A 72,089-nucleotide genomic window follows, 5' to 3' on the forward strand; every position below is an offset into this window, starting at 1 on the left:
TATCCAATCTCTCAGTGTCATTTGGTACCTGCTATTTTAATATAAAACTGAAATATGAATTTCTAAAATAAATGCCAATCTACTATGTAGGAATAAACTAGACTAGAAATTTTGCATATAATTCTAAATTCTATATAGCTTCTATAATTAAACTAAGGAACATTTTCCAGTGAAATTATCTGGACACTATAGAAATATAAAGAAATACCTAAAATCTCTCAGCCACCAGAGATCAATTGCATCTTAACAACATTTTGAGTCATGAATGAAACAAACTAAGGACATATAATTGAATTTTTCTGAATCAGACCATAGAAAAGCAGGCTACTGTTTCTCTCGTCTCTTTTTACCATACCCATTTCTATTACATCTATATCAGCATTTCATGCTGTATACTTCTGTCTGTTACCAGATTTTCGACAAAAAATATTTTTAAATATTTATGGTCATAAATCTTCAAACCCATGTAGGAGTGTAAAATGGTGCTACCAATTTGGACAATGAATTCGCAGTTTTGTGAGAAGTTAAACATGCATGTATCCTATGACTCATTGCATCCACTCCTAGTGATTCATCCTAAAGAAAAGAAAGCATATGTCCACAGAAAGCTTGCATAAGAATGGTCATAACAGATTTATTTATAATGGCCAAAAAGTGGACACAATCTTTTTGTACATCAAGAAGAGAATTTATAAACAAACTGTGATGTACAATGAAATGCTATTGAGAAATAGGATTGAACTACTGAAATATAAAAAATGACTGAATCTCAGAAACACTATGCTGATCAAAAGAAACCAGACACAGACTGTGTATGCAGGATTACATTAATATGAAAAAAGACAAAAATAATACAATGTTAGGCAGATTCATGGATTCATCAGAACTTGCAAAGATTGACTGACTAGAAAGGGATATAAGGGGAATTTCTGCACTGATGAAATGTTTTGTATCTTGATAAGGAAATGCAGATCACATAGAAGTTTACATTTGACAAAACTAGACAAATTAACCTGAGATTAATGCACTATACTGTATAAAAATAATACTTTCATAGAAAACAATTTTTTAATATTATAAAAATGTATCTTGGTCAGGATGTTTGAAAAACAGGGTGAAACAAAACAGGATATTTTTAATAGTATTAATGCACACTGTCAATCTTCAAGAACTGTAGTAAGTGAGCTTTTTGTCATTGAACAGTTTAAGGACCACCTTTAGAGACTAAGTCTCCTGAAAGCACAACACAGAGGTAGGATTTTTATCATAATACATACAAAAAGTACAAAGAAAAAGTGTGTGTGTGTGTGTGTGTGTGTGTGTGTGTTTGAGTGTGTGTGTGTGTGTGTTTGAGTGTGGTGTGGTGTATGTTAGCAGCATAATAATAGGAGAGAGAATGTATTAAGAAGACATCTATGTCCACGGCCTAATGACACATGTACCTTTGGTACCACCTGTTAATAATGTCAGAAAAAAATGGAAATGGTTACTGAGCCTGCAGAGATTAGAAGGGACAGCTGAAGAGAATAGCAAAGGGAAATACCCAGGACAGTAAAAAAACAGGGTATTGAAACTGATTCAGAAAGGCAAGGCAGTTGTATGGGAAGAGTCAGGGGTTTTATTTCCAGCTCTGCTGCAGACTTAATCAGGGGCCCCTGGGCAATTCACATATGCAATTTATGACACTCTGGTTGACTTACTATATCTGACCTGAGAGTTTATAATTGTCTGTGACTGGTGGCAGCTGTCACTGAAGTACAGTAAGCAAGGTGATCCCTCCTGTGCCCCATGCTTTGGGAGACACCAAAGCTACAATAAAAAATCTGTTAGCGATGAAACTAAAATCATCAAGGAATTGAGATATTCAAGAACAATCATTTTATAAATACTGGTTATGGATTGTAATCCTCACTATAAGAGTGCCCAGATGTTTCAGAGCTTTCAGAGAACTTCAAAATATACTCCCAGGACTGGAGGTGGGGAGTGGGGTGGGACGACTCATGTAGAACTCTGATAGCAAGAGATAACTTAAGTGAATCTACACAGTAATGATCATCAAAACCAGTGGGTGGAAGAACTTTGAATCTGTCACATCAGTCCTCTGTGCCACATGTGTACATTTTACAAGTAATCTTCCCCTTCCAGACTATGTTTATTGGTTATTATAAACAGAAAGTATGCATATAAACTAACACAATAATGATGTGCCTTTTGTTTTCCTATGTGGAACTTAACTCATTTCTTCAATAATCTCCTGTAGTAAAGTATGGGTTTGTCTGGGAGCTGATGAGTCTTGGTAGTCCTGTTTCCCATGCCATGCCCAGGTGCTTCCAAAATAGTACACAAAAGTATTCAACATGCACTGAATGTATTGTGGATAAAAAGATAGCATGAAGGAAGAATAAATGGATGGATGGGAGACACAATTCAATATTGCATGTCAACTGAATGGAAAATATTATAAAATAAATGTGAACTCCAGAACTGCTGGTTCTGGCCAGGACGAGGTAGCCCATTCTTGCTAGTCTTCCTTCACACAACTAAAAAATCATGAATATAGTACAATAAGCAAACATAAAAAGACTCTGAAAGGTAAAAGGGATAGGGTAGGGATCATAGGACTTTTAGAAGGACATGGTCATGTTGGTGATGAGTTCCTTGGGTTTTCTTTTGGGTAGGGATCATAGGACTTTTAGAAGGACATGGTCATGATGGTGATGAGTTCCTTGGGTTTTTTTGTGTTTTTTTTTTTTGCCTTTCATACACCCTAGATGGGACACTGGAGAAACCCAGAACTGCCAACAGACACAGACAAGAAAGAAACCCCCAAGAAAAGCCTGCATCCTCTAACCAGTGAACCAGAGATGGGGTAACCTAGAAGTACAGGAAACCTTTTTAACAATATACACCCTAACCCAGCCAAACACCAAAGAAGAAACTGCCCCTTCCCTGCAGACTAAGTGGGACTGTTGGCGAGCTAAAGTTCTGGACCCATATACAACATTGGCAAGGTTGGGCAAGTCAAGCTCTTACTTCCCCTCACCTGATTAGTGTCAGTGGTGCCAAATGAAAAAACTGAAGTTCTATCCACACACAACAGAAATAGGGGGACTGAGATGGCACAGGATGATGCTAGTTGTCATTCTGCTTCCCTGACCATGGTACTGTCAGTGGAGTGTAGAATGGTGAACTGAGCTTTCATCCCTACTAGACCTTCACTTTACACATAAACAGTAAATAAAGTGGCTTCTTGCCAAAAGATTAAAAGATTTAAATGAGATCCAGGGTCACACACCCCCCCCAAAAATGCCTAAAGTTGGAATAAAAAAATCTCTCATCATACTAAGAACTAGGAAAATCTGAGCTTGCATGAGGCAAGTCAATCAACAGACACAACACCAACGTAACACTGATACTGAAACATCTAATGAGAATTTTAAGGCAGCCATCACAGAAGTGGTTTGTTAAGCAGTTTTGAAAGTGTATGTAACGAATGAAAAAATAGAAAGTTTCAACAAAGAGATAGAAGCTATAAACAAGAATCAAACAAAAATTTCAGAAATAAAAAACAAAATAATCAAAATAAAAAGCTCAATGATGAACCCAACAGCAGAATGGAAGGGATAGAGAAAATAATTTATAAACTCAAAGGTAGAATGAATAGGAATTAGTATAAAAAAAAATGAGGGGCGCCTGGGTGGCGCAGTCGGTTAAGCGTCCGACTTCAGCCAGGTCACGATCTCGCGGTCCGTGAGTTCGAGCCCCGCGTCAGGCTCTGGGCTGATGGCTCAGAGCCTGGAGCCTGTTTCCGATTCTGTGTCTCCCTCTCTCTCTGCCCGTCCTCCGTTCATGCTCTGTCTCTCTCTGTCCCAAAAATAAATAGACGTTGAAAAAAAAATAAAAAAAAAATGAGGGATAATAGCCTGAAAAAATACAAAGCAGGGCCTCAAGGACCTAGGGGACCATAACAAAAGAATTTACATTTGTGTTACCAGAGTCCTGGAATGAAAGGAGAAAGAAAGTGGGGGTCAAAAATATTCAATTCCCTCAATTTTAGTAAAATTTCTCTTAAAAAATAAAGTCTAAATTTTAAAAAGTGTTCAAAGAAATAATGTTTGATGAATTCAAACTTCATCAAAAAACATAAAGTTACACATTCAAAAAGCTGAGCAAGCCCCAAACAAGATAAACTGTAATAAACCCATAGTCAAACTTCTGAAAATTAAAGAAAATATCTGGAAAGTACACTGAGAGAAATGATGCATTATCTATACAAGAACATTTTGAATAACAACAAATTTCTCACCAGAAACCATGGAAGCCAAAAGGAAGCAGCACGTTTTCAATGCTGAAAGAAAAGAAATGTTAACCTAGAATTCTCTAACCAGCAAAAATATTTTTCAGAAATGGAGGTGAAATCAAGACATTCCCAGATTAAGGAAATCTAAAAGGATTTGATATCAGCAGGCCTACCCTAAAATAATTTCTAAAAGGAGTTCCTCAACAGGAATAAAGTCATAAAGAAGGGCAACTTGAACATCAAATATGAAGAAAGTGCAAAGGACAGAGTAGAAATATGGTTAAATGTAATATACTATCCTTCTCATCTTCAGTTTCTAAATTTTGTTAGATAGGTGAAGTAAAAATTATACTATTGTCTGATGTGGTTTCTAATGTATATAGAGAAATACTTAAAACAATTGTAATATAAAAGGGAAAAGAAAATGGCTGGAATGGGTGATAAAGTCTCTATGCTTTACTTGAACTGATAAAATATTGACATTAATACATATCATTGGCCATTATGAAAATGAAAATTATAATTATGATGAGATATATCGCTCCATGTATATTAGAATAGCTAAAATTTTAAAGAGTGACAATACCAAAAGTTCGTGAGGATACAAAGAAACCGCATCTCACATATATTCCTGATGGGAACATGAAATGATACCACCACTCTGGAAAATCAAGTTTTTTTAAAGACTAAAAGAATCATGTGCCCAGAAATTGCACTTCTGGGAATATATGCCAGAGAAGTTAAAAATTATGTACGCACAAACATTTTACACAAAATGGTGAACCCCAAAGGTCCTGCTCCTAAAGCAATTAGGAGAATAATCTACCCTTTTACAGGCTGATGATCAGGAATCTATTCTTTACAAAACTTCACTATGAAAGGCTCTGGAATGAAGAACACTAGGTATAATAAACAGCTAGGGTGAAGTATTGGAAGAAAACAGAGGATGTAGGTGAATGTTGATATATTGAACTGTGTGACTCTCAGATTTATTTTCCTCATTAGAAAGGAAAGCTTTCAACACGCATCATCTTACTGCCCTACTACCTGAACACTCCTCGTCACAGGTAAGCATTAGAAGATTCTTCTCTGGATAAAATAATTATTCCTAGAGAAAAAGTTCCTAAGACCCCACATAAGAAAAAAAATGTGTCTTTCTCTTCCTCTGGATGCTGGTGATGCCTAGTGCTGTTAATACAATTGTGACCATGATCGAAGATACCAAAATTGCAAGTGGTAGATGCAATCTGTATCCATGATGATGTCGTTGAGCCACTGGATTAACCACGCATGGAGTCAAATTACTTCAAGACTTCTTGTTACAGTCTTTTAAATTCTGTATCTCCTAGGGTACTTTGCTTTGCAGTGAATAGAAAACTGAATTCAACCATAAAGAATAAATAATAAAGGTTGGTTTCACAAACAAAATCAAGCATCAGCCAACAATGAAGAAGAGAAACTGTTTTGGATAGTTTGGTAAGAAACATAAAAAGCTGGGGCACCTGGTTGGCTTAGTTAGGCATCTGACTCTTGGTCTTGGCTCAGCTCATGATCTCATGGTTTGTGGGATCAAACCCCATGTCGGGCTCTATGCTGACAGCGCAGAGCCTTCTTGGGATTCTCCCTCTTCTCTCTCTCTCTAACCCTCCCCTTCTCACTCTCTCTCAAAATAATTAAATAAACTTAAAAAAAAGAAACATAAAATGCCAAGAAAGGAAAGATGAGATCCAGGTAATAGGAGATTCTTTTTTTTTTTTTTCCCCAACGTTTATTTATTTTTGGGACAGAGAGAGACAGAGCATGAACAGGGGAGGGGCAGAGAGAGAGGGAGACACAGAATCGGAAACAGGCTCCAGGCTCTGAGCCATCAGCCCAGAGCCTGACGCGGGGCTCGAACTCACGGACCGCGAGATCGTGACCTGGCTGAAGTCGGACACTTAACCGACTGCGCCACCCAGGCGCCCCGGTAATAGGAGATTCAACACAGGTGTTTAGCAAAGGGAATTCCACAATGAAGAAAGAAAGAAAGAGAGAAAGAAAGAAAGAAAGAAAGAAAAAAAAAAAAAAAAACCTAACTGCTGAGTGGCAGCAGGCCTAAAGAGCAGAGTCTCACTGACAAAAGGGACAGAAAAGACTGAAGGCAGTAAATCATAAGCAATACTGATGGGCATTAAATAGGGATATTGAAGTATTTGGGAAAATATTAATTTTCCCAAAATAAAATAATATTGAGTGTGAAGAATATTTGAATAGTTCCTTGGAAGTTTCTGGAGTTATGACAATTTAGCCTATTCTGATACCTGATTTGGAGGCATAAGTACTAAATAATGAGGAAATTGGGAAGATCAGCTATTGGGCAGCTACTTGAGATAAGATTGAATGCTTCTTGGAAGAGTTATTGGCCAAAGTACTTTTAAAAGAGGATCAAAACAGATAAACAGGTGGAGAAAATGACAGAGCTATCTTTTAATTTTATAATAATTAAGCCTGAGAAAGAAAATTGTTTTAACCTTTTTTCTTTTAACAGAAAGGAATATACATCATTGTATAACATTAGAAAATCAGAATTGGCAAAAAGAAGAAATTTAATATCATCCAGAATCCTACCGCTCAGTAACACTTTTAATATACCTGCAAACGTTCTTCCAGTTCTATCCCTATGCTGTGTGAATGTGTGTGTTTGTGTGCTTATGTGTGCTTGAACATGTGTGCTTGTGTATGTGTACAAATATCCTCCTATTTTCAAATTGGGACTTGTGATGCAAATACTTTCAAAGAGCAAGGTTGGGATCACTTTGCTTTTTTCTCCTAACAAACTGGCTAGCATTTGTACTCTGATGACTTCCTAGCCATTCATGACTATGGGTAGATTGGAGCTGTTGACCGTGAGGTTAAAATTTCCAAGTCGCCTGTTACTAATCTCCTGAGACAGTTTGTCCCCAGACAGAGTTTCTGCTGGGCATGTTTTTGTCTACGTTCCTTCTCACAATAACCCTCTAAGAATCTATCAGTCTGAGAGTGGTGAAAGCTAATCCTTGGAAAACCATGCCATGCTTTTTGAAGTACACTTTGAACTTTGGTCTTGTAGAAATTTCATGGTCGGTATAAGGTGCCCTACAAGAAATTTTCCCTCTGCTGTTGATAAGGAAGAAATGTTCAGATAAGAACAGTTTTTTTTTTTTTCCACATAACTGTGTGGGTTCCAAACACATAGGAGCTCACAAAGCAAAAGCTCTCAGAACAAATCCGGTTTTTGCCCAAATATCGTTCTCCATTTTCACAAATGATCGGGTAGTATTTCCTCACTTTTTTTCCCCTTCATTCTTTCTCATAGATCCTGCATGGGGTACCTGATCTCATACAACAGCGTCAAGAGTCACTCACTTCCAAGTGCATAAATGGAGGACATAAAAACATAGTATTTGCCTTAAATATATCTATTTTTTTCTGCATTCATCCATGAATATGAAATAGATGCCAAACTAAATCCAGGGAAAGGGCAAATTCTCTGTGACATAACTGAGATTGAAATCCAAAGTGAATTCCCTTTGGCTGTAGAATAGCATTAAACTATTGCCGCACACAAGATCTTCACATTATAAATGCCTATATTGGTCTAACAAAAAGAAAACTCCTTTGCCACTGCAGGAAATTATGCACCTGCTTTGCTGCTATTTTAGCTCACCCCTTAGTATATAGTAATATATAAACCTTTGAGTACCAATTGACTTCTTTACTTGCAATTGAATTTGTTTAAATAGCTATTTTAGAAAACCTGACCCTGTAATTCCTTAAAGTATCTACAGTCTAAAATCCAGTTAAGCATCCTGATTGCATGCTCAAAAATTCTCAATGCCAAAATTTTTATTGTCCAAAATATCGGCATTTGTCTGTTGCAGTGACATTGTTTCTTTGAACATTTGTAATCGGATGACAAATGTATACATTGGAATTGGACTGGAAATATAATCTTAACAAAACGAGGTGAAAGCATCTTTCTGTCCTTCTGAGATAGTATTTCTTAACATAGCTTATACCTAAATATATATGTTAAATTCCAGTTTTTAAGTGGTGGAAAAACATGGCCCTGTCTCCCTCATCTCTTAAAAACATGTTAAAAAGAACAAAAAAAAAAAACCAGAAATAAAAGTCCTATCTTAAGAGAAATGAAAGATATTTATAACCTAAACTATTACATGTGAGAAACTATGTAGTGGTGGTCAAACAGGTATGAAAAGATGATTAGAGTGAATGATTTCAAGATCTCAAGCCATGAGTACATAACTGATCACAGAAGAAAGTACGCGTTGAGGCAAAAGCCTAGAATCCATATCAGGAAAAATAAAACATTTCATGGGAACTGCTAATAGATTCTTCCTTGAGCTCTGAAGTGGTACCCAGAACATCAAGGGAGGTGAGGGTGAAAGCTGGCTTTTGCACAAGGCAGAAACTCGCACATGCTGTTTATGAAGAGATTCTGACTTGTGCAACTGCAAACCTGCTAGCTGAAGAAAGGAGAGAAACAGTTCATGAAGCTCAAACATCTCTGTGTCATAAGGAACTTCCATGTGAATTGGGGAGAATTCCTGCTCTCTGGGAACCCTGCACTACTCACTTTTCCAATGGTTATTCTGTAATTAAATCGTTTTCTTAAAACTCATCCCCTTCAGAGATGAAGAAGAATATTTTTTTTAAAAAAAAAGGAACTGGAAACCATTAGAAAATATAATAAGGGAAAGAATAGGAAAAATAAATCACAGACAGAAAAAAATATTACTACAGAATAGCATGCTTTCATGAATTTAAATAACTTAACAAATCAAGAAGAATCATGGCAGAGATACAATAACTCAGATGAAACAGGAGGACATAAAATATGCACAAATGGGCTTCCATAGAAAAAGTAGAAAAGAAAGGAAGATCATAACATAAATAAGGCAACATTTATGTAGATATGGATGAAAACAAAGAATTAAGAATGTTCAGCAAAATAAAAATGTAAAGGTTTATAAAGAAAGTGTGAAATCTGGAAGATAGTCAGAGGAGATACTGCATGAATATAAGTATCCTGAAGAAGAAAATCAAATTTCCAAGATAAAATATATATATTTAACGATACAAATTTGGAAATTTTCTAGAAATTAACGAGTTGAATTTACAAATTGAAAGAGCATACCATGCCTCAAAAAAAGAATATTTTATGTAGAATGATGAGCACCAACATGTATCCTAGTAAAATTACTGGTCTTCAAAGATATATAAAAAATAAAGAATCTTCTGAGCATCTGTGCAACAAAACAAAACAAAACAAAAAAGGAAACATAACCAAACAAAAAACTCTGAGTCACCCAGAGGAAAAAAATTCTCATTGTCTTCAAACACACTGTCAGCAACATCATTCAATACCAAGCTACAGTAGAGCAATACCCAAGAGTCTCAAGGGGAAAAAATCATCAAGATCTAAGAATATTCCACCCAGAAAATTGTTGGGCTCTTGGGCCAACAGCGCTCTTAGACCAAGCACAATGTCTGGAGACAGTAAAAGGATGGGTAAATGAAAGAGCTTAGTGTTGGCATTTGCATTTGATTCTCTATTGGACATCCATGAGAGGGTAGCTGGCAAACTTACAGGTATGACAGTAGAGCCCAGGAGGAAAGAGGTCACATTTGTGAATCATGATAAATTAGGTAAAAGTATAAGACAGGAAGGAGGTACAAGGCTCAAGGGAAAAAGACCAACTTTTAAGAGTAATATTTCTTCAACACCAAACTCCTTTAAATAAAGTAATAACACAAACCACAGTGAGATAACACTTCCTATTTGCCAGGTCATAAGCCCTTTACATGGATCAGCTCATTCAACTCATAAGAGCCTTGTAAGTAGACATTATTACTACTGCTACTACTATTACTACTACTATTGCTACTACTACATCCATTTTACAAAGGAAGAATCTGAGGCACACGTTTTTAAGTAACTTGCCCGTCACATAGCTTTTGGACACAGTCTGACTCCACATGTGCGGTTGCTTCAGTTAGATAAGAGACCGTTGGAAGAATACAATAGAAGTAGAGAGCCTTTCAAGGCCATCCCATTGACAACAGTTGCGGACACTGTATAGAGGTCAAGTGGTGTTTGGCAATTAGGTGGGCTTCGGTGACAGTTGAGAAAATGATCTCAGCAAATGTTGAAGGAGGAAGCCAGACTAGAGTGAAAAGGGCAAGTGTAGATTAAAAAACAAAACAACAATTTGACAATAAATTTCAAAAAAAAAATAAAAAACAAAACAAAACACGACGCATGTAGATAAATATTTAGAAAACTTCTATAGGAAAGAGAAATCATGAATATCTCCTGAACTTTCTGGATATTTTTGTCTTTTCTCTGTAAGGGGAGTCTAAACTTGAGACCATTAATTTTTGCCTAATTTGAGAACCACATCTCAATAATGTACATATATAAGGCATTTAAATTTTGTCTCACTGTCTTAAATATTGTTATATTGCCTTGTAGACCACATAACATACAGGAGAGGGCTGTTAAAATGGGGAATTGGAGCATAAGCAATGAGAGATGTAGACAATATCAATAGCTATCTAGTTTTACTACTAGATAGTCTTGCTACTAGGTAAACCCATTTATAGGACTTATCTGCATCCTTGTTTAAAGCTTCAGGGATTTTGTTCTTGTTGGTGTTAGAGTTCATGATATTGTTTACCTAGAACAGTGATCTCAGTAACCAATTAGCTGAGAAACTACTTTTAACAGATAGCATACAATCCAAGTAATAAGCTGCAGAACAATTAACAGTGTGTTTTTGTCTAATAAGAAAAGGAGTTTTGAACTCTGTCCCCTTCTCTTTGGTTACCTAGTGATATGGCCCAGTAACAGTCTGTCTTTCCAAGCTGAGTCAAAGAAAGCAGGTATGCGGAAGCTGCAGATGTTAAAATTGCAAATTTACACAGCAGAGAAGGCCCCTCGACACCCGAGGTCACATATAAATAGTGATGACACACATGCTTGAGTATACCTCTCCAATAGTACAAAGGGAGCTTCTTTTTTTTTTTTAAATCACAAAAATAGTTGGCCAGCTGTTGCAGCATTTCCCTGACTAGTTTCGAGATCATGTCTCTTTCCTTTGATGGAGACAGCCAGCTACCTTTCCCCAGCCTCTTTTAAGCCTTGCAGCATCTGGGAGTTAAGGAAGGAGAGATTTTGTGTTTGTGTTGTCACAAAACAGTCTGCCACTGCTCAAAGCAGCAGAAAAGATGTATATAAAGCATTATATATAAAAGGAGACTGTCCTAAAGTTGGCAGGAGGAAGATGTGTGAACAGATACAAACAAGACTGTGTTACTCATGCTACTCCTGTAAGATGTGGGGTTCTTTGTAGAATCGAGCTGGAAGCATAGATCCACAGCACTTTCACTGGGAGCAGAGGCTCCAAACTGAACGAAACCCATACCAACATTAGGCCCTTAGTAGTGTGGCTTTCACCCACGCGGTCCATTTGAAATACAGTTGACCCTTGAATAATGCAGGAATTAGGTGTGCTGGCTGCCCCTGCACAGTCAAAAATCAGTGTATAACTTTTGACTCCCCCAAAGCTTAGCTACTAATAGCCTACTGTTGACCAGAAGCCTTGCTGATAACATAAATAGTCGGTTAGCACATATTTTGTATATGTATTATATACTGTATTCTTTTTTTTTTTTTCTTCAACGTTTATTTATTTTTGGGACAGAGAGAGACAGAGCATGAACGGGGGAGGGGCACAGAGAGAGGGAGACACAGAATCGGAAACAGGCTCCAGGCTCTGAGCCATCAGCCCAGAGCCTGACGCGGGGCTCGAACTCACGGACCGCGAGATCGTGACCTGGCTGAAGTCGGACGCTTAACCGACTGCGCCACCCAGGCGCCCCATATATACTGTATTCTTATCATAAAGTAAGCTAGAGAAAAGAAAATGTTATTAAGAAAATCAGAAGGAAGAGAAAATACGTTTATAGTACTGTTGTGTATTTGTTGAAAAAAAATTGCGTGTAATTGAGTTTTCTACAAGAGCTAAAATAGCTAACTAGAATTTCTGGAAAATAAGAGTCCATCCAATCTTAAGCATCTTTTTTTTAATCTCTAGCATATCACAGTCTGGCACATAATATATATTCAATAAACAAAGCTAAACATTTCTCAACCCCCTCTGCTACTATATATGCACTTAGTGTTAATTGTCTTTTAATTACACCAAAAGTAATGTCTTTTTTGTGGTCATGAGTGACCTAATCTTCAGAGAAGTCCCAAACGTGTTAGAAGACACGCATTTATAAATTACTTCCCATTAGGACCCTCATGCTTTATAAATATAAATTTTACCCCATTTTTCCAGATACCTACAGACTACCACTCTCACAGTCATTCTGTCCACTCCCCTCCCATTTCCTCCCCTAAATGTACACTAACCCAAGCATCTGTTGGCCTCACTGTTAGTTTCTGCAAAGCTCTCTCCACTGCCCTCTAGGCTGCAAGACAGGGTCAGATCAGAGGCTAGGACAGCTGAGAAGGGGCACACACAACCAGGACCAGTCTTGAAGAGTGGTGTATAATCAACACCTACTTTTTGAGATCATGGTCATTCTCTCACCCTTACAGGCATTCAGTAGAGTCGCTGCTATACTACTTGAGTAGATGGACTTAAGCTTAAAGAAATAGAGTTTAATGTAGGCCTATCGGTAGTAGCATCAGCCTGTCAACTATAAATATCAAAAACATCACCACAACCTTTGCAGATTGACAGCAACTTTAGCCTAGAAGAAAATCAAAGATTCTTGCTCCCTCTTTCTTCCTTTAGAATGATTGATGTATTTGGTCAGATTCTCATATTGTTCCTTTCCTAGCAACCCTAAACTCAGATATTAGAGCTACATCATAAGATGGTGATGTCATTACACATTTGTACATCACCTTACAATTTCTTTTTCTTATACATTACTGTATCTGAACTCGGTATCACACAGAATGATAATATTGAATTGTTTTCTTTTATAGAAAAAAAATCAGAATTATGCCTGGCAGAACTTGTACGTATAAAAAATTATGGGAATTTTAAACTTGACATTCCAGAAAAGTTATATGGCTCACTAAGCCTCATTTTTCTGTTCTATAAAAGAGGTATGGCAATAGTATTGAATGCATAAGGTTATTTGAAGATTAAAGAAGTTAATATATGAATATTGAATACAATACCGTCTGGCACATGGAAATGTTAGCTACAATTGTTTTGTGTCACTAGTGCTGTTAGTAATGTTAGTATTGTCATAGGATTCATCCTAGAGAATTACCATTGCTTTGACTTCACAGACTTTTATGGTGGTGTCTATATAGAGCTTTTATAGTGGATTTTGATTTTAAAGCCAAGTTGAAGTAAGAATAAATAGGATATTTCTTTGTGCTTTTGCTGCTATCTGAAGGGGGCCTTTTTTAAAACACCCTTTTTACAGGCAAGTGGATAAAATCTAAAACTTCCAGCTGTCTCAGTCACCAGAGTAGTTAGTTATTACTGGGTTGTAGACTTACAACATTTTCTTCATCACAATCTCAGGTGTGATTCGTTTTATTTTAAGATTTACCAGAGTCATTTAAATGTTGTGATTACTTAAAGCCACGTGTTTCCTAGTGGTGGGAAGTACTCTTAGTTTTATATCCTTTCTCTTCATAATTCAATGCATAATTACCAGTGAAAGAATGTGGTTCAGACTACGAGTCAAAAGATGGTACTATACCACAAGCAAACATTCAAATTTAAATTTTGTATTTTTAATTTCAAAAGATTGCATCTCCACTAATAGATTAAATCTGGGGCAAAAGATAGTATTTTCAGGCTTTGTTATGACACTGTGTTCTTCAAAATGTTATGTCCTGTCCTTAGCAGGAAAAGACAGTCAGTCCCAAGCCCCTCATCTCAGCTGACCCTCGCTCCACCCACCAAACTCTTCACAGAAAGAAGACAGAGCTGATTTTAGCCACCTGTGAAGTGGGAAAAGAATGTATTCAGTGCTCTTTAGGTGCTGTTTCAGTTGTTTGGGCAAACTCTCCACCTACCTTTATACATTTGCAACTTTGTTCGGTCTTCAACTCTAGGCCAAGAATTGCAGACATCCACAGTTGTGTAAAATCCCCACTGACAGTTTCTGGCTGAGCGCTTGCACAGATGCCCTCCCCATGGAATCTGCCCTGCCTTCCGGGGCTCGGCACTGGTCCCACAGGCTCTCAGGCTCTCTTGCTCTGTGACAACGCCCATTCATTCCCCAGCACCTCTGGCAGTAATGGACACTGTATCTTAAGCCAAGCTGTTGGGATTGTCCACGCCTTTCAGTCTTCTTGAACATATGTATGGTCAGCTTTCCTTTATGCAGTGCCCACATCTGGGAGGCAGGCCCTGCTCAGGCAGCCTTTGTCCAGACAAACTCTGGAGGTGCAGAATTACCAGTCCTTTGAACCCACCAGACTGCCAACAGAGGAGTTACAGTTCCTTATCCTTTAGACTTAACAGGTGTGAGTCAGACACTAGTTCACCAAGCTCCACGGGACACATATGATACTTGATGTGGGGATAGGTGTTCTCCATCACTCCTCCTTGGGTAGAACACTTGGGAATGGAGAGAATTCAAAGAATACTGACATTGGTCCCAGAAAATCCTCTCCTAACATCCAACCTGATATTTAGGAATCCATAAGCTGTAAATGAGAAATTGATTCACAAACTAGAATTGGCCACCTCCTGGGCAATGCTTGCATGATGGCCTTTCACCCAATTTTGGAACATTTAAGGGGCTCCAACAAAACTGAGAAAGAAATAGTTCCACTTCAAAATAATATAACCAACGTGTGAATTAGTACAGAAGGACCAGTAAGAGGAGATTTCACTTTTTCTAGATGAAATTCAAAACATCACTGACCAAATTGAAGATCTCACAATAATAGAGACTCTGTTAACCTTCAGGGATCGATACATTTTAAATGAAGAAGCTGTGGAGAAGGTGATGAGTAATACAATATGAAATAAATAATTCTAGGCTTTTCAAACATCAGTTGGGAGCATTATTTAAAAGGAGACCTTAGAGAGCTTTGCTCAGATTTCCCCACATTCTTATGCCCATGATTAGGAAAGTGTAAGATCTCCTTATTAGCTGGCGAGGACTCAAATCTGCACTTCTTTAGTTTTTTGGGTTTTTTGTTAGTTTTATTTTTTATTTCTTCAAAATTTACATCCAAATTAGTTAGCATATAGTGCAACAATGATTTCAAGAGTAGATTCCTTAATTATCCTTACCCATTTAGCCCAACCCCCTCCCACAACCCCTCCAGTAACCCTCTGTTTGTTCTCCATATTTATGAGTCTCATCAGTTTTGTCCCCCTCCCTGTTTTTATATTATTTTTGTTTCCCTTCCCTTATGTTCATCTGTTTTGTCTCTTAAAGTCCTCATATGAGTGAATTCAAATGATTTTTGTCTCTCTCTGACTGACTAATTTCACTTAGCACAATACCCTCCAGTTCCATCCACGTAGTTGCAAATGGCAAGATTTCGTTCTTTTTGATTGCTGAGTAATACTCCATTGTGTGTGTGTGTGTGTGTGTGTGTGTGTGTGTGTGTGTGTGTATACACCACATCTTCTTTATCCATTCATCCATCGATGGATATTTGGGCTCTTTCCATACTTTGGCTATTGTTGATAGAGCTGCTATAAACATGGGGGTGCATGTGTCCCTTTGAAACAGCACACCTATATCCCATGGATAAGTGCCTAGTAGTGCAATTGCTGGGTCATAGGGTAGTTCTATTTTCAGTTTTTTGAGGAACCTCCATACTGTTTTCCAGAGTGGCTGCACCAGCTTGCATTTCCACCAACAATGCAATTTAAATGACACACTGGACCAGATGGACTTAACAGATATATTCAGAACATTTCATCCTAAAGCAGCAGAATATACATTCTTCTCCAGTGCACATGGAATGTTCTCCAGAATGAACCATATACTGGGACACAAATCAGCCCTAAGTAAGTACAAAAAGATTGAGATCATACCGTGCGTATTTTCAGAACACAACACTATGAAACTTGAAATCAACCACAAGAAAAAATTTGGAAAGGTAACAAATACTTGGAGACTGAAGAACACCCTACTACAGAATGAATGGGCTAACCAAGCAGTTAAAGAGGAAATTCAAAAGTATATGGAAGTCAGTGAAAATGATAACACCACAACCCAAAACCTCTGGGACACCACAAAGGCAGTCATAAGAGGGAAGTATGTTTCTCAGGATCCACATAAGAGTGAAAACATATGGTATCTGTCTTTCTCTGTATGGGGTAGGGGAAGGAAAAAAAAAGAGGTTAGAGTGGGAGACAGCCAAAGCATAAGAGACTCTTAAAAACTGAGAACAAACTGAGGATTGATGTGGGGTGGGAGGGAGGGGAGGGTAGGTGATGGGTATTGAAGAGGGCATCTTTTGGGAGGAGTACTGGGTGTGTATGGAAACCAATTTGACAATAAATTTCATATTTAAAAAAAATATTTGTACAAAGCAAAAAAAAAAAAAAAAAAGAGGGAAGTATATAGCAATCCAGGCCTTCCTAAAGAAGGAAGAAAGATCTCAGATACACAACCTAACCTTATGCCTTAAGGAGCTGGGAAAAGAACAGCAAATAAAACCCAAAACCAGAAGAAAACAGGAAATAATAAAGATTAGAGCAGAAATTAATGCTATCAAAACCAAAAAAACAAACAAACAAACAAAAAACAGTAGAACAGATCAATGAAACCAGAAGCTGGTTCTTTGAAAGAATTAACAAAATTGATAAACCACTAGGCAGTTTGATTAAAAAGAAAAAGGAAAGGACCCAAATAAATAAAATCCTGAATGAAAGAGGAGAGATCACAACCAACACAACAGAAATAAAAACAATAATAAAATAATATTATGAGGAATTATATGCCAATAAAATGGGCAATAGGGAAGAAATGGACAAATTCCTAGAAACATATACACTACCAAAACTGAAACAGGAAGAAATAGAAAATTTGAACAGACCCATAACCAGTAAGGAAATCAAATTAGTAATGAAAAATCTGCCAAAAAACAAGAGTCCAGGGCCAGATGGCTTTCCAGGGGAATTCTACTGCACTTCTTTAGTTTTTGATGACCATTTCCACACACTGAACCTTTTCCTAAGATATCGATTCAAACTAAGCTCAGCACATGAACAGAACAGAAGACAAAAGTGGAGAGAAAGCAACAAAAGGAAAAAACATGACATTTTTGCAGCTTGAACAAAACTTTACCTTCATTTAAGCTGCAGTCTGTTCTGAGCTGTGTTCTCTTCTTTCAGCCACGTGGATCCTCCCCTCCGTTGAAAAGATATTGATTGCTCTCCATTTATGTGAGTGTTTCCCATTACAGCTTAAGAGCTATGTTTAAACTCTTGTCATGAAGGTTCTTTTCCTTGCTCCCTTCCTCTTTTCCTCCTTCCTTACTTCTTTCTTCTTTTTTTAAGATAGAAATCTCTCTCCTCTCATTGCACCAAGAACTCTCATCCCTTCCACTCACCTCTCTGCAGCTTTTAGGTAGTTCACTGAAATGAGCCCTACCCGTAATCCTAGTGGTCCATGCTTCCTCCTCTCTTTGTCTTTATCCTGAGATGTAGGCAACTGCAGTTTGAGGTTTTATACGTGCAGTTTGGGCAAAACTGGAGCACTGATGGCTAGTTAAGAGTGAAGACTCATCATGAAACTCTCACAGCTATGACAAACTAGGCCTTGCTATTTGTTTAAAAATGAAAGAAATGAAAAATACATGTCTCCTTATTTCTGGTAGCATTCAGCAAATCTATTTTATAATGTCTGACAAACTTTATACCACATCGCCTTATGCATTACATTAGAAAAATAATCTTATACTGGCACCATCTGCAGAAAGCATAAAAATGCTCAGGCTATCGTTGAGCTGGTGAATAATCTATGGTGAAGTGGTCTAATAAAATCAATCTTCAATAGTTCAGCCCATCATTAATTCTAGAATGACTATTTGGCCTAAAATGGAATTGTATTCATTTCTCATCAAGTTGAGGTCAGTGTTACCTATATTCAAAAAATCCAGTTCTTTAGGTGATTTCCCAAGAAAGAAAAGTAATAACTATTTAATTTTAATAATAGTAATGAGAATACAAGATTAGGAATAGGTTTCTTAAGTAGCAAAACTAAGTAATCATGCTGAATGCAAAACAGAAATAAAAATGCAAATAGAATTACTATCAAAAGGAGTGATTTAAATCATGAACTTGATCCACAGTAATTACAAATAAATAGAAAATATTAAAAAATATATAGCCTACTTTTTAATGAATTAGAAATATAATCATTATCAAAAAGTACTTTTTAAACTTTGTAGGGTGAAAGTTCACACCAACTTTTGCAGGACTTTGAAAAAATGGAATCAAAAATATTAATATTTCTGTCCTTTAGCTTAGTAGTCAAAGTTATCAAAAATTTACAAATTATATTTGAGGATGTTCAAGTCTTTAGTATTTATAATAAAAAAAGCTAGAAATAATGCTTATGTCCAATATTGGTTTAAATAATTTACATTATACACTTAAGAAGGAATATTATACACATTTCACAAATCGTGTTTTCAAAGAACATTTAATAATAGTGAAAAATGCTATGAAGTGAAGAAAAGCTAATATAACTTTTTTTTTTTTGAAGAATGATCAAACATATGGAGAGCCCAATTTGGAGACAGAATGCAAAGGAACAATCAAACACTAGAAAAAGAAAACTCCAAGTGTGTAGGAGTGGTCATTTTTGGTGATGGATGTATTATAATTTTTGTTTATTTTCTTCAATAAACATGTATTATTTTATGATCAGAAAGGAGGGGAGATTCATTTTAAAAGCAGTCACAATGATGTAGATAAAGGTAGAGGAAACATAATCAACTGGGTAATAAATGGAAGGAATGGAAAGAGAGAGAGAGAGGGAGAGGGAGTGGTAGAGAGAAATGAAGGCGGGGAGAAAGAGGAGAGGTGTGACACCAAAAGAGAAGGGGACAGGAGGGAGGAAGCTAATGTTGAAAATGTTTAGTAGAAGCTCCAGAATTTCCATCTAAGATTAGGAACAGCAGTCTCCCTCAGAAAGGTGAACTTAATTCTCTAATTGTTAGATACAATTATGACAATAGTATATTTGAACTTTTTGTCAGTCCTAGGTTTATCAATGGATGTCTGAATATTATATAAAACAATGGAGGAGTACTACCATTTTCATACTCCATTACCTTTTCTTAACTGTTTTTGTTTTGTTTTGTTTTGTTTGTTTTAGTTTAGTTATTTTGAGAGAGAGAGAGAGAGAGAGAGAGAGAGAAAGGGAGTGCGAGTGGGGAGGGGCAGAGAGAGAGAGTCCCAAGCATTTGGCTTGATCCCCAAAACTGTGAGATCATGACTTGAGCGAAAATCAAGAGTTGGACGCTTAACTGACTGAGCCACCCAGGCACCCCTTAAACTGGTTATTTTTAGTGACTTAAGTATTAACAGAGATAATTCTTCTCAAATCAACAAGGATTTTTAGTGAGAAGAAATTATCATCTTTTTCTAAGGAAAGGACATTTATTGAATTTATACCATATGACAGTTATAACTAGGTGCACTACAACAATCATGCAATTAAGAGATTATTATTCCCATTTTATTGTTTGTTAAACTGAGATTCAGAGAATTTAACTCATCTTCTCAGGGTCATACAATTTAGAATTCCTGAGCCATAATATATCCCTAGTTTCTTTGATGAGTCCTCTTCACCATAATTCCTTTACTTACTGATGAGTCTCTCTCCTGGTCTATAGGCATCCTCCAAATGTGCTCTCACTGAGTCATAATAAAGAATTAAACGTTTGATTTAATAAGGGGGCATTTCTGTTTTCTATGTTATTGTCTCCACCACCAGAACCAAGACAACTATCTCAGCTTACTGTGAAAAGTTATCTAAGAGACATAGCAACCAAAATAACTACAGTGAATCCCATAATGTACTACCTGTACAGATCTGAAACTCTTGTTCTCAAGCTGCTCAGAGTGTTGGTGAGTATATCTTCACAACTTACCCAAAGTCATACTGCATTTCCAAGAGCAGTGAAAATCCAATGACTGGTTAATAACTGGAACATAAACCTTTCGCCAATCTCAGGCAACTTTTAAGGGTCATTCCAATAAGAGGGCTTCCAGTAGTATGGGTGAAAGCCTCTTGCATAAATCCATTGCAGTTAAATCTTGCCCTCTGCTCCATCCTGCTTTCTTTACTCCCTTCCTTTCTAGGTGCTGATCCTAGGAGAACTTTCCAGTAAATGTCCTGCATACAAATGTTCATCTCTGAAGCTGCCTCCAAAACCACTCAGTCTGAAACAGTTGGTGCTTCAGGGTCTGAGAAAGCAACTCTAAAATGAGATTTTGAATCTGGACCATCTGATAACTAGGCTAGCAAGGAGAATATTATCACTAGTGGCCAATGTACAGATATAGCCCCTTTGCATGTGGTAGTAGTACAGTTGTTAAACTGTTACTGGTTGTGAATTGAAATAATATACTAGAGGAAATGCAGTAGTAGATGCAACGTGTAGGGCAATGAAGTGAATTGTGTTTATAAGGGCAATAGAGTTTGATGGCTATTGTTGGGGGCCATTGATGATTTTTAAAAAGACAATGAAAACCTGATGGTGATTTATTACCAATTAAGGATTCATATGAAAAATAGATGGCCTCAATGGCAGCAAAGAAACTCTTCACCTGTGTCAGCTATAGAGGTTTCTGTGCCCTCAACATACCTGTCACTTCTCTCTTATCCATTTTAATTAACATTATGTCATGTATGTAGTAAATAAGTGTGATGTTCTATGGGATGTTCTCATAGTCCTATTAAGTCTTAGGCTACAGCTGTCCCTCAGTTACTTCAGACTCTGTGCACTAAGAGACCAACAGGCATGAATGAGGAATCGACATTTTTGCAGATTTAATTGACCTTAATCATGAGGAGTTGGGGATGCTGTAATACAAGTAGGACAGTGAGTAATATGTTTAGTACCAAGTGATCTTGCACAAATTACTTAACCTCTATGACTTCATTTCCTGATCTGTAAAATGGAGAGATTAATAATGGTAATAATTAAGGTTATTATGATAATTAAATAAATTAACATATAAAAATAGAGTAATTTCTGATATATTTTATACAAGTACTATATAATATTAGCTATCATTATAGTTTCTATGAATTGTACCCAAATTTCATTGTTCACATTTAAAAAAGGATATTGTACTTTTTAAAAATGTTTATTTATTTATTTTGAGAGAGAGTGTGTGCACACATGGTGGAGAGGCATAGAGAGAGAGGGAGAGAGAGAGTCCCAAGCAGGCTCTGCACTATGAGCACAGAGCATGATGACACAGGATTTGCTGTAGGATTTGCTTTCACCTTATGGATCTATGCAACTAAAATATGACTTTCAGAGACAATTAGTTTATTGGTGGATGCTATTCTACAATTCAGTTATGTACCACCACATTAATGGTGGATGTTGGCCATGGTTGTCATCTTGTTAACTAAATCTTTCTAAGCATTGTTGATGGGGAGAACACAAGGCTCAGAAAGATTATTTCCTAGATTTTCCCTTTCCCATTAAGGACCAAAAAAAAAAAAAAAATACAATGTAGGCCTTGACTACTAACCATGGTGAGAATTTTCTACCTTATAGTTAAGCAATTTTTCCTATACCATATATGTCTGAAACCTGCATCAGATAGTTTAGTGTTTACAGCCTAAATATTAAGCAAACTCTATTTACTAGAGCAGTAGATCTCAAATGGTATGTATAAAAATCCTAAGAAAATGTTACTAAGCTACAACATCTCTTTTCCCAGTTCACCTCATTGTATATGATAACTATTCTCACATTGAGGCAGGTGAGAATGTGGGACGTGGGTGACTGGAAAATCCTCCCGGTAATTCTAACAACTCCTCATGGCTAGCATCACTCCTTATTGATTGAAAATTCCAGGCCAGGTCCTTTTCTTCCATTCTATACCTAATTATATTCCCAGGAAATTATTCAAACTCTTTAAGGCTACTACCACTATACAGCTTGCCTTCCATATTTCTTGAGATTTTTCTGTCTACAGTAGAGGCAGTATGATATTCCTGTAATCTATAATGCTTCAGATCTGGTTATTTCACAAGACCTTGACTCTGAACTTTCAATTTTATTACCTCTAGAAGATCTTTCCCTGACAAACAAAAATATTATTTGTTCTTTTTCCCATTCCTTGATAGAATTTTCTTCAAAAAGACACTGAAGTATCTAGATAATTGACCTCTGGTATGTCATTTTTATGTATTTCTTGAAGACAGAGCTCTGCCTTATTCAATCATGTGTCCCCTGCATTCTATGCTAATGCCTTGAACATAACAAAAGTTTACTATATATTTTTCCCTTTTCCTTTGTGAAGTCAACAGAATAGAGTGTGGTAATTTTTATCCTTTTCTGAGTATAAGAATCACCAGGAGAATTTGTTTAAGAAGTAAATCCCTAGCTTCTTTCAGAAGAGAGTTTTATTCAATGGATGAGGGAAGGATGTAAGTCATCTGCCGGTTCAACAGCACTCCCGGGTGATTCTAATAATGATGGCCATTAAAATAGTTGAAAAAACAGGAGTCTAGAGTTTATTCCATAGCTTTACAGGCCAGGAAACTTGATTTTGCCAGTAAACCCAAAGGTGATCGGGATCAGAGCAACACATTTACAATAAACTTGACCATAATGACAACATATTACCTTAAAATGAAAATTAGAACTACAGGGAGACTAATTAGCTAGTCAGTAAATTTTCTCCTATAAGGAAATTAACATGAACTATTATAAAATTATAACCAGAATATTGCTTTGTGAACCAGGCCAGTTGTGTGGGCGATGTTCCAATCAGTGACAATGGCCTATTTAAAGTTGGTTCAGAAATAAAAAAGCTCTATCATTCAGTTATAATTATTTTTATAAATTTCCTTCTAGCAAAGAAATGTAAAGTGTAAAGTCCTTTAGGCAAAGAAGTTCTAATTTTGCTGCAGAATTTGGTAGTTTGTTTCTACTAGATTGCAATACCTGGGAAGGGTACTGTGTGCATTTTCACTTGGCAGATGAAGGCATTTTATATGCATGTGTACACACATACTGAAAACCATGCCAAAGTTTAGAAAAGATAAAGCACAATGCCTTTACACATGTTAGGGGACAATTCAGAAATACAGAAAAATGGCTACCTGTCTAGCACCATTATCATCAGGAACAAAATGGACAATTCTTTTTCTTTTTTCCATATATGAAGTTTATTGTCAAATTGGTTTCCATACAACACCCAGTGCTCATCCCAAAAGGTGCCCTCCTCAATACCCATCACCCACCCTCCCCTCCCTCCCACCCCCCATCAACCCTCAGTTTGTCCTCAGTTTTTAAGAGTCTCTTTTGCTTTGGCTCTCTTCCACTCTAACCCCCCTTTTTTTTTTCCTTCCCCTCCCCCATGGGTTTCTGTTAAGTTTCTCAGGATCCACATAAGAGTGAAACCATATGATATCTGTCTTTCTCTGTATGGCTTATTTCACTTAGCATCACACTCTCCAGTTCCATCCATGTTGCTACAAAGGGCCATATTTCATTCTTTCTCATTGCCGCGTAGTACTCCATTGTGTATGTAAACCACAATTTTTTTATCCACGAATTGGACAATTCTAAACAAATATTCACTAGCAACTGATCAAAAAAGCATCAAGTTTCTGTCTATGAAAAAAATAAGAAACTTCCAGAAGAACTACCAAAAGTAGCACAATATAGCTGGAAAAAAAGTAAAGAAGAGAAGAACTGATTTGGGTAAGAAGGAAAACAGTAGAAAACTAGGAGGAGGCCCAAAGAAGGCAGCCTCATTCCCTGGGGGATTCACACAAGCCTAGAAAACATCTTTTTGTTCTAGTTTAAAAATAAATGTGTGGATCCACAGATGCTAACATTTCAACTTCTGCTTATTGATATTTAAATGGGTTTTCATGAGTAAAATGTGTTCAATAGCCAAATATTTGTGATATCTCCTTGACATTACAGGTTAATTTTCAGAAGACTAGGGTAAACAGCGATTCTGTGCTATAGAATCACTAGAACAAAATCACTACAAAAACAATTATATGTGCAGTATCTTTTTGTAACATGTCTCTAGAACATTAGAGACTAAAACATTAGGAGACTTGGTGATGGAGAAAAGAAAACATTAAATTGAGAAAAGATTTCAAGTGCACGAAAGCTACTAATGTGCATAAACAAGAATCTTTAAAATGTCATCCTGGTAGAATTTAACACTCGGGATATAGTATTCCCTTTAAAAGTACTCTACAAGTGGAGGGTCTGCTGCTTAAAGAATTAAGGGATTTATATATAATTCTTTCTGCTTCTCTGTCACTAATTAACTGAAAGACCTTGGTAGCAAGTCACTCAAATTCTCCAACCCTCAGTTTCTTCTCCATTTTCTTTTTTTTTTTTTTTAATTTTTTTTTTCAACCTTTATTTATTTTTGGGACAGAGAGAGACAGAGCATGAACGGGGGAGGGGTAGAGAGAGAGAGGGAGACACAGAATCGGAAACAGGCTCCAGGCTCTGAGCCATCAGCCCAGAGCCTGACGCGGGGCTCGAACTCACGGACCGCGAGATCGTGACCTGGCTGAAGTCGGACGCTTAACCGACTGCGCCACCCAGGCGCCCCCTTTTTTTTTTTTTTTTAAATTTTTTTTTTCTTCTCCATTTTCAAAACATAAATCAATTCTACAAATCTGGGGCCTGAGTTAAAATTAGTAAATGGTTGACTAAAGATGGCTACAGAATCTTAGCTCTTCCTCCCATCAAGAGGTAGAGCCAAACTCCCTTCCAGTTGAATATTTTTGTTTGAAGCCACTAAGTTTTAGAGTGGTTGTTTATATAGCAATAGATAACTGGGAAAGTGTAAAAGCTTTGCAAAAGTCTGGCTTGCTAAAGCGGGTTTCTCAACTAGGTTCTGTAGAACTCTAGGGTACTACAAGATATTGATGGAGGTTCTACAACAGATAGTAAGTTTTTTTTGAAAAAGCATGATTTTTGAGCTTTGAAACTGTGCAGTGCTTGTGCTCACAGTAATGGATGGTGACCAGGCAGTTCTACTATGAATTTCATTATTGACCCCATATAGAAGCAAACAGTAGAATTGTCTTTAGTTGTTAGATTCCATTCTCCAGTTTTGGCATGAGAAGCTCTTGACAATTAGTGCTTTCTGTGTTGGAAGAAGGGGATGATGTTAGGTTAATGACAATAACCTCTCCTTTCCAAATTACCTTCCTCAATTTCCTATTACACATCGCCAACTGACTTACGGGCATGAACAAGCTCTATCAGTGTAATGGAATTTGGAGGGAAATTTTCACTATGAAGAAAAAATTATGATCTACTCAGGTGCACTTACCTCTTTTCTGTTGCTGGCCATATTGCAATACATAGATTACATAAATTAGAAATTAGTTGTAATGGGATGATTTTTATTTTTATTTTTTTCAATTTTCCCATATAGCTATTTTTATTCCCTTTGATATTTTATATTTCATTAATCAATAATATTGATTTTATATTTCATTAAAATTTTTGGAATTACAAGCATGTCTGAAGATATACAATGTGGTGTTTTTGAAGAGGAGGTATAAAGAGGAAAACAAGAATTTGAGACCTACCCTAACATAATTCTGATAAGGCTCATGACGAAGACATTGAAAAAAATTCCAACAACAAACTCTGTGATAAGTCAATTTAGTGATGACATGTCACAATATATTAAAGAGATTTTGTGTCATAAACTAGAAACCAATGGCTTCTCTAAATAGGTTGAGTTGTCAACAGATGTTATCAGGAAATGTTATATTTCAGCATCTGTGAAATTTGAAATTGATAGTGAAATTCATATTTCCTTGCCTGTTGCAAAAAGCCATCACCCAAATGCAAAAGGCAAAATATTTTTTTCTTCATTTTTTGGAGAAGAACTCTCTAGGTATCTATACTGATGGTACTCCATTAGAAATTTATGTCTTTCTTGGGAAAAAAAGAATATCATGAATGTGTTCACAACATACTATTTTCTTCACACCAAAAAGGTGCTGAGGTCAAATATTCTTGAAGATGAAGTAACAGAAGTCCTGAGTGATGGTCAAAAATTGGTTAGTTTTATTAAGCAAAAACTATTTCACTTAAGAATATTTCAGGGGCGCCTGGGTGGCGCAGTCGGTTAGGCGTCCGACTTCAGCCAGGTCATGATCTCGCGGTCTGTGAGTTCGAGCCCCGCGTCAGGCTCTGGGCTGATGGCTCAGAGCCTGGAGCCTGTTTCCGATTCTGTGTCTCCCTCTCTCTCTGCCCCTCCCCCGTTCATGCTCTGTCTCTCTCTGTCCCCAAAATAAATAAACGTTGAAAAAAAAAATTAAAAAAAAAAAAGAATATTTCAGAAAACTGTGTAAAGACATATAAACAAGGTATTTAACTAAAGGAAAATTGCAGGAGTGCTGTCAAGAAATTAGCCAGCCAGATTTGGCAGAAATGCTTTGAAATGAGGCACGACCACACAACATTGGTCTATGAACTTGGCAGACATTTTCATCACGTGAACCATTTGTACATACCTCTTTTAGGTCCCAGAGAATATGTTTGACTTCAAATGTCGCTACTCTTGGATATATTATGTTGCAAAAGAAATCATAAAATGTCTCCCTTGCTGCTTGGGCCTGAGACTAAGAAAAGAGATGAATAAATCCCAAGTCACATGGAAAATTCTTGAAAGTAGGGCAGAACTCTACTGAACAGTCTTTGCAGATAACTGGATGAATGAAACTTTCTCTGAATATTCTTGTCATCCAAAGAATGTAAATTTGAGAGACAAGGATGAACTTTGTGAGCTATATCTGATCATACACTGGAGAGACTCCTCTATGATCTCCTCTAGACTAGTTCTAGATTTTGAGGGGTGGGGAAGAGTATCCTCCCATTTTAAGAAAGAAGTGAACATTTTGCAATACTTTTCAACTTCTTACATGTTTTTTTTCAACTTCTTACATGTAAGCCTTTTCTGGTTCATCAAGCATCAAAAGCAATGGTAGAAATTGTTTCATTTCAGCTAAAAAAAATTATCTGTGTGGCTTCATATCTGTTTCAATCATAAGTTGGGTATTTGTGCAGCAAAAACACAAAACAAAACAAAAAACGTTTTTCATTAAAAGGTAAACTTTTATTTTTTTAAATTTATTTTCAAACCTTATACTTCTATGATATATAGATACATAAGTAAGATGAAGTAACCAACTTGTGAATAACTGATACTTTTAAGTCTATGACTAAGTCTTATGTCACTTATTAGAAAATATATTTTCATAATTTGTATAAAGTTTGTGTCATATCCTATATTTTTACTCAGAGTGCTTTTGCTTATGACTTTATAATTTTGTCATTCTATATTACCAATAGTTTTTTATATTGCAAATAGTATCAACTGTCAGTTTGCAGCTTGCATTTAAATTAAATCTACCAAGTGTGCATTTAGAAGAAATAAATATGATTTTGGCTTAAGCCAGTTGTTTAACAGAAATTAATTATGTGTGCCTTATGAGTGTTTAAACCTTGTAAAACGAGAAGAAAAAGATTATGGAAGATTAAGAAAAAGTGATTTGAGAGAAACCCAAAGCCATATCAAATCTAAGCAAAATGCAAATATGTTTACATCTTGTTAAAGAAGGGAACTAGAAGTCAGGGCACTTGTACTTGACATTTTAGGGACAAAGGAGAAGGAGAGGAGTGAGTCATCCCAGAAGTTAGAAGATCCAAATGGCAAAAAGGGGAGATGCAGAGAAATGTACATGCTGCTGACTACTTTTTTGGAGAAATAAGTTCAGAGAAAACATGAGAAAATAGGTGTGGGACCGTGAGAGACACAGTGACACAGAAGAAAGGAGAAGCTTTGAAGAGATGTTAGCTGAGGCTGAGGTGAGCCAGGAAGCCAGGGGATACAGAAGAGGCTGGTAAAGTGGATCATCCCCGAACTATGGGATAGACTGTATGTAAAGGAGATTCTCTGGGCAGTAATTGTAAGGGAGTATTAGAGAACCTCTTAGATTACCTGAAGAACATTCTTATTTGAATGAAAAAGTTCAGAAATTTTAGCTCTTCCATCTTCAAAGAGTTATGAGGTTCTTATTGAGGCCAGGAACAAGGCATAGAAATAAAGTGGTAAACAAGGAAGTGGAACCAGAACTGTATTCAAATCCAAATTAATGCATAAAGTAAGGAGTTCAAATGAAACAACGGAGTACATGTCATGAGTAGGAATATTTTTACTACTGCTAGTAATAACTCTAACTGAAGGACTGGGCACGTGCAAGGCTAAAGAAATCCTGTAAGTATAGAGAACAAGAAGAAAGTGAAAATGGAACATCCAAGTCCCAAGACAAAAGACTTGGGAGAGGCAGTTTATTTCTGCTTCCTTTGGTGGTGGCCTTCAGAGCTGTCCACTCATGGAATGGGGGAAGACTCTGCTTAGCTCCGTTTTACCACATCTTTACTATATATCTGTGGAGAACCAACTTCGCCCTTTTTCTTTCTCAAAAAAAAGTCTTGGTAGTAAAATATCCAACAATGATACATTAAATGATTCACTCCTTATGGTGAGAATTGGCTCTACTTGGCTGTTCCTTTTTCTGTATATACTTCCATTTCTCTACCATAACATGGTCATAAGCGTTTGGGGCATTACAGCTTTCCAAAATAGCAAAATATCTTACTGATATTTTATGAGTGCTCTAATTGGCTCTATTTTCTTAATTACTTCTAAGTTCACAATTTTAGAACTCTGGTAGTATCTATATTAACATATATCTGATGACAAAATGCTAATGTTTTATCTTAAAAACATTCCTAAACCTGACAATATAAGCCACAGTGGACTAGAGAGTGTCTTCTCTAATTTTGGGTTCTGTCACTTCATTCTGTGTCACTTAGTTCCTCTGTCTGTCATCACTCAGATTTGTGTAATATATACTTTCTAAGTTACCCTGGCAATCAGCTTCTCGGAAGGGCCATGCCAGATCCTTTAATCTTTCCCAAAGCTTGCCTTTTCTCAGTCATAATTAAATGATAATTATAAAACCCTACATGATCCCAGCTAAGATGAAGCAGGTAATAAAATGAATTATTTTTTGCTTCTGATATCTGAACTTCTTGCTGGACTGCTTATAAATTAATCTAACATAAGAAGAAAAAAAGTATCTTCTGGTAGATAAATTTGTAAAACTTAGTAATCTAGAACAGAAGTTTTTGATGATAATCACAGCTTTTTTATTTGTTTCTGAAGTTAAAATTTCATGGAGAAAATTTTATTTATTTATTTATTTATTTGCTTATTTATTTTATTTATGTATTTTTGATAAGAGACATATAGTTTCTATGTATATGGATGACTCAGATTTCACTTCTTGTAATTGTAACCCAATGGTCTGGGTTCTTTTTCTGAAAAGTACTGGAGGAAGGCTTAATGTTTTTGGGAATCCAGGCACATGCAAATTGTCTAAATCTTCATTACTCAGTGGAGCACTATATGACCAAAGGTCAAAATATACTCTAGAGGCAGTGTCATCACCCTTTGATGATGGTGTAAGGTCAGTAAATATTGGTAAGTCCCTTCCGTTCTGAGGATTCTGACAGTATGGCATGGAAAAATAAGATTAGCCAGCAGAAATTATGGGCTCCAGTAGATTTTGTGCTATATGGATTTTCACAAAACCGTGGACTGCGGCACATGGCTGAGCTCTCCCAATGCCGTCCAGACATTCCTTGAGGGTGACTCATCTAGTTTTGAGTATCACTGACTATACGCCTCACTGCTTTTTTTCACTTTTATACAGAAAGCCTAAGAATCATTGGGGGAAAATGAGAAATGAGTTTCAAAGGAGGCTTTAACAAGTAAAAGGCATGGAGTTTGCACCATGGAGGAAGAAAAGCAATGGAGAAAGTAATTAAAGTGTGCAGAGACTCATTGAATTTAGCAAGCTAAATAAAGCTGTGGTTGGGCTTCATCATGGTTAGCATTATTCAGGAACACCGCTATTTTCTTTCGTTCTTCTCTGGAAGTAACCATGAATCATATTCTTCCAGTTACTTTACAAAAGGTGGTGCTTGTGAGAAAGTACATGTCATTGAGATGTGGTACATTGTCACTGAGCTGTGTGATTTGAATTGCAGTCAGGAATTCTCAGAGAGTTTTCTACCTGGATTATGACATAGTCATTCTGACAGGGGCGTCTTAGAAGTTGTGTAACTGGAGATGAGACATATTCCTTTCCTTTTGGGTCTGTTTTTTTGTTTTTGTTTTTGTTTTTTGTTTTGTTTGTTTGTTTGTTTGTTTTTGGCAAGGCAGTGCACACTGAGCTTTGGTTAAAGTGTTCTTTACTCTGTGTATATCTGGTCATATCCTTCAGTGTTTCTACTCCAGTTACTGGATAGAGCCCAAAGCCCTTAGTATGGCTCCACATGCCCTTCACAATATGTCTTCTGGTTCTTCCATCCAGCCTCATTTCTTGCCCCCAGTTCAAAACCCAGGCTTTGTCATTCAGAATACCTGTAGTCCCAGAAAGATTCTCATAGGCACGTACTGGCAGGTGCATATCTCACCTTTATCAGCCTCGTCCCTTTCCTTCAACACACAGTACAGGTTTTGCCTCCTTTGTGAAGACATTTCTCACATCTCATAAAGTTATTCCTGTTCCCACAACTCCTATAGCTTTTCTAGCACTGATCACATTTACACAGCCCTACCTCTTGAGCAAGACCATAAGCTCCTGGCAAACAGGGACTGTATCATATTCATTTTTACATCCCTTAGAGCACAGCAGTGCCTGAAATAATACAGGAGGTCCATTTATTTTTAAATTTGAAAGTTTTAATGATTTTTTGCTTTGCCTGTAAGGGAAATGTTGCTGGTAGCCTCTAAGATTGCTTCTGAAAAATTTACCTTCTGCATTTATGCTCTTATATAATTCCCTCCCCTTGGACTGAATTTATTGACTCACTTCTAGTAAAGATAATGCAGCAGATGTGATGGGCTATCACTTCCAAGGTTAGGCTACAAAAAGATTGTGACCCCTACCTTGTTAATTTCTCTCTCTCTCTCTCTCTCTTCTCACTCCCTCTGAGCAAAGCTACACAATTTTGTGATCTTTGTATACTCCTAGGGATTTAGTTTCTCATAATTTCATCTCACTCTGAGCTACTGCTTCTCTTCATTTCCATATTTCAGTCTCTTCTTTATTCCCATATCAATCCCTTCTCTATCTTTGTTTTGACTCAGGTGTTGGACACAACAAATTTTCCTAGATTTCACCAAATCCACTCACCCAATGCACTTGTATGTGTAGAAGACTCTCTAAAAGTTTAGGTCAGGGAAGAAATTTACAGTCCAATAATGTACATAATTAAAATTGCATGTTAGACCTTTCTTTTCTTAAGTCCTTAAGGGATGCCCACCCATGGATCTGTTCAGCAGCATTTTTTTTCTATCAAGTATCAGCTCAAAACATGTTTCCTGATTCTTTCTCTATTTTTCAAACTCTTTTCCCAGTAAGTTTATCTTTATCTCTAAGGATTTATTTATGTGCTTTTCTAAACAGAAGTATATCTACTCTGGATCTGAAACTTAAGTAGCCCAGAAAAATAGGCAGAAACTAGACATTCTCTTCTTTTTTTTTCCTGTCTCTTGTAACAGTCTGAAATAAAAAGGATAAAGATATTTTTCGCCACTGGTATGCTTTGTGTCATCTCAAAAAAGCAAAAATCTTTAATAGTTAGCTTTTTTTTTAAAAATATAGGTGCTTTCCCCAGAAGTGTATATAAAAATTTTAGCACATAAAAGGCATTTACTTCTTTTTGTTGTTATTCTTTCTTTAATAACTATTGGTCAAATTATTTCATCTCCGTTGGCCTTGCTAGCCATCTAGGCAACATGCAACATTTTTTTTTCAATATATGAAATTTATTGTCAAATTGGTTTCCATACAACACCCAGTGCTCATCCCAAAAGGTAACATGCAACATTTTTTGAGCCCAAATTTGTACCAGAAAAAAAAAAGATAAAATGATAAACAAAGTAGCCTCTTCCCTCAAGCTATTTGTTTCTGAATATAATACATATTGACTGTCCTCGCTCTATACGGATATAAACACGACTGTGTGGTGGGTTATGTGTGTATCTTTATGTGTCCTCTGTGTCTGTGTGTTTTCTGGAATATTTTTTCACACTAGTTCTACTTCTGCATGCTCAGACTCTCCATCTTCCATACTCAAGTCTATGATAATCTCCCTCCCTCATTTAAAACAAAAAAGCCTTTAGGGGCGCCTGGGTGGCTCAGTCAGATAAGTGTCGGACCTCAGCTCAGGGCATGATCCCACGGTTGGTTGGTTCAAGACCCTCATTGGGCTCTGTGCTGACAGCTCAGAGCCTGGAGCCTGATTTGGATTCTGTGTCTTCCTCTCTCTCTGCCCCTCCCCTGCTCACGCTCTGTCTCTGTCTCAGAAATGAATAAATGCTTAAAAAAAAATCCTTGAATTCTCCATTTTGAAGTTATGTTCCTGAACTTCCATAGTATGTTGTATGTACTTCTTTATGGACTTCCAGTTTCATTCATTTATTCCAAATCTATAAATGTCTCATATCTCCTTTTGACTATTGACAATTTGATGAAAGTCTCCCCATTTGGTTCCTTTTTGTGTCCTTCACAGTCCCTGCTGAAATGCTTGCCCCTTACAAATATGCAGTAAAAATTGACATTTTATCATCTACTTCCCCATTTGGAATCTAAGAATCTTCTTTGACTCTGTATCAATTACTTATTGCATCACTTGAGCCAAATTTCATGTTTCTTTTTTCATAGTATACTTAAAAGTCTACTTTTCCCTTCTTACATGAATAAAATAAAATCTTTAGTCCCTCCCTGTCCTATCTTGGTAAACTTAAAACAGCTTTTTCTGGAAACTTATACTAGATTCTGTGGCCAAAATGATTTTCTCCTTTGTTCTCTTAAAAATTTCAGCTGCCTCCTTGAAATAAATCACTGCTTTCTCCTCAGACTTTCCATTAAAAAAAAAAGAAGTTCCTTGCCTGAGCTTCCTAGCTATCAGTCTCAATTATAGAATTAAATATCGTTGTTTATTCTTATTAATAAAGATATAAACCACACAGTAAAATATGTTTTGATAATTACTTTTTAGATTAATTTTTATCTCTGTAATGTTTTGCTCTCTGAGCAGAGAGGGAAAAAAGAAAAAAGAAAATCTGAGACTTTAAGATTATAATAAAGATATTTAATACCATAACCATTACTTTTAAAAAATAAAAGAAAGGCTAACAGTATATACTGGATTATTATGCTTTTTATATGTTTAGCTAATGCTAAATAGTTACACATTATTAGGATCATATTTTGGGATTCGTATGTATAAATATGTATATGGTAACCACTCAAAAATATGTACTGATTGATGGCATTTCTAAAGAAGTTATATGAACTGATAAAAATGACATCATATAAATCTGATAAAATGAAAAGAAATATGCAACTTCTCAGAAAATACTTAATGGAGAATAACCCCAAATTCTATGGATACTTTGTAACCATGTAAATACTATGCCCTAACTTAAGAATGGCATTGGGGGTGGAAGGTAGCGACAAAAACTAGAAAATAGCCTGAAATAACCTTCATGGGACTGGGTTATACCAATTAGTTCATGTGGTTCTCTATTAAACAGAAATAAAAGTCTGGACTCCCTCACAGTCAATTAGAATTCCCAGGAACTTCTTAGATCATTGCTTTTTCCCAGGGAAACAGAATTTTCTATATTTCCTTGGTATTGGAAATAGAACAATTATATATCCTAGAGTGCACAGTACCATATATGTTTTTTAAAGGTCTTTACACAGCTATATTGTATATCAAAATATGTGTCCCAAAATATAATTCTGAAAAAAAAGGGAACCCTAGAATTTTTGGAATCAGAATTTGAGAATTTTGGTGTTCTAAGTTTTAGGTTTCCTCTTAGAGGCAGCTCTCTCTTCTCTAAACACTGTATTAATTCTACTAACAATGTGGATTGGTTAAATAAATAGAACAAAATAATACTTTACCTCCAGCCATTGGAAAGACCAGAGCCTGGGGGCCAATCCATTAGCTCAGCTATTAGATTCTATCTCTCAAACATAAATAAAGACTCTAGAACATGAGTTTGGGTATTTGAACTGAAACTGCATATAGATTCAGATTTGCTCCTTCATTTTCTTTTAACGTTTGTTTATTTTATTTTTTTTTTTAAAGAGAGAGAGAGAGAGAGAGAGAGAGAGAGAGAGAGAGAGAGAATGCAAGCAGGGGAGGGCCAGAGAGAGAGGGAGAAAGAAAGAGAATCCCAAGCAGGCTCCATGCTATCAGTGCAGAGCCTGATGTGGGGCTCGAACTCACAAACTGTGAGATCATGACCTGAGCTGAAATCAAGAGTGGGAGGCTTAACCAACTGAGCCACACAGGTGCCCCTCTTTTACATTTTTGACTACATGTACAATAATGAGAAGGAAACAAAGCTGGTCTCCTCTCTTGACTAGAAAACAAAACAGACACACCAACAAAAGCTCTGGTACTGCAGGCCTCCAGGTTCTCAAAGATTGTCTCCAGTGAGACCTGGCTGAGATTTGCTTCTTATTCTTCCATATAGCCTTCTATTTAAGTTAACTTCAATGAGGTCCGTACCAAAACATCTGGACTAAAACACCAGTATTTGAGCTATAAGTTGCTATTACTGGGGAAAACACCATACAATTGAAGCAGATTTCTGCTCATCCCAATTGAAATATAAAGAGAGATACTCCATGGAAGGCAGATTTTTTTTTCCTTGACAATATTACTTCTCTTCCTTAACTACCACAACAAATATTTTAAAGCAGAACTTACCTTAAACATTATTCCCTATAAAAAGTTGAAAAAAATTATTCAAATTACTATTATAACCAATCAAAGAGAGCAGAGAAACAGCCTGATCACCTTCTTTTGTGCTTTCAACTAACTAGCTGAGTGGTTATGGACAATTCACTTTCTCATAACCATAGCTGGGAATCAAGGGCCAGTTGCCTCATCTAAACACAAAGGTTATATTAGAAGCCATCAAAGATTTGTGCTCACAGGAAAGAACTTCAGTTCTAAATTCATAGGAAGTGGTGCCAAAGAAAAATTATAAATAGGCACAATTAGGTTTTTCCAAGTTTTCAATTAACTTGCTCAGCTGTGAGCATTGTGATAAGATTGCGATGTAATTGTGATTAATGTTGTCATCATTATGATAATTTTTATCATAACAAATCAGGAGGAGATATCCCACAGCCACAAAGGCAACAATACAGCACAGATTGCTGCTAATACTAACAATGTCTTTCATTTACATAGAGTTTTACAGCTTAAGAAAATACTTTCTATACATTATCACATTTGATCTCACACCTACTCTATGAAATGTGCTTTGATAACATATGCCCACAGAAATTTGAAGGTAGAACCATGAAGCTCACTGACAGGGGATTTCCAACATAGGGGAGAAATTGGTATGATTTATAATGCAAATAAAACTGTGATTGCCAACATTTTAAGTGGGTATGTAGGTCAAAGACCACTTTGGAATCTGAAAAGAGACATACACCTTTGCCAATAAATGTGCATGCCTACAATTATTGACACTTGAAATCAAAAAATAGAACCGTTACAAGCTCAAGGATCCCTCATTATTTACCCTTGATTCTAAATCTAGGATGTTGGACATTTTAGGAAGTCATTAAAAAAATGGAAAAAAACAATTTTCTGATATCTGTAAATGTAGATAGAAGGAGGAAAGATATTTAATATTTGTTGAGTGATGCCTAAATGTTAAATATTTTATATTCTTGTCCCAGTTAACGCTAATACAGTAAGAATAATCTTCAATTTATAGTTAAAGTTCAGATAGATTTAGTAACTTGTCACACAATTGGAAAGCAGTAAGAATGATCTTCAATTTACAGTTAAAGTTCAGATAGATTTAGTAACTTGTCACATAATTAGAAAGCAATAGGGGAATTTAAAGTTAAGTGTCTCTGGTCTGCCCAAAGTATGTCTTTAAACTTTATTATTATTATTTTCTTAATTTGAGAGAGAGTGTGTGTGAGTGGGAGAGAGGGATGGAGAGAGAGAGAGAACCTTAAGCCCTGATGTGGGTCTCAATCCCACAATCCTGGGATCATCATCTGACTAGAAATGAAGAGTTTAGTGCTCACTCAACTGAGCCACCCAGATGCCCCTAATATAGTCTAAGTGTCTCTGGCTTATAGAAAGGATGTATTTTTGTAACTGCACCATACCAACATGTTAACATACTGTGTAGGAAAAGAAAATGAACACTTTGTTCTTGTAATTGTTGCTCAAGAATTTAGATGGCCATCTTTTAGAATTTAGATGAATTAGTTCTTTTAGAATTTAGATGTTATAACTACATGCTTAAAGTTTTTAACAAGAGGTGAGGAGAGACGGTGTAGTGTGTGAAGAGGTGATAATGTTGTGTTATATGTGAGAAGTTGTTCATATTGTAAGGATATATTTGAGGTAGAGAAGACTAGAGACATGGCAAGAGTTGGGTAAGCATATCTCAGTCCAGTCAGAAAATATGCTTTACCTCTGGCATCAGAAGCAAGGAAGAGATATAAGCATTCCTACCAGAGTAAAATATAGGACTCCCATGAAGGAAAAGGTAGGGTCATAGCCACCACCTATCTTTAGCTATGTAAGCTCTGCTTCAGGCCTAGAGCTCTCCTAGCACACTTGAAAAGATCACCCTTTGGTTATTCTTGGAGTTACACTCTTAACATGGTCACACCTTACCATGAGTGTGCTGTTTGGTCTATCCTTACCATGCATGCCTTTATTGAGCTAACCCTGTAATTCTTACCCTATTTCCTTGAATGAACTTCACAACATTGTCCTTAGTACCTTTCAGGGTCATCAGTAATAGACTATGAGTGAAAATGAAGCTCTTTAGTTCTCTGTTCCTTGTTTCCCTTCAGCCAGTCTGATTGCCAAAGGATGGAACCAGCACCCTAGAGTAGCTTCTAACAGAAGACTTCACCAGAGCAATTCCCATGGAAGCTTCTCCTGGGAATTCAATGCTACCATTTTTGGGCAAAGAGAAGGTCATTTCTCTAAAGACTAAGGCCCTGGAATTCTCAGTTCTTTGCTTTGTGGTTGTTGTTGCTGTTGTTATTTGTATGTAATATGCTTCCTTCACAATCTCCATGACAATGCTACATGATTCTCCAGCTTGGCCAACCGTCAGAATCATCTGTTGATTGCAGGACTTTATGCTTAGGGCTTCCAATTTGGTAAATCTGAGGAGGGATCCAGAAATCTAGCCATTCATCTATCTATCTATCCATGTATCTGTCCACATTTTTTTTTTGTTAACTCCCCAGATTACTTGGTAATCAGTTTGGAGTATCTCTGCTCTATAGAACACACAGGAGCAGGTACACAGTTGAGATTTTTTACTTGGAATATCACTCAGAAAGAAATATTCCAAAAATAATTCAGAGTTTTGAATAAGTTATAATGCATTTTAGGAGGCATGATCATTTTTATTAGGGCAGCTTGGAGTGAAGACTGCATGCAAATTAAGATATAAGTACACAGGTATGTGTTATTCATCAAGTTTGGCACAAGCTGCGTGTGCCAAAAGGTTACTATCTCTTCTAGTTAACAGATCCACCTCATGCTTGAGACTTCTTTCCTCAGCCTCAGGCTGAACCTACCTTCTTGGTATCACAACATCCAGAGAAAGAAAGGCACTTTTTCTGTTTGAAACTCTGATTTATCATCCAAACTTCAAATCCAGAAAAACCTCCTCAAAGTCACTTGAACTTCTACAAAACCAGACCTTCTCTGCTTTAATTTCAGCCTAAGTGAGCACATCTTGGGTTTACCTCTATTCTGAGTTCCTTTTCTGTAATAACCTTAATATTTATGCCCATTTATAGCTCTTGTTTACCTAAGAACGGCTACCATAATAGGTCCTCATTCCAGCTCTACTGCCTCAAGTTTGTGATTTCCTCCAACTTATCAGAGTTAGTCCATACATTTGTCTTTACCACATGAGACTTGTCAAGCAGGGATATCCTAACTTGATGAATAAGAAGGAGCAGTTTCTACAAATCTATGTAGTGCAAAAAAAAAAAAAATAGCTAGGATTCTTAACTTAAAAACAGCTAGATGGCAAGCATCACCACAGGGTTTTAAAAATTCAAAAGGAAAACTAAAGAATGTGGATTCTTGAACTTGCCATTTTAAGTTCTTTTTGAAGATGCAGGAGAAAAGACAAAGAACAAAGCAAGTCAAAAAATAAAATTGAGAAAGTAACAATGTAAGGTCACTTATAGGATAAAAGCTAAAACAAAAAGAACAAGTAATAGCAGAATGCTAAAAATCCAGGTGTGACTCCATATCTCAGCTAATTCGATTTGGTTATCTAAGCTCATCTTTATAAGGTTTTGCCATCTGGATTTATATGGATTACCACATGAAGCTTCTGCTATTTCCTTTGTGAGAGCCCAAATCTGCTATTTCCTGATTTCATTAACACATTTTCTTTACATTTCCCTGCAATTCCCAGTGATTTCAACTTCAATTTAGTGTAGGCAATAATTGACTCCTGGTTAGTTCTGAGCTTCATTCACAGGAAAAAGATCAATATTGTGTCCTGTAGTTTCTGAGAACTATTCTGACTGCGCTCAGAGGGAGACAGATTTTTGTATTTTCAAGACAGAAATCAGAGGTGCCTGGGTGGCTCAGTCAGTTAAATGTCCAATTCTTGATTTCAGCTCAGGTCATGATCTCAGGATTCATGAGATCGAGTCGAGCTGGGAATCAGACTGAGCTGACAGCATGGAATCTGCTTGGAATTCTGTCTTTCCCTTTTTCTCTGCCTCTCTGTCTCTCTCTCAAAAAAATAAATAAACGTTAAAAAACAATAGAAATCATGGGGTCTGGTGAACATAGCAAAGCAAGAGTCACAAAACAGAAGTTGGAGGGGACAGAGTTAAGATGGTGGAGCAGCATGGAGACCCTCAGCTTGTCTCATCCCTGAAACACAGCTAGATCAGCACCGAACCATTTTGAACACCTAGGAAATTGACCTGACTATTAACAAATCTGCATAACTCAAGCCACAGAACTCAGTAGGTACACCGTGTGGAGAGGTGAACTTGGAGAAAGAAAAGCTGTGGATTGTAGGGAGCTGTTTTTGTTGAGAGAAGACAGAGAGAGAGAAAAGGGGAGAGTATGGTGAATCAGGATCATGCAAGAAAAGGACTCCTCCAAAAGTAGCTGGAGAGAGAGAGAAAGAGTGAAAACACTCACAGGGGACTTAAGAAATTTGTTCTCCAAAATCATTGACAGAGAGAAAGGGAGAAGGTGTCAATTCTGCCAGGATTCTATAAACAGAATCAGAGTATGAAGTTCTGGAGCTCAGTGCCTGGTGACACATGTACCACATGGGGAGAAGTGATTCCCCTGCTTGGTGAGCATTTGGTAGAGGCCATATGGCCTCCCCACAAGCAAAGATCCCAGTGGACCCCAGAGAGCAGCCACGTTTGCTGGTATTGGGACAGACGCCAGAGTGCCATGAAACCTGGTGCTGGCTATCAGTTGTAATTTGCCACAATCTCTGGACCTCTGCTGCTGTATGGACAAGATGGCATCAGCCATTGCTCAGCAATACCCTCCCTCAGAGAGTTGGTACAGATCCAAGCTGCAGGGGGTCTCTGAAATGTGGGGTTTTGACAGACAACCCCATCTGAGATAAAATTCTGGAGGGAGGTGCTGCTTGGCAAGAGGACACCTTGGACATGTACAGGGTAGAGGCAGGGAGAAGACAAAGGCCTAAGACAAAGGAGGGGTGCTTGATCTCCCATTAGTGACCATGCAAAGTTCCTGTGCCAGAGACTAGGGAGCTGGGTAGTCATTTTCATCTCTCCCGTGCATGCACATGCTAGCTACACTGATCCATTCCAGTAAGCTAAGCAGCACCACCTAGTGGAGAACAGAGCCATTAAACCAAGACCCATCCAAATGCACCCCCAAGCACATCCCCTAGAAGACCAGCACAAGTCACTCCACCTGCTTAGTGTACACACTATAGAGTACTTCATAGTTTCAGTTCTAGGGGAAACTGTATGTAACTTTATTCAGATTTCATTCTGTTTGCTGCTTCATTTATTTGTTTCTTTTCTTTGATTCTGTTTTTACTTGTTTTCTTTTTTCCTTTTCTCTCTCTCTCTCTCTCTTTCTTTCTTTCCTTCTTTGTCATTCTTGGATACAGAAAGAGAAAAATTTATTTTTTTACATTATTTAAAAACTTTTTTATTCTATTTCATTTTCTTTATTTCATTTTACTCTATTTTATTAGACATTTTTTTATTTTTAATTTTTTAACCTTTTTTTCTTTTCTTTCCTTTCCCTTTTTTTGCTATTCTATCAAGCTTCTTTCAACAAGTAGACCACAATACACATAGGATCCAGCTTTATTTATTTGATTTTTTGTTTCGTTTTTAATTTTTTAATTTTCATTTTTATTTTATTAACTTGTTTCATCCTTCAAAATGACAAAACAAAAGAGCTCACCTAAAAAGAAAGAACAGGAAGAAATTACAGTCAGGGGCTTAACACAAATATAAGCAATATGTCTGAATTAGAATTTAGAACCAAGATAATAAGAATACTAGCTGGGGTTGAAAAAAGCATTGAATCCCTTTTTATGGAGATACAAGAAATAAAATATAGTTGGGATGAAATTAAAAATGCTATAACTGAGATGCAATCCTAAATGGTGCCACAATAGCAAGGATGGATGAAGCAGAGCTCCAAATCAGCGATTTAGAAGATAAAATTATGGAAAATAATGAATCAGATAAAAGAGGGAAACAAAGGGAAAAGATCACATTACCAGACTTAGAGAACACAGTGATTATTAAAAAGGAATAACATCCGAATCCTAAGAGTCCCAGAAGATGAAGAGAGAAAGAAAGGGGCAGAAGGTTTATGTGAGCAAATTAGAGTGGAAAACTTTCCTAATCTAAGGAAGGACAAAAACATCAAAATCCAAGAAGCACAAAGAACTCCCATCAGATTCAACAAAAACTGACTATTACCAAGGCATATTATAGTCAAATTCACATTACACAGAAAATGAAAGAATTATGAAATCAGCAAGGGAAAAAAGACCTTAACCCATAAGGGAAGACAGATTAGGTTTGCAGACCTATCCACAGAAACTTGGCAGGTCACAAAGGAGTGACAGGATATATTCAACATGTTGAATCAGAAAAATATGCAGCCAAGAATTCTTTATCCAGCAAGGCTGTCATTCAAAAGAGAAGGAGAGATAAAGAGTTTCCCAGAAAAACAAAAACTAAAGGAATTTGTCACCACTAAACCAGCCCTGCAAGGAATTTTAAGGGGGGGACCCTTTGAGTAGAGGAAAGACAAAACAAACAAAAAAGCCCAAAAACAACAAACTAGAAAGGACCAGAGAACATTAGAAATTCCAACTGTACAGGCAACACAGTGGCAATAAATTCATATCTTTCAGTATTCACTCTAAATTTCAATGAACTATATGCTCAAATCAAGACATAAGATATCAGAATGGATAAGAAAACAAGACCCATCTATATGCTGCTTACAAGAGACTCATTTTAGACCTAAAGACCTGAAGATTGAAAGTAAGGGAATGGAGAAACATCTATCATACTAATGGTCATCAAAAGAAAAGATATAAGTAGCCAAACTTATATCAGACAAAACAGATTTTAAAATAAAGACTGTAACAAGAGATGAATAAGGGAATTATGTCATAATTACGAGGTCTATCCACGAAAAAGGTAACAATCATAAACATTTATGACCCCAAGGTAAAAACACCCAAATATGTAAATCAATTAATTACAAACATAAAGAAACTCATTGATAATAATAACATAATAGTAGGGGATTTCAACACCCCACTTACAGCAATGGACAGATCATCTAAGCAGAAAACCAACAAGGAAACAATGGCTTTGAATGACACACTGGACTGGACTAATGATATATTCAGAACACTTCATCCTAAAGCAGCAGAATACACATTCTTCTCGAGGGCACATGGAAGATTCTCCAGAATATATCACATACTGGGTCACAAGTCAACCCTCAGCAAGTAAAAAAAGATCGAGATAATACCTTGCATATTTTCAGACCACAACACTATGAAACTGGAAGGCAACCACAAGAAAAAATTTGAAAAGACAATGAATACTTGAGGATTAAAGAAAACTCTACTGAAGAATGATAGTTAACCAAGAAATTAAAGAGGATATTAAGAAGTACATGGAAGTCAAAGAAAATGAAAACATGATAGCCCAAAACCTCTGGGATGCAGCAAAGACAGTCATAAAAAAGAAATATATAGCAATCCAGGCCTTCCTAAAGAACAGAGAAAGATCTCAAATACACAACCTAACTTTACACCTAAAGAGCTGGAAAAAGAACAGCAAATAAAGCCCCAAACCAGCAATGGATAAAATAAAGATAAGAACAGAAATCAATGATATAAAAAAAAAAAAAGTAGATGAGATCAATGAAACCAGGAGCTGATTCTTTGCATAAACGCCTAGCCAGATTGATCAAAAAGAAAAAGACACAAATAAATAAAATCACAAATGAAAGAGGAGAGATCACAACAAACACCGCAGAAATACAAACAATAATAAGAGAATATTATGAGCAATTATATGCCAATAAATTGGGCAACCTGGAAGACGTGGACAAACTCCTAAAAACATATAGACTACCAAAACTGAAATAGGAATAAATAGAAATTTGAACAGACCTATAACCAGAAAAGAAATTGAATCAGTAATAAAAAATCTCCCAAAAAACAAAAGTCCAGGGCCAGATGGCTTTCCAGGGGAACTCTACCAAACATTTAAAGAAGAGTTAACACCTATTCTTTTGAAGCTGTTCCAAAAAATATAAATGGAAAGAAAACTTCCAAACTCATTCTACAAGGCCAGCGTTACATTGATTCCAAAAGGAGACCAGGACCCAACTAAAAAGGAGAACTACACACCAATTTCCCTGACGAACATGGATGCAAAAATTCTCAACAAGATTCTAGCAAACTGGATTCAACAATACTTTAAAAGAATTATTCACCACGACCAAGTGAGATTATTCCTGGGATACAAAGAGGTTCAATATCTGCAAATAAATTAATGTGATACATCACATTAAGAAAAGAAAGGATAAGAAATACATGATCTGCTCACTAGATGCAGAGAAAACATTTGACAAAATATAGCATCCTTTCTTGATAAAAACTCTCAAGAAAGTAGGGATAGAAGGATCATACCTCAAGATCATTAAAGACATATACAGAACCCACAGCTAATATCCTCAGGGGAAAAACTGAAAACTTTTCCCCTAAGGTTAGGAACACAGCAGGGATGTTCACTCTCACCACTGTTACTCAACACAGTGTTGGAAGTCTTAGCCTCAGCAATCATACAACTCAAAGAAATAAAAGGCATCCAAATCAGCAAGGAGTAAGTCAAACTTTCACTCTGCAGGTGACATGATACTCTATGTGGAAATCCCAAAAGATTCCACCAAAAACTGCTAGAACTGATCCATGAATTCAGCAAAGTTGCAGGATATAAAATCAATGTGCAGAAAACGGTTGCATTTCTATACACCAATAATGAAGCAGCAGAAAGAGAAGTCAAAGAATCAATGCCATTTACAGTTGCACCAAAAACCATAAAATACCTATGAATAAACCTAAACAAAGAAGTGAAAAAGCTATACATTGAAAACTATAGAAGGCTTATGAAAGAAATTTAAGAAGACACACACACAAAAATGGAAAAACATTCCATACTCATTGATTGGAAGAACAAATATTGCTAAAATGTCAATACTTCTAAAAATAATCTACATATTCAATACAATCCCTATGAAAATAACACCAGAATTCTACACAAAGCTAGAACAAACAGTCCTAAAATTTGTATGGAACAAGAAAATACAAATATCCCGGATAGCAAAAGCAATCTTGAAAAAGAAAACCAAAACTGAAAGCATCACAATTCCCGACTTCAAGCTGTATTACAAAGCTGTAATCATCAAGACAACATGGTACTGGCATAAGAACAGATACATAGATCAATGGAACAGAATAGAGAACCCAGAAAGGGACCCACAAATGTATGGCCAACTAATCTTTGACAAAGCAGGAAAGAATATCCAATGGAATAAACACAGTCTCTTCAGCAAATGGTGTTGGGAAAACTGGACAGCGACATGCAGAAAAATGAACCTGGGCCACTTTCTTACACCATACACAAAAATAAACTCAAAATGGATGAAAGAACTAAATGTAAGACAGGAAGCCATCAAAACACTTAGAGGAGAAAACAAGCAACAACCTCTTAGACCTCAGCCACACCTGGGTCTTCTTACTTCTTCTTGACATGTCTCCAAAGGCAAGGGAAACAAAAGCAAAAATGAACTATTGGGACCTCATTAAGATAAAAACTTCTGCACAGTGAAGAAAACAATCAACAAAACTAAAAGGCAACTGATGGAATGGGAGAAGATATTTGCAAATGATATATCAGATAAAGGGTTAGTATCCAAAAATCTATAAAGAAGTTATCAAAGTCAGCACCCAAAAACAAATAATCAAGCGAAGTAATTAGGGCAAAAGACATGAATAGACACTTCTCCAAAGAAGACATCCAGATGGCAACAGACACATGAAAAAATTCTCAACATCACACGTCATCAGGGAAATAGAAACAGACCACAATGAGATACCACCTCACACCTGTCAGAATGGTGAAAATTAACAACTCAGGCAAGGACAGATGTTGGCAAGGATTCAGAGAAAGAGGAACACTTTTGCACTGCTGGTAGGAATGCAAACTTGTGCAGCCACTCTGGAAAACGGTATGGAGATTCCCCAAAAAAGTAAAAATAGAACTACCCTACAACCCAGCAATTGCACGACTAGGTATTTATCCATACAGATATATTGATTCGAAGGGTCCCATGCACCCCAATCTTTATAGCAGCACTATCGACAATAGCCAAAGTATGGAAAGGGCCCAAATGTTCATCAATGGATGAATGGATAAAGAAGAGTGGTATATATATACAATGGAGTATTACTCGGCAATCAAAAAGAATGAAATCTTTTGCAAGTCATTTGCAATTATGTGCATTTATCAATGGACAAATGGATAAATAAGATGTGGTATCTATATCTATATCTGTATCTATCTCTATCTATCTATCTATATACATACAATGGAATATTATGTGGCAATCAAAAAGAATGAAATCTTGTCATTTGCAATTATGTGGATGGAACTAGAGTGTGTTATGCTAAGTGAAATAAGTCAGTCAGAGGGAGACAAACCATACGGCCCTCTTATACACAGAGAACAAACTGAGGGTTGCTCATGGGGTATTGGGTGGGAGGTAGAGCTAAAGACGTGAGAGGCATTAAGGAGGACACTTGGGATGAGCACTGGGTATTATATGGAAGTGATGAATCACTAAATTCTATTCCTGAAATTTTTATTACACTATATGTTAGCTTACTTGAATTTAAATTAAAATAATAATAATAATAATAATAATAATAATAATAAAAACAGAAGTTAGAAGTAAGCGCTGTTCTTTAGGGCTTGAGTCAAAGTCCACCAGAGCAGAATTTTTGACCCCCTCCAAAAATTGGTAATAGAATTTTATTCATGTTTGTTTATTAAATAAGTATAATTCATTCATAAGAAGTTGCATTTTTATAGTGATTCAAGACAGTGTGTAAACTATTCTCTCAGATTGTGTGTGAAAAATAAGTCATATTTTTATTGAAACATTAAAATAAACAACATTCTGTATGGTTCTAAAAAAATTGTATATTATTCAGTGTGTTTCCAAACACATTCCATTGTTTTATCTTCATGGCAGGAGGGACATAGATTCAATCCACTGTTTTTAAAGTGGAGAAGCCAATATTTAGAATAACTAAAGGCCTTTCTACAACTCACTCACCATGGCATTGGTGAAGACAGAATCAGAAATTAGACCTCATCATTTTGAGTCCTTGGATCATGTCATTATCTACTCTGCTATCCCTAATTAATTTATAGCAGTATTTAAGATGTATTCTTAGATGAAAGCATCCCAGTACAAAGTATAGAGGCATACAAGCAGTATATATATATATATATATATATATATATATATATATATATTATACATTAAATATAATCTATGATGCATGAGAATTTATTAAATTTGAGAGACAGTAGAGTCATGTTTAGGAACACAAACGGTAGCTCACAGTCTGCAATCTTGGGCTATGCTCTCATTTCCTTGTCTGTGAAATAGATGTAACAATAGTTTTTACCTAACAGAGTTCCTGTGTGGATCAAGAGTTAATACACATAAAAGATAAAGAACCGCTTGTGCAATGGCATTTTGCTTATAAGTGACATTTGTGTAAATGGTATTTGTATAATTACAAAATACAACAATGTGTTAACTAAAATTTAACTGTAAATTTTTAAACATGAATTATTTCAAGTACAGAAAATAATAAAATGGATATCTGTATGTCAACTTTACCAAATGTTAATATTTTGCTATATTTTTTTCAGATCACTCTTTATAAAAAATATAAAAGTAAAACCTTACAACACAGCTCTGACCCCACTTCCTATTCCTTCTTACTCTCATCCCAGAGGTAACTACTATTCTGATGTTGATGTGTATTAATTTTAACTATATACCTTTTTAATATGTATACTGTTATTATATTTTTTTAAATTTATATACATATCATCACACTATAAAATATCCTTTTATTGAGGTGCCTGAGAGGCTCAGTCAGTTAAGCATCTGACTCTTGATTTCATTTCCGGTGGTGATCTCATGGTTCATGAGCCCCATGTTGGGCTCTGTGCTGTTAGCGTGGAGCTTGCTTGGGATTCTCTCTCTCTCTCTCTCTCTCTCTCTCTCTCTGTCCCTCCCTCCCTCACTTGGTTATGCTTTCTCTCTCTCAAAATAAATTTTAAAAAAATTAAAAAAAAACTACATCCTTTTACCATTCAATCTAGTGACTTTTTTAGATATACATGTATTTTGCTACATGAATTTCTGGTTGATTCATTTTACTTACTCTGCAATATTCCACTTTATCAGTTAAAATTATCCACTTATTAATTTCCCTATTAAGAGATGATTAAGTAGGTTGTTTTCATTTTTCTTCCACTACAAAAATACTAAAATGATTTTTTCCTGCACATTTGCGAGAATTTTTCTGGAGTAGGTATCTGGACATTTACTACTCTAGATATCAAGTAGAAGCCATGGGCATATTCAGCTCTACTGAGTTCTGACAAATTGCTTTTCAAAGTTTTGGTAGAATTCATTCTCCTACCAGCCAGGCTATTTCCCCACACCCTTACCATATTATTAGACCCTAAATTTTGCCAATTAAAAGTGTGTGAAATGGTGTCCAATTACAGTTCATTTGCATTGCTCTGATTACTAGAGGGATCAAGCATCTTTTTAAAGTTTCCTTATTTTTACATTTTTTATCTTTTGGTTGTTTTTTGAGGTGTTGTGTGTGCAGGTAAAGGCATAAGAGAACAACTAGTAAGCTACTAAATTAAGTGGTCCTACCTAGTTATAGACTGGAGGCTCGCAGTAACTGAATTGACCTCAACAATATCATTTGTAAACAGAAAAATAATCTGTGATTGCTTACATTGTGCCATACTTGTATTACAGCGCCCATCCTCACAATTATCATGTATTTCTGCCCTTCTTCATATAATTGGCAGCTACAGAGAAAAACAAAATAATAAAATAAGAATATTTTGAAATAATGTGATATATTCCTCTCAAAATTGACAAGAATGAGTAAAGTCCCACATGACTTAATGGTATAAAATGACCCTTTGAATATTTAAGTGAGTTGTGACTATCTGAAAAATTCAATTAATGAAAAAGTGAAAAACAAAGGAAGGGCAACATGGCCAAAGTCTCTCAGCTATTTCTGAGACAGAAAGACTAACATGATTATGAAATAGTTCTTATCTCATTTTTAATTAAGGTTCTATCAATCATATAAGATTTTACTGTGGGGAATTTCTCTAGAAGAAATCATCCATTGTATCTCACGGAAAATCTTCAGTTCTCCATCACTGGAAATACATTTTTTATTAATTGCCATAGACATGGATACCTCGAGTGGGATGTTTCAAACACGTACAATTACTACAACAGCTCTGGATTTTTTGACATTTTGTATTTTTCCTTGATTTATATGCTTTTAGGTTATCCATTAACATGCTTTGTTACATTCCATATAAAATAAAATGAGATCAATGCACATCTTAAACTCATTATGCTGATATTACAAATGCAAATTGCCTGCTACCTACAGAGTAGTTAAATATCAACGTTCAGTTTCCTGTTACTTATGAACAATTTAGAAATAACATCTGCAATTTTAAATACGTTTTCTTTGTCTACTCAACCTTGCAGTGCTCCCAAATATATGCCATATCTTGCAGAAAGACTTGCAAAGTCAAACAGACTATGATCCCTTCACTTGCTAGATTATTGGGTTAAAAATAAAAGGCATTGTCACTTGTTTTCAAGTTAAAATACCAGGAAATTCTGAATTGCTTTATTGTACATCTGACATTTCCATCTGTCGGTTGAAATACCAACACAAACACCTTGCTGTCCACAGATGGGACCACACTTTCAAGGAAGCAGCTTTCAGTCTTTAGAGCCTTGCATGATAATGCAGCAAGCACTGGACGTCCCTGGGCAGCCCAAAGCAACGCATTGTGAAACTTGTTCCATAAGCAGCGTCACAAAATGGTGCTAATCAGGAAATGAATACCCAGTTCGGCTTCAGTGTGTAACAGCATTTTCCGGGATAACTTAGGCTTCAAAAGGACTAACTCTTATGTGCAAATGTGGTTGGAGGGGTGCCTGGGTGGCTCAGTAGGCTGAACATCCAACTCTTGATTTAGGCTCATGTCATGATCCCAGGGTCATGGGACTGAGCCCCGTTTAGGGCTCCATGCTGAACGTGGAGCCTGCTTAAGATTATCTTTCTCCCTCTCCTCTTGCCCCTCTCTCCCCTCTAAAAAGGAAGCAAGAGAGCAAGAAAGCAAAAGAAGAGAAGAAAGAAAGAAAGAGAAAGAAAAGGAAAGAAAGAAAGAAAAGAAAAGAAAAGAAAAGAAAAGAAAAGAAAAGAAAAGAAAGAAAAGATAGGAGGGATGGAGGGAGGGAGGAAGGAAGGAAGGAAGGAAATGTCATGGTCAAAGTCTAAACGATTAGTATGAGAAGCATACTCTACTATTAATCATCAAAAAAAAAATGTTTGACTTCTTTGCATCTGCTGGGCCTCACCATTCTCAAAGACTTGACTCAAGTTCTGTTATGACTGTTCTCCTTTACAGGCTTAGGACTTCATTTGGTTTCTTAGTGAATCAGAATTTATGGCTGCTTTTTTTTTTTTTTAAATCTCCACTTCCTTATTTTCACCACTTGTTTATTTGTACTCACTTCTTCCTTTAAATGTACACATTTGCCTGTTTGTGAACTTTTCAGAGCAATTGGCTAATCTGATAAGCTCATCCATTCCTCTTCTCTGGTGGACGGAGAGTGAAGAAGTAAAGATATTCACTGATGGCATATGTTATAAAGGTTACTTTGTGTATTTCTTTCCAGTTATCCAAAATAGGTGACTTTAATTGAAAATTTCAAACCAGAAGGAAAAGACAGTTGAAGAGGTGGTTTGGAAGTCATATTTTTGGAAGGTCATATTTTTGGATAGATTGGGCCTCAAACATAGTATATGAAATAGCTCTTTCATTTAACGTAGTATATGTAAGGATGGTCCCAAGTATAATGGTAATGCAAGTTGCATTATCCATTTGTTTCATCATAATGAAATTTTATATTTAAATTTACATAGTGAAATATTAACAAGGACATTGTGCTAGTTTGCTAGGGCCGCAATAACAAAATACCACAGACTAGATGGCTTAAACGATAGAAATTAATTTTCTCACAGCTCTGAAGGCTGCAGTTTCTAGATCAAGGTGTTGGCAGGTTTGATTTCTCCTGAGGTCTCTCTCTTTGGCTTTTGTGTATAGCCCTGGTGTCTCTTTGTGTGTCCACATTTCCTCTTCTTATAAGGACACCAGTAAGATTGGGTTAGGGCTCAGCCTGACTGTCTCACTTTAAGTTAATTGCCTCTTTAAAAGCCCTAAATCCAAATGCAGTCTCATTCTAAGATACTGGGGATTAGGGCTTCAACCTATGAATCTGAGGGAACACAATTCCATCCATAAGAGACCTGAGAATCATTATCCTCTATTTTGAATGCTCAAAGCTAGAAATGCTTTAAGAAGCATTTTGACAAAATGGATTATTTACATAGAATCATGAGACAGTTTGAATTCTGGTCTTTCTTTCCAACAGAGTACATTTAGGCCAGTTGGTAATGACAAATACCTAGCATAAGTACTGTCACCTGCTGTCTCACAAACCTGACTCTTGTTGGTCACCGATTAGGCACATGGTTGCTGGATTTCTTCCACCACGACTTTCTAAGCTATTGCTTTAGAGTTGGCAATAAAAACAAATGTATTTGCCCTACTCAATCTATACCTTAAACTTCAGAATATAAAATTAAAAGCAATTTTACAGATATATTTTAGTTAATATATTAATGTCATTCTATTTATCCCTAGACACTATTCTATTCCTACAAAGTATGCAGTTGCTCCGTGTTTTTCCAAGATGGCATTATTGGCATGTTGGGTAGAACAACTCTTCATCATGCTGGGCTGTCCTCTGCATTGTCTACTATGAAGTGTCTGCAATGTCCCCAATATTGTGACAACAAAAATGTCCCTTCACATTTCCAAGTGTCTCTTGACATACATAGGTTCTGCTACCAATTTTGAAACACAGTGACTGAAGCAGCCATATCACTTAAGTGATATAACATTGTCTCAAATCCTTCAATAGTATTCAAAGATAGTGCTTCTTAAACTGCTGTGCTTGACCAGAGTCTTGTTGGTGTGTCTGTTAAATTTTATCTTGTTGACTTGGCAATATTTACTACAATTTGACGGGATTTACCTTTTGGCCTTGCATTTCTTTTTTCAGAAATTTAAAGATATATACAGGCAAGTACATATAGATAAGGATACGTGGATGTTTATCAGAATTTTTTTTATAATGACAATAAATGTCAAGCCACCAAATATTAGCAGGAGAAGATTGTTATTAAATGTGGTATATCTACCTTTTGGAATACTATGTAGCCATCATCATGATGAATGAGATAGAAATTTATTAACATAGAAAGATGACAATAATTAAGAAAATAATACAATAGAAACAGTATTGTAATGGGATCTCATTTTACAAAGTGAGTTTGTATGTATATAAATACATATAAAAATCATAAGTATATATATCAAGTTTTACAAGTGATTGTTTCAAGCTACTTAAATGAATTAAGATATTTGTTAACTGGGTGTGTGTATTGTATGACACCTGGCATATAACTTTTTATGTGGCTCTAATTTTTTTTTACAATAAGTATATGTTACCTTCATAATCAGGAAACTTTTTTTTCAAAATTTATCTTGTCACGTTTAATCCATAATTCCACCCTAAGAATTTATGGATACTGTTTCAATTATTTGATATATTTTATATTATTTCTAGACCTGAAAAAGAAAGTCTACAAATTTTTAGCCAAATTTTGGATAAAAAGACTCAACTGCACAGGACTAGGGATTGAGCCTTAATTTAAGCCACTAAAAACATCATTTATGGGTGAATGCCCTTTTGGATAAGTTAACCAGTCATGTGGTCCACAAGCAGGTTCGTAGAGATTTATTTATGTTTTTGTTTTTACTTTTGGTGTTTTGTTTTTGTTTTTGTTTTTTGAGAGAAAGAGAGAGAGAGAGCAGGGATAAGGGGTGGAGGGAGAGAGAGAGAGAGAGAGAGAGAGAGAATCCCAAGCAGGCTCCATGCTTAGCTCAGAGCCCCCCCCCCTCAGTGGGGCACACTGAGCCACCCGTGGGCCCCAGGTCCACAGAGATTCAGTGTTACATGCCTTGCTGAATTCCTAAAATGTATGTCAGCTGCATTTTCCTCATCCATTTACAGTAGTAGTCGTTAGGAAATGTTTTAAATAAGTAAGTAAATAGAAGGACATTGAATTAATAACTTGATTTGATTTGTTCTTTGTGAAATCATACTGATACCTAATAATCTTTCAATAAACTGTTCTAGAATCTTTCTTGAATGCCTAAAGCGCCTCTTAACTACACCATGCTCTTTTTTTTTTTTTTTCCTTCAGGTCATGGCCTGCCCTATCTTTTCCTTCACGATAGCTCTCTCCATTCCCCTCCCCCAACTTGTCCTGCCTCCCTCCACCACACATCTTAATCTCTTAGCGGGACTTCTGCTAAGAGATTAAAATCTTCCACTTCAGGCTCTTTTGAGTTCCTTTTTGTGTTATTCATATTAATTGCCTATTTACTTGTATGTAATCTCCACTAAGTTATAAACTCTTTAAAAGTTATTGACAGTTTCCATTCATTTCTCTATCTGCAACACAAAATACCGTGTCTGGCACATCAGAGTTCAGTAAATTATTACTAAATGGCTGAATCCAAGAATGAATGTATGTATTACCTACTGGTTGCCATCAGTCGCTAGCAGCCTTGAGTTTCTGGAATCTTCCTACTTCTCCTTTTTGCATACTACAGACACACTGCCTGTTTGCAGTTTTCTGGAATCTTTTTCATTCTCTGAAGAACCCTTCCAATTCCAAACCAAGCCAGTAGCTTTAAATTTATTTAAAGGGCCCAAAGGCTCCCCTTTCAGGACTTCAGTTTCGTTTTACTAATATTACTTCATATATATATATTTTTATTTTGTATAAAATCTAATTTGGAATTCATATTTAATCAATCAAAATCATGAAAGCCATTGTTATAATTTAAACTCCTATGAAATGAATCCTTGATTTAAAAATTTTTAAAGTAATTTTTTTCAGAATGAATAAATACAAAGTCTTCGAGTCTTAGCATCTTGGAAAACAAAGAAAATTTGGCGAAGAAATCTATCAACTAATTCCTGATAAATATTGACCAGAAATAATTAAATGATAACAGTAATAATCAGAATCACAAAAGTAACCAAGTTTGGCTTCTCTTCTCACATTTAAATGCCCTCAACTGTAAAATTCATTATACACTGTGAAATTACAATCCTTTCCTAGCAGAAGTGATCATTTGTGCTTGTGACCAATTTCTAATTTAAATAGAAATTTAAAGATCTGCCTCTGATTCATGGTATATGGAGAAAAACAGACAAACAAAACTGGCATTTTATTGTGTGCATTTTTCTGGGTCACAAACACTAGATTTTCTCAAATAATTTATTTAACATATCAACATTATCTAATAAGTATCGAACATTTTAGTGCCCAGAGGCCATAAAGGGGGTTGTTTGATATTAGCTTCATTTGCCCTCACAATTCTGAAGACTTTTTCAAAGGAGATAATCAGCATAGTGAGATGTTAGAAAGGAGCGTGCAATGCAGAGGTGAATATGAGGTCACACTAATGACTTTCTGAAAAAAAATATTGAAAGCAAAATGACAAAAAAAAAAGACCACAAAAATCTTTTAAATGGTCTTTAAATACAGACAAAAAAAAAATCACTTCCAAAGCCATGTTATTTAACGCTGCCTTGTTGGGAAGATCAAAGACCTAAATTCTGGTTCATAAATCATGAAACACACATCTTTATAATTTAAATATATAGTCCAGTTACTTCAGAAACACAAATATGTAAAATTTCCTCACAACACACCTAAAGAGTAAACACTGTCTTTGGCTGAATGTGAAAAGAGCCTTGAGGGGTTTCTGTGATCTGTACAACTGTACATCTTATATTCCCACACCAGGCAAGCTGGTAGAGTCCATAACAAAGAAAAACATTCTCAAAGCAACCAAACAAATATGAGTTTAATAGGATCACAATGCCATGATTTGTTTAGTCCTTCGAGGAATTTTGCATAAAAGAAAGTTGGGGTTATGGCTGACTATAATTTTCTATTTTAAACTTGTCTCTATTTTCCTAACTTCTTATAATTTCAGTTTATTATGTTTGCAAATATAAAACAAAAACAAAAACAATATTTTGCTATGATTGTTGGGGGTGGCACAGCTAGGCTGGGGTAAAGATTTGGACTAAATTACATTAAAGATTGTTCAAAATTTAGTCACAAGGAGATTGGAGAAAGAGAAATGTCATTGGTCAGAGAAAAAGTGACTTTTTTTTCAAAAAGTGGCTTTTAAAGAGCAAATTCCTGTTAGGGATAATTGATTACTTCTATGTGTAGCAAAGACAATGAGTGCAGTTCTTCGTGAATAATTCTGGGATCACTTTTACCTAATGTCTTATAAATAACCTGAAACAGAGGCACAGAGTAAAATCTCACGGTTTGGAACACAGAAGTCTTTTTTTTTTTTTTAAAGAAACTCTACACCCCACATGGGGCTCAGACCAATGACCCAAGGCCAAGAGTCATATGCTCTACAGACTGAGCCAGCCAGGTGTCCCAAGGAGCGTACAAGTCTTAGACTGAAGTGACAACTGAATGAAGATAAGCAGTGGCAGGGTTTTCAGAGTCTAGGCAAGGGCTCTCGAGCCCTTTGAGGGAGATACCCATGTAAGTTCATTCATCTCTGTATCTCCAGTTCCAATCATAGGATATAGACCCTATTTTTTTTTTTTTTTGTAAAAGGGAAAAGAAAAGTTTGTAAAGATGGACAACTAAGAGGCTAAGAAGTCAAATAGAGCAAATCAAGCAGGAATGTATAAACTATAAAACAGTCAGCTGGTATCCATGACCCTGCAAAGGGATGTGGTAATGGATGGAAGAAGTTGGCTCAATATGCCCCTGGCAACAAAATCAATTCAGTTCAATTCAGCAAACATTATGGAGCACATAAAAAGAGCCAGGCCCACATAGACCTGAAGTGAAAGCAGGCAAACAGGCCTGGATTAAATCATTTTACTCTCAATTTGAGCATAATTTAATTTGTTATAACTTTAATTTCAGTTAGCCATTGGCTCTTAGTGTGTACTCTGATAAATCCCTGTACTTGTAATAAAGCAACTTTACCCAAGACAATGACCTAAATGTGTGTTGCTACAGAGACATTAGAACAAGAGATAAAGTGAAAGACTGTTTCCATGAATGAAGCCCTGGAGAGTTTGGGTGGAGCCAGGAGAAGTGACAGTGGGGGAAGACAGCTACTGCCTCTCTTCCAGTAAGCATTAGGCTGGTATTTATTAAGACTCTATCAAGTGCCCAGCACTGAGGATATGAAGGTAGAAGTAATAAGGGATTAGCAAAACTTCATCTAGTGAAAAATGCACCAGAAATCTTTATGTACCAACACATTTAATCCAATCCAAATTAGTCACCTGTGATGGGGATGGAAAGGATAAAGGGAAAGAGAGGTTCCCAGCAGGAGACGAGATGTGACCTATCTAATGATGCTTCTAATGCAGAGGATATTTACAAATGCTCTTTGGAAACTCCCTTCTGAGGTAGTGGGCATTGTATTGAGTATTTTCTTAAAAAAAAAAAAAAAGTTTGTTTATTTATGTATTTATTTATTTATTTATTTATTTATTTATTTATTTTGAGAGAGAGACTCCCAAGCAGGGTCCACACTGTCACTGTGGACCAGACACAGGGCTCAATCCCAGGATCATGAGATCACAACTGGGAGCTCATGACCCAAGCTGAAATCATGAGTCTGATATTCAACTGACTGAGCCACCTAGGAGCCCCTGTATTAAATATTTTCAATTATGGTATGCTCCCTTCATTTGAGGACATAAATTAAAAAAAAATAATAATGTTTATTTATTTTTGAGAGAGAGAGAGACAGAGTGCAAACAGGGGAGGAGCAGAGAGAGGGGGAGACACAGAATCTGAAGCAGGTTCCAGGTTCTGGGCTGTCAGCACAGAGCCCAAGGCAGGACTCCAAGTCACGAACTGTGAGATCATGACCTGAGCCGAAGTAGGGCGCTTAACCGACTGAGCCACCCAGGCACCCCGAGGACATATATTTATTATTTAAACTTTTCATGGAAAATTTCAAACATACACAAAAGACAAGAGAATAGCATAATGATTCACCATGCACCCATCAGTCAGCTGCAACAATTATAAATCCATAGGCAATCTTGCTTGGTTTGTCCTTGACCTGTTTCTTCAACTTCAGATTACTTTGAGCCCAATCCATGCATTGTATCATTTTATTTTTTAATTTTTGCAGCTTTTGAATCACTAAAAGATAAAGATTCTTTATAAAAATATAACCACAATACCATAGTAATGGAATTTAAATATAATTTCTTAGTATCATTAACTATTTAGTCAGTGCTCAAATTACATTGTCTCATTTTTTCATTGCTTGTTTTTTTGCAAATCAGGAATCCAAAAGATCTATGCTTTGGAAATAGTTGATATGTTTCCCAAGATTTATAAAAATTCTTTGATTTATAGGTTCTATCACCATCACCTTTTATTTTATCCTTGCAAACTATTTTTTTGAGAAGTTCAGGTTTTGTTTTTGTTTTTGTTTTCATTTTTTTTCTTTTGTCCTGAGACTTTCAGGCTGGATTTTGGGGCTTGCACTCCCATGGCAATATTTAACACATTTCTCTGTCCTCTTGATTTCCTGTAGAGTGGAAGAGGCTTCAGCAGATTCTGGTTTCATTTTTAGGAAGAATAGTATTTGAGGATATATTTATTGTAATAAACACTCAATTGTTTTTCAGAGTCCAGTGTGATGAGAAAGATGGGGTGTTTGCTTGAATAATATAATTTTGTATCTTTGAAAATATGTGACTCAAGAATAAAAAGATTTGTTTACTCAAAAAGCAGAGACAGACCCATCAATACAGAGGACAAGCTAGCGATGGATGAGGGATGGAGGTGGAGGGAGGGGCAAAATGGGTGAAGAAGAGTGGGAGATACAGGCTTCCAGTTCTGGAATGAATAAGTCATGGGGATGAAAGGCACAGCATAGGAAATATAGTCAATGGTATATAATAGCATTATATGGTGACAGATGGTAGCCACACTGGGCTGAGCATAGTATAACTATAGAGTTGTCAAATCACTATGTTGTACACCTGATCATTGTGTGTCAACTATACTTCAACTAAAAAAAAGATATCTTTACTCATTTTATTCAAATTATTCTCTCCAAGCAATTCCAAGACTAGTTGCAAAGACTTTTTTTTAAGCAATAGAAATATCATTGATATAAATATAAAATGGTCCCAAGATGATGTTACCTTTTTGTGAAGTATGAAGTTCCCTGTATGTTTGAAAATTAGTACTTTAGTATGTTTTAGTATGTTGCTTTAGGATGTTTTATTACCCTGACTCTCAAGAACTTTATTAAAAGCCTAGTTGGCAACATATAGCAGATACAATAAAACAATTAAAGAACACAAACTAATGCATGAGAAGTTATTATAAAATGTATTGGGAAGAGAGAATTTTCACCCTTCAAAAAAGTATTTTTTATACTTGGGAAATATAAAATACTATAAAGAGCTTGATAATGAAACCAAATTGGGAAACAAATAGTTAGTTGCAGGAAGAGGTGTTTAAGGATAGGGTCATTTGATGACTTTTGAGAGAAACAGAATGACAGGGGGAAAAAAATCATTGAAATGATTTGATTTCCCAAAATTCAAATGGTTAAACAAGTTGTACCTGTGTTTGATTTTAGATTTCTATCGAACAGACTTCAGTCAGGTGCAATCCTGTTCTGTTGAGTTAGCAAAATTAATAGTAAATAAGATCGTATTGGCTATGGATACACAAACTGGTCATGATTTTAATAACTTGGGAAAACAAGTTAGAAAGTAATAGGTTAGGAAACATCCTTATAGGTTCACAGAATAATAGAGTCATTTCCACTTATAGAATCAGAGTGTGTGAAAATGTGCTTACAGGAAGTTATTAGTAAATTAAGCTGATCGTAATAATCAACAGAACTTCCCATCTAAAGACATTTCTCTATGGAGATTTCTATTTAGGAATTCTCACATAACACATTCTGAAAATAACAAAATATGCCTTAATGAGACACGTTGATTAATGGAATCCCAAATGTACCATATGGTAAAATATCATTTGATTTTACAGTATAGCTTGGTAAGATGACATATAACAATGAGTACAATGTAACTTGAAAATTGCCTAATGAAAGTTTTGAGTCGATAAAATACAAGCCGTGTTTGCGCTACCCTATCTCCCTCTCTCATCATGGGTCCTATGAAAAGCCTCTGGAGTTTCCACAGGATATCACCTTATACTATATTGTGGAGCAATAAGAGTTCCAGGTGTCAACCTACAGTAATCATAACATAAGAAGAAAGTATATGCATATATTTATGTGCATATGTTTGTATGTTTACCTGAGATGTAACTGTGACCAATAAATCTTACGCCCACTGGGAACTTACCTAAACTTTTCTTTCCTACTTTTCATGTGGCAAAAAGATAGCAGGTATTTAACTTAACCTGCTGACATTTGCTCAAACGTATTTTCCAGTGATCAAGGCAATGCATTTTTACTAATGCATCTTACTTGACCTACCAGCAGCATTTGACAGTTAATTTGATAATCTCACTTATTGAATTTCTTCTATCCTGGCTTCCAGGACACCACACTTCTCATTTCCCTTTACATTCTCTTTTTCCAGTCTCTCATCCCTCTGACCTCAGAACATCAAAGTGCCATAGGGATCAGTCCTCAGATCTTTTCTTTAAGGACACTCATTCTCTTGGCAATCTTATTCAGTCTAGCAACATTAAATACCTTTTGTATGCACAGACTCGCAAATTCAGACTTCCAGCCAGATGTTCCTCATACTCCCTCTTCAGCACCTTTGCTTGGTGCTACTGCATTCCTGGTTTCCAACCCCCACGTGTTTCCTCTGCAGTATTCTCCATCTATGAAATGTGGTACCACCTTTCCAATTGCTCAAAGGACCCCTAGAGTCAGTCCTGATTCTTCTTTTCCTCCAAACTCTAAATCCAATCTCTCAGAAAATCCTGTCGGTTCTCGTTTCAAAAAGTATGTCTAGAATTATTTCTCTCCACTTCCTGGACCCTAGTTTGTAAACGTCCAGATCCAAACCACTGTCATCTCTCACCTGGGTTAATTCAAGAGCCTTCTAACTGGTATCTCTGGTTCGCATTTTGGCCACCTTGCCTCCCACCCCATCCCAGTCTGTCCCCAATCCAGGAGCCAGTGAGATCCTTTTACATCTTGGCATGAAACTCATTTGCTCAAACTACTTTTGATCTTACCCAGAATAACCTCACTCTGGAGGAGTGAAGAAAGAGATGAGATCAGCGAGAAAATAGAGTTGGGAGCAAATTGTGGGGGCTTTGAACGCCTTGGTGGGAGCTTGGAATTTTACTGCGGCAGGGGGAGGGGAAGCTTCAACGTGTTTGGATGATGCATCAAATGTCAGATAGTGATAAGAGCTCTAAGAAAATATAAACTAGGGAAGTGGGATAGACCAGTTGTAATATTACACTGGATGTGTCAAGAAAGTCTAAAAACCCATAAGGGAGCAAGTTGTATGGATAGCTGGGTAATTGTTCCAGGCAGAAAAAACAAACGTAAAGGTCCTGATTTATGAGCATGGCTTACTTATTCAAAGAAATTTTAGGGGCACCTGGGTGGCTCAGTCGGTTAAGCGTCCAACTTTGGCTCAAGTCATGATCTCACAGTCTGTGAGTTGGAGCCCCCCCATCAGGCTCTGTGCTGATAGTTCAGAGCCTGGAACCTGCTTTGGATTCTGTGTCTCCCTCTCTCTCTCTGCCCCTCCCCTGCTCATGCTCTGTCTCTCTCTGTCTCAAAAATGAATAAAAAATTTTAAAAAAGAAAAAGAAACAAAAAGAAGTTTTAAGGACAATATTTTTTTCAAACCAGCCAGAAATCCAATGTTTTACCCACCCTCCTTGAATTACAGATTAAAAAAAAAAATTCCCACTCTGTATCCCTACATTCTAGAAAAATATCCCACATGATATACATTTAATAAATTGCTGAATAAGTGAGTAGATAGCTCTAAAGTAAGGTGTAATTACATAGTCTGATACAAACTTGAAAATTATATTCAGTGGTCTGGTTTCATAATTAATGAAGTCCCAGTACATATCCCAGAATGCACTGGCTTTCACATGGCACTAGCTGAAGAAAGCAGAGAATTCTTTGAGTACACATAAAATAATCTTTTCCTGTCCACCACAGTCCTAGTCCAGATGAGGTGCCCTTTATGTGCTATTACTCTACTCTCTATTACGTTTAATCTTAGCACTAATTATACTGAATACTAATTATAGCACTATTATATACTAAGCATTATATACTATAGCATTATATACTAAGTATAGCACTAATTATACTGTACTTGTCTCTATTCCCACTACTGAAATTTTAGGATTTAATAAATAGATTATTCTTTTTTGCCCAAGAAAGATAGATAGACACGGGAATCAAAGAGATGGACATTTTAAAATGTCAGTTTTATTACTGACTTTCAAAAAAGAGAAAACACTGGAATGAAGGGTATGGCTAAGGTATTTGAGCAAATGGTCATGATATAATTCACCACTGAGTTAGATATATGGCATTCACTCTACTAGTTGTCACAGTTGGACAATTATGGGCTTCTGCCTACGTGAAAAATGTCCCTTTTATATGACAGAGAGCAGATCTGAGCACTTGCTTTCTGCAAGCAGAAAGATTATAATCTGAGTGGTTCCAGTAGAGTGAATCCATGCATGCCCAGAACCCAATCCTAAACTCCCCATCAGGTAAACAATTTACCATCCTCTGAGGAAGATTGGTAAAAGGGTAGAGAAAATTCAGAATTGATAATTTTTTCTTTTACTTGAAAATATTAAAGCTAGAAGAAAATTGGCCCACCTAACCTCAAACACCCACTGAACTATAGACCATGGATGCTCGTCTGTCCTGTTCTCCATTTAATTCCTAATGCTTAAGACAGAGCCTAGTGTACAGAAAGTGAAAAAACAAATCTTAGACAAACTAAATTGTTGAAAGACCATGTCCAAGAATCTAATATTATACCCCCTCCAAAAAAAGGAAATAAAATAAAATAAATAAACCAACTAAAATCATGCAGAGGAGGCAGGTAGAGAGAATATAGGCTTAAACTTCTTGCTTGGTTTCCACTGGGCTCAGGAAAAAATGTTCAGAACTTACTTTTATGTCTAGTTCAAAATTAATCACTAGTATAGAATTTCTCATCCAGAGAATAACCACAACTGAAGACAATATCAAGACCTGGACTCCTGTTTTGGGTAAGTAGGAGCCAAAGACTGCCCACAGGGTATGGGATGGGCCATCAGGGTGATCCAGTACAGTATAGACAAAAGGGATGTACCATCCAACTGAGGAGCCATTCTAAAGAAAGTAGGCAGAGACACAAATACAATTTTAAGACAGCAATTTACAAGTTAGGGATACTAGAACACAGCACAAGAGAGGAGGCAAGAAGAAGAGGAGACAACGTCTGAAGAGAATCCCACTCAGATAATACAGGAAATTATTGTTGGTGCCCTCGACCCTTCAAGTCATTACCATTGTAATTAGCAGACTTAAATCCATATTCACTTGTTCCTCCATGAGGAGGAAAAGATCCAATAAAAAGTTCTTTCTTCAAAAGATCTTTCTTTTCTTTCCTCGAGAAAAAAAAAAATCCACAAAGAAGGATGTGTCATTTCAATTGAATGATTACTGACACAGTGGGAATCATTTTACATTTTTATGCATGACCTCTCTTCTACCATGTGGGATCTTATTTATGACAGGATGGCAGGGGTTGAGGTCTTAGCTTCTTTGAGTTTTATTTTTCATTTCCAGCATGTCTGCAACTAAGCATGTTAAGAAGTAATTAGGTAATCATCTCCTGGCATTCTTATCATTGCTATCTTCTGTGTAACATAGATTCTGCTTTCCTGCCTCAGCAACTTTAAGTTTTTCCCTTCATATTTTCATAATTTTGATTATGAGGTACTTCGGTGTGGTTTTTCTTGTATTTATTCTCTGCGCTTCATGGATAAGTGGGTTGATGGTTTTGGTCAAATACGGAAAAATTTTAGCCAAATATTCCTTGAAGCTATGTTTTGTCCCATTGTATAACTCCTCTTCTAAAACTCGAATTGTAGAAATGTTTCATCCCCTAAAACTGTCTCACAAGTCACAGAGGTTCTGTTTACTTTGCGCAGTCTTCGTTTTTTCCAATCTGTGTTTCAGTTTAAATGAATGCTATTTCCTGTTTTGAAGTTTATTGATTCTTTTATCTGCTGTGTTCAATCTGCTTTTAATATCATTCAGTATACTTTAAAAGTTTCAGATGGTGCATTTTTAGATCTTTGATTTCAGTTGATTTTTCTTTTTCTGCTTTAAAAATAGCTCCTGGAATGTCCCTTCTATTCACTCATTCTTAGTTTAATATACTTCTGACAGCTGTTTAAATTCCTTGATTCATAATTTCACTACCTGAGTTATCTCTCAGTCTGTTTCCATTGACATTTTCCTGATTTTTGTACTTCTTTTTTTTTCTCTTTTTTTTAATTTTTTTAACGTTTATTTATTTTTGAGACAGAGAGAGACAGAGCATGAACAGGGGAGGGGCAGAGAGAGAGGGAGACACAGAATCTGAAACAGGCTCCAGGCTCTGAGCTGTCAGCACAGAGCCCGACGCGGGGCTCGAACTCACAGACCGTGAGATCGTGGCCTGAGCCGAAGTCGGACGCTTAACCGACCGAGCCACCCAGGCGCCCCTTTTTTTTTTGTAATTTAATGCTTAGTGTGTGTCTAAAAGAACAATAAAGGTCTGGTCTATGGCACACAGACTTCTAAGGTGGCCCCAATTATATCTAATTTCTGGCATCCTTGCCCTTGTATAATGACTTCTGTTGAGTATGGGCTTGAGTTAGTGACTTGCTTCTAAACAACTGAATTTCTGAAGGTAATGGGGTAGCACTTCCATGGAAAGAATGTGACTTCCATCTTTATAGCTGAATTTATCTATTGACTGCTTGTGTTGCACACTTGGATGAAGCAAGCTATCGTTTAGAAAAGGCTACTTGAGAAAAACACATGCATGTGACAATGAACTAGGGATTATTTTGGTGTTTGGCAATATTCTAGACTCAAATTCAATATTCAACACAGATTCATCAAAAGTTTGTGTGGTTTCTTTTTCTCTAAGCAAAGATAGTCTTTCTTCTCCTTTCTCCTCAGTTAGAGCCAAACATGAGAACATCCCATGTTGCTTACTTATTTAGGAAGGGCTTGTCCCTCTTGGAGTTTAGCTACTTTAGACTTATTTGTGCACCTAGTTCTTGAGTGAGATTTTTAAATGTAGGATTTGTTTGTTTGTTTCTCTTTTGATTTTTATCCAAAAGCAAAGCTCTTATATTCACTTCTGAAATTATAAATTTATTAAAGTAAGTTGATTCTCTTTTATCTATCTTAACTATCTACCTATACAATCACTAATCGAAGTAGAAATTGAGATTGCCAAGTTAAAATCTTAAAACTAATATATTCTCAGTCCAGGAATATGTGTTAAGTATAACGATCTATTCTAGGTCAAAGTTTGTACTATTTTAGCCTAAATAAGGATTGAATGAAATTTAGTTTTCTATTCTTTTAAAAAACCTTACAGAATCCAACAGAGGTTTGTGCCTAGGATTTAAATGTGGAAAAAAAAAATATCTTTTGTCTGATTAATTAATTCCACCTCTTATTTGTATAACAAGACTAAACCAAACGTAGAATAAATTGGACTACTATAATCTAATTTCAGAGTTTTTAAGTACATTACATTCTCAAATCAAATTGATAAAATCCATTTCAAAAATTTCTCTGTGCAGTCATGAAATTATTCTGGAAACAATTTAAGATTACACTTTAAGTGGTTTTCCCAGTTTCATATATTTATATTCATAAATAAGGAAGTTTTACATTTGTTTATTGAGAGGCAAAGAAGTTGATTACTATTTTGGATGAAATGTACTTATATTTTCTTTCTTTAATATAGTATGTTAATACCCTTTGATTTGACGTAATTATGGTGAACTTTCTTCTAAATGTAGTTTAATTGTAATTTTTTTTTCTTCAAAGGACATGGTAAAAGGGTAGGGAAAGGTCATGATTATGTAACTTAAATTGGAAGCTACTTTAATTATAATTACATTCCAGCAGTGGTCAGTGTTCACAAGAAAAAAAAAATTCTGTTAAAATATCACAATATGACATTGTTTTTTTCCCCTGTATTTGAAATCATAAGAAGTACAAAAAAGTATCAGTTATTCTGAAGGTTCTAAACAAGAGAAGAGGACCCTCCTACAATTGTCAGATAACTTAACTTATTTTTTAATTGCAGATTAGAACCGAAATCCTTATTAATAAACAGGAAACAAAACCAAAACAAAACACCCAGATTTGTCAATGTAATATAAAAAACAGTGATAGAGTTTATAAGAAATGTTTTCAAAACTTATACCAAAAACTCCATTCAAAAGATCAGTTAAGGGGCGCCTGGGTGGCGCAGTCGGTTAAGTGTCCGACTTCAGCCAGGTCACGATCTCGCGGTCCGTGAGTTCGAGCCCCGCGTCGGGCTCTGGGCTGATGGCTCAGAGCCTGGAGCCTGTTTCCGATTCTGTGTCTCCCTCTCTCTCTGCCCCTCCCCCGTTCATGCTCTGTCTCTCTCTGTCCCAAAAATAAATAAACGTTGAAAAAAAAAAATTAAAAAAAAAAAAAAAAAAAAGATCAGTTAAATGGTATCATGGAAGAACTTTGAGAAAGAGAAAAGAACAGACATGGGGGACTCTTTGAGAACTAATAGTTAAGTTTCTTGTGAATTGTGGAAGATTTACTAATAAAATTATTAAGGCCTATTTTATTATGATGTATGTTTGAGCTAAGCTAACAATAACAGAGAAACATGCACAGCCTTTCAAAGGTTTTTGACTGTTGAATGATTTATTTACTTCTTTTTCATAATTTTTCACCAAGTGAAATAATTTATTAGGACTTTATATCTATCAGAAACCTCATAAATAGAGAATACAAATATGGCTATCTTCTTACATGCATCATAAACCTCAAAATGAAAGCATCACACTGTTCACCTCATTGTGTAAGTATTATGGAAGGGGCAAATCGCTATGGTGGCCTAAAGTTGATACTCTGAGTTGAGCTCATCAGAGTTGGCCCAAGTGGCAATTTCACAAAGCGGTCTATAAGGCTTTATACTAGGCAAGAATGGTTCATTATTCTTGGGCCCAGGTTGAGAGCAAACTTTCCAGTCTTAAGCCTTTTAACCTTCTCCATATGCTTTTTTTTTTTAAGTTTATTTATTTACTTTCAAAGAGAGAGAGAGAACAAGAGGGGAAGGGGCAAAGAGAGAGAGCGGGGAACAGAGGACTTGAAGTGGGCTCTGTGCTGACCGCAGCAAGCCCAGTGTGGGTCCCACAAACTGTGAGACCATGACCTGAGCCAAAGTCAGATGCTTAACTGACTGAGCCACCCAGGCGCCCCTAACCTTCTCCATATTTCAAAGGATATAATCATACTTCAGTTTTTCTATACTCAGTTTTTCTAAACTCACATACCAGGATTCAATACCTTGATATTTTAGCCTTACATTTACTATTATTTGCGGGCCAAAGAGCCTTTTACTCTCATTATCTTCTTCTTTTTTTAATGCTAAAACTTCCCCTCAACCCATGTCTAAATAAAGACTAACCCAGACTGACTTTGCAAAAGGCTTCCAACTTTTTAAAAGTGAATAAACATTACCTTTGATCACAAAACATCTGGATCACAAAATGTATGGGCAGTTTTAGATCAATGATTTAATTCTAATATATCCAAGACATATGCCTTCCTTAAAAAGTTAATCAGTGAAAAGTAAATGAGAAGTCAGGATGCGCATTTGCATGTCACAGTAATAAAAGCAACAAAATGTTTTCAAATGTCTCAGCATACACACCTCCTGTATTTAAAATGAAGTCCTACAACACAGAGAGCAGAATATCTAAATTTTGCCACTACATGTTGATAGCACTATTGTAGGAAGCTACAGTTTTTCTTGATGGCCCCAAATTCTGTTTTCATGTGTCTCACACATTAATAATAACATAGGATGCACTGATGAAGTCGGAGGGTAATTTTCCTTCTAAATCGGTAGAGGCCTCGGATGCATTGTCTCTCTTCTCTAGTTCACACGGGCTACCTTAATCCTTTCCTATCAACTTTCATTTGTAAAGGCTTTTGAACTCCTGAAAAAACTATATGCTTCATTTTCTATCATTATAGTTTTAAAAAGATGGAATCACGTTAAATAAAAAGGACACTAAGTGATCCAAAATTCACAAATTGGTCATCTGAGAGGATTTTGTACTGATAAGACTTATACATAGTGTTATGCTGTGGAATTAGTATGGCATAAGTTTAATGCCTCAATTAGCATTTTTGAAGCTTCTTCGGTTTGTCTGGTAGATCCTTTCTCTATTACATACATTTAAGTCAGTGTTATTTAATTTCAGCTAAACTCAGAAGAAATATATTGAACATCCACTGTATGCCACAGCAGCAGATAAACATGATACTGTTATTGTCTAGAAAATAGTTAATATTCAACAAAACACAAAATACTCTGTATAAGGGAGACTTCAAGGCAGATTCAAAGACTGTGAAGATGCATCAGCAAGAGAGCCTCTTTGTACAAATTGACAAACTAAGACCCTATTGGGTTAATTCCTTGCAGAAAACCACCCTAAAACTTGGACATAATGCAAAAAGAAACTCCCTGAAGGTACTGGAAAGAAACAGAAACAGCTTCTCTCAAAAGTGCATAGTTTAACTTCAGGATAAAAGATAGAAGCTATCTATACTGGTAAGTAGGTCTACAAGGCTTTTATCCTTGAACTAAATTCTATTTATCTATCACTTGACTTTTCAACATTCAATTTTTATGAACATATTTGGATGCAAGTAGGGGAAGATCTGTATTTAAAGCCGGTTTGTTACATCACACTTTACAGTTGGGGGCTGACCTCTTATATGCCAAGCAGTAATTTTCTTAAACATGAGGCTTCTGACATCAAAATTTAAGCCTGCCCTGGAAAAGATATAATTTTGTTAAAGGGATATAAAGTTTAAGATAATTATGTTATATGGAGTGACTAAGAGTTTTACAATGCTACGTAAACAGTCACTGGCCAGCTCTGACCCCATTTTCCTAATTTCTCCAGAATCCTGACAAAATACAATCTGTGACAAAAAGGAATCAGTTTTCAGCAGGTTCCCTGGTGATATTTTGTCTGTCATGAATTGCTTTATTAAAATTAAACCATTTTTTGTTATGAGGATTAAAATGCCTTGAAATTAAAATTGACCTCCATGGAAAAAAGAATCTGCTATTACTTATATTTATAGGCACTGGAAATCTTGGTAGCTCGCAAACCCACACAATAATGCAGAATTTAAACCAACAAACATTTCTCAGAAGTTACAACTCAGATTTAAAGCTCTGTGGCTGACAGAAAATTTAATAGAATTGGTTTTTCATAACCCATTGAGGTGAGAAGCAAGGGCCCAGAGCCTACTCTCTGCCCAAAACATACGTGGCTCTGTAGTTCATAAAACCTATGCATCTGCTATCAGTACAGAAGAGGCTCTGTACAAAACATGCCAGAACTAGAAGGTGATTTTCCAAAGCATGATGGGAGCTTTTTGAGGCAAAGATCTGTGTTGTAAGATTAAAATTTGGCATCTAGGAACTTCCTAGTATGTGAATGATCTCCCTCAGGTAAGGGAAGGTACAGGCATAGATGAGAACAGACACTCAAACAGTGCTAAGTGCAAACACAGCAGCTATTCAGTAAATTTTTGCTTGCTGATGTATTCACTACACAGAAAGCATTCAAAGAAAAATGGAAAAGATAGAACCCTACATCTTGAAAATATCTCACTTTACCATGATACTTGCAAATAACTAAATTGTGTATGTAGTATAGAAACATTTGCAGATTAGAAACTTTACAAAATAATCCTTTTATTAATTCTTTGCATAACTCTTCAGTGGCTTTTTAAAAATTTCATTTCCATTTTTACATGAGGCCGTTCCTGGTCACTCCAGATTATAGAACATTTTAGATAGAGATAGTTAAGGGGTTTAGTTTTAGAAGGAAAAATAAACCGCACATTACTTTAAATACTAATCAATTATTTTAATTTGTTTTGAAATAACTTTGAAATCATTTGAAATCATTTGTTTTAACGGTAAGCTATCGTTACCCCTGGTGCCCTGTATAAATGTTAGCAAAATAAATTAATTTTTTTAAAATAAGAAGCCCTCTCCTCCACTCCTTGACACCATTGCTACCCTAACTATATGGAAGAATATAATTTTCAGTGCATTTTGAAGTGCCTTATTTACATGAATCAATGAACTGAATTCTTCCATGCATCGTACTGAACACCTGCTCTGTATTGAAAGATACACCCAGGTGATTTTTAGGTACTTTGTTAACCGGTTATTAGAAAGGCAATATGCTGATGATAAATTGGAATTTCTTTTGTAATAGTTTAAAATTCTTACAGGCCTTACTCCTACCAGGCGGAAATGATAAATATATCAGACACCTCATGCCCTTCTCAGAGTCAGGTCTTCTCGGCCCACCTTCAACTCCAGTTTTTTCATAGCACCACCTTTGAGAAAGTGTAACATGATAAACTACTTTCAGCCCTACCTGAATTTCTCGCATCTGATCTTGGGCTTCTCTGATTCAGCAGCAAGCGCTCACACAAATGCATGGGAGTCAATCCCCAAAGAGTCATTGCAAATCAGTGTTCCCTCTTCCATCCCTTGGGTGAGCATTCTGGGAGACAGCTCCTCAGAAGCTCTCAGGCTGATGAGCCCCTGCTGCCCACTTGTACTGTACCCTGCATTGGCTTGTCTTCCTTTCCTAGTTCCCTCATCCCAGTCCCCTCTCCTACTTCCTAAAGTGACTTCTCAACATAAACCACCTCCATGCAAACCATGGTCTCAGCCTCTGCTTTCCTACGGGAACCAGGCTAGGACAGCGAGGTTTCACTAAAGTCACCAAGTCCAATGATGCACATAGCTGAGAATCCATACACTGCCGCAAAAGTTCGCCTCTTCCCCCAAAAGCTTTCATTAATATATTCTTCTATTCACAACGTATCCAATAAAAACCTAAATTTTCTGCCTGGAGTTAAAGGTCCTTGATATCTGCACCTTCACCCCAGCCCCTTCCACTCTCAATATCCAAGCTTATTTTCACCTTTTTGCTCAGCTAGAACCTCCTTCTAAATATATTCCCACCACTAGTCAAGCATATCCTGACTTGACCTACTCTTTAATGGCTTTCATAGCCTATACTACCAAGTTTAAAACAATGGTATTGTCTCAAAATCTTATTAATTATTTGGGTTTTTTTTAACTCTCTCCAATTATATTTTAGCAACTTGAGGGTAGAGACACTAGTAATATTCTGCTTTTGCATTTCACAGCACTGAGCAAAATGTCCTTAAAAAATATACACTGTTGATTGATTCACCTTCCAGCATACTTGACAGGATACTAAAAGCTATTCCAATATCAATTGGCCAAGAAAGATAGCCTAGGTTTTCCCCAAGGTAAGACTCATCACTCTGCTTTTGCAAAAGATCAAGGATATGACCAAGTCTGATAGAAATTAGAATGCACACATGCATGTATACAGGCAAAAATAACTACTAAGTTTCTGCTTCAGGTTAAAATGTCCTTATTTTTTCACAAGAAGTTTTTAATCAGTGTCAGTAACTCAAATTGTTAGGGAGATACAACTTTTAACTTTCTCGGGGAGTTTAGAATACAAAGACAACTGTATCTATAGGGAATCACTACCCATGGGTCACACTCAGACCCCAGTAATGGTGCTGTTACTGAACCCCCCTTCTTCTAAGCTAGAACTTAGTAGTCTATCATGTAGTTTGGGGGATGACAACTTCTAATGTGCTAAAAGTTCCTGACAGGTTCAGACAACAAGGCCAAGATGGGTTTGCTTATTGCCTTAAGTCAAGCCCTTACTACTCATTTTCTGGATTAGTATGTAAAACTGCCTGGGGAATGCCCACTGGATAAAATCATCTCCTTATTATGACCTCCAAGGTCCTTCATGGTTTGTTCTCTGTATACTCCTTCAATCATATCCTTCACATGCTTGTACCACTCCAGAACCTAGTCATTCAGGGATGCCTGGATGGCTCAGCAGGTTAAGCATCTGACCGGCTCGGGTCATGAACTTGAGGTTCATGAATTTGAGCCCTGCATGGAGCTCTGTGCTGACAGCTGCTGGAGACAGCTGACAGAGCCTGGAGCCTGCTTCGGATTCTGTGTCTCCCTCTATCTCTGCCTCCCCCACCACTCATGCTCTATCTCTCTCTCTCTCTCTCTCTCTCTCTCAAAAATAAATAAACATTTAAGAAAATAAATTCTAGTCATTCAGAATTAATTGCAGTTTTCTTTTAATTGTACCTTTTATATTCTACCTCCTCATTATGAAAGGCACCATCTTTCCTCACTTAATTAAATCATTCTTGGTGTTCAATGCTCAAATAAGTCACTCTTCCCTCTAGAGACAAACCTCTGATAACTCTACCCTAGTTTAACAATTTATTGATATGTGCCTATTATTATAATTTTTATATCACACTAAATTGTATTTAGCTGTTTTTCTGTAGTTAAGTTCCATTAGCCTACAAGTTTCCTAAGGGTTTGGACTAGTTCATATGTATATTGGTTTCCTCAACATATCATAAGCCCTCAATTTTTAAAGAATAAATAAACCGATATTAAAAGATATTGAAATAAGAGCTAGTATGTCATTCCTGTGAAAAAGAAAAGTATAAAGCCAAAGTTCTTAATTATAAAGAGAAATTTGGGGGAGAAACGGAACTAAAATGAAGTGAAAAAAAATACAGAGCAACAATGTGGGACTTAGGTGGTCATGTGAATCCATTACTGGTGATACCCATGTTGGGCTGTCCAGGCTGTCCCATGGAAGGACAAAAAAGCTCAGACAAGAGATTAAGATAAAGAGCTCTATACGTATAGCTTGCTATATATGATTTATAGAATGGAAATTCCTTACACTGGTAAGTAAGCTCCTCTTATATACTGATTGACTCAATGACGACTAAACTTGGGTATTTGAACCACACTGACAGCTACAGATTTGGATCCAGCATTTACTTGCTGTATATGTTT

The sequence above is a fragment of the Leopardus geoffroyi genome, chromosome C2 (genome assembly GCF_018350155.1).
Source record: "Leopardus geoffroyi isolate Oge1 chromosome C2, O.geoffroyi_Oge1_pat1.0, whole genome shotgun sequence".
Taxonomy (NCBI): Eukaryota; Metazoa; Chordata; class Mammalia; order Carnivora; family Felidae; genus Leopardus; species Leopardus geoffroyi.